Source organism: Pelodiscus sinensis, chromosome 5 (assembly GCF_052426305.1).
Source record: "Pelodiscus sinensis isolate ZL-2025 chromosome 5, ASM5242630v1, whole genome shotgun sequence".
In the NCBI taxonomy this organism is placed as follows: domain Eukaryota; kingdom Metazoa; phylum Chordata; order Testudines; family Trionychidae; genus Pelodiscus; species Pelodiscus sinensis.
The window spans coordinates 98,362,118-98,434,206 of record NC_143056.1 but is presented as its reverse complement, the minus strand read 5'-3'; the positions used below and the strand labels follow the sequence as shown (position 1 = coordinate 98,434,206).

Here is a 72,089-nt window from a genome sequence, read left to right as displayed (position 1 = left end):
TTTTTCCTCTTTTGGTATTTATCAGCTGTTGGGAATGGGCCATATCAACCCTGACTGAATTGGCCTCATTAGCACTGGTCCTCTTTGTAGTAATGGTTATAACACTCCCATATTTGCATATATATATCTCCCTGCTAAACTGAAGTTTCCACTCCATGCCTCTAATACAGTGGGTTCCAGCCCATGAGAGCGTATACCCAAGTAAATTTGTTAGTCTTTAAGGTGGATTCCTCCACAGGACTCCTCATTCTATTCTGAGGTAGATGTTGTCCCTTTAGTTACCTCATTCTAACCAGGCTAATTGCAGATACTGAGAGTAAACAAGATGGTACTTGTCAAGGAGGAACACCTTTAAAAGGAATCAGTGCTTGAACATTGCTGCTCATTTCATTTTGTAGATGGGGAAGCCCATTTTAACCCAAAGATTTATGTTCCAGATTGTTTCTGTTAAAAAGCAAAAGCCTAACTAAAAGAGCAGTAAAGGGAGAAGAAACTGCCTTTCCACACACACACATACTCCTCCTCTGCCTTCTACCACTTGTATCACGCTAATACTGTAGTCACAGCTATTTGCTGCTGGACTGGATCCTTGGTTTTTAATATGAGTTGAAGCCTCCTTTAAATGCAGACTAATTGATATATTGCATTTGTTAGTGTTCTTATATTGGACTAAACTGCATATCGAAAAAATAAGGTGCACTTGAATATCATCTTCATTTTGCCATTGAACTATATTAGGGACCCTTTACACAGCCAGACAAATCCTTGCCATTACTGTATGCTCAAAGGCAACATTGAAAGTGACCTGGAACAAGCAGGAACAGACTTTTCCCTCTTAATATGATATGAAAGTTTTATCGTATTAGGAATTTTCTGCCATGGCAAATTAGGATTAGCCCATATTAACATTAATTTTTACTAACTTGCAATGAAATGTGCTAATGTGACTTCTCTTTAGTATTGTATGGGCAAAAAGCAAAGAGTGATCTTCTATTAATATGATGCAATATAAACACTCCACTACCTCTGTCTTATGATGGGTGGGAAGAAGTTGGTTTTGGGTTTTGATTGTTTTTATTTTACTAGACCAAGAAGTCAGCTTTTCCCACATGAATGGTCCCACTTTTAGAAGTGCTGACTACTCAGATTTGTGGTTAAGGCACTGGGAACACTTCTGAAAAGCAACCCAAAGCTGCTCCATGTTGGTTATTTGGAATTTGAGGCAACCAAATGTCTGTTTCTGAGAATTTTGGCTTCATAGCCAAATTTAAAAAAAAATCTTCTAATATTGAGCCCTCAGTCAACTGCACACTGAATTCTTTGATCACAAATAACTATAGGCACAACAGAAGGCTTGAAAAGTCTAATTACACAATTCCAAATACAAAATTTCTTTCCTCTTGGGCCTAAACATGACAAAAGCTGCTTTTGTTGCAAGATTTCAGACTCAGCCAGAGTGGAATTGAGAACGAAGCTTCTTGGTTCCAAAGAGTAACCAAAACTAGATGGGTAGGTTTGTATCCAGAGATTCAAATTTGAACAGCCTCTGATTCCAAAATTACCAAGGCTATAGGTAGTATGGTTCTGTTTCGGCCCATCTTTGACATGCTGGAAAACTTTTGTTTAAGACAAAGGGAAAGATAGAAACCTGTTTAAACTCCCCCAATACATAATATATTGTTTAAAATTACAGATGAAATTAGATTAAAAAATAAATTGAAAATCAGTTCACCCTGTACTTGCCTGACAAATCCTGTGTGTAAGACTCTCTTTTCGTGGCAAAAGTTGATGTCAGATACCTAGAACAAGAGCACAGAGTATTTTCCAGTCCTGCCTTTTCTACCTATGAAGTCTTTCAGAAAAACCTAAACAAAAGAAAAACAGTCTTGAACCACAGGTCCTGCCAGGGAAGTGAAGTAGAAACAGTTTATTGTTTTGTTTTTCAGAATTTGTGTGTATGTGTGTGTGTGTGTGTGTGTGTGTGTGTGTGTGTGTGTGTGTGTTTTAATTCTTGGTAAATGGTAGGGATTTAAATGAGTAGTCAACTATACGATTAACTGAGAAACCTAGGCTTAGCTGTTAATCTTCTCAACTACTTGCGTCGCCCCTCCCCGCCCCCGCTGCCTCTGTATCAGAGGCAACAAGGAGGGTGGAAGCAGGAGCCAGTGTTGCGGGGAGTTGGCTTAAAAGCCGGTTCCCCCCAGGACTGGCTCTGCAGTGCTGCCTATCTCCGCCCCCACGCCGCTGCCTCTATCAGAGGCAGCAATGCAGGTTGGGACAGGAGAGGCTGCCACGAAACAGCCTGTGCCCTCAGGGGTCCTAGCTCCCCATAGAGAGAGGCTGGAGAAACCCCAGAGAGCTGGGACTACCCCCTCCCCCCCGACACACAGACAGGGGCTGCTGACAAACCAGCTTCTGTCTGCAGTGGGCCCAGGCTTGCCACAGACAGAGGCTGCTCCATGGGAGGAAGTGCAGCCTCTGTCTGGAGCTTGGACTCCCCGTGGACAGAGGCTGTTGCCACCCCATGCTGCTGCCTCTGAAACAGAGGCAGCAGCATGAGGCAGCAGGCAGCTAGTCTGAGCAGGGAGCTGGTTTTTAAACTGGCTCCCCTTGCTGATCATCTCCTGCCTGGCACCCTCTGCTACTGACTCTAATACAGAGGCAGGAGCATGGACTGGCAGGGGGAATCCCTGGGAGTGGGGCCAGAGCGCACTGGCTGCCAGCCCTGCCCCCAGGGACTATAGAATAGTCGAGTAACTGATAGGAATTAATGTGGTTACTTGAATATTCAGTTAACCGATAGCTAACACCCCTAGTAAATAGATCTAAATCATTAGCCCTCCATGAATGGCTGGGCTGAATACAGAGTAGTTCCATACTGGGCTGCAAGAAAGTGTGGAGAAATCTTTCCCTGCACAGTGGTGAAGCAACTGTCTGTGAAACTGTGGATGCTTAGAAAAGCCAGAGGATTCAGTAGCTGGAAGGCAGCATAAGTTCTGTCCCTGTCCCGTGCTGATACCCTGCCAGCAGAGCCGTCCTGTCCATAAGATGGTTTGGGGCTGCTGTCCCGGGTCCCATGGTGGCTGCCCCAACCATCCTATGGATGGGAGAGACCTGGGGCACTATGGGGGGCCTGGTGTGAAGTGGTAGCTGGTGTCAGCCCCTCTTCTGCACTCACCATGGTGGTGGGGGCCGGAGCAACCTGGCAGCCAACTCCGCTTCGCCATCCACCATCCTCTCCCATCCTGCTGTGCTTGGCTTCTCCACAGCCGTAGGAAGCAGTCCCACCTCCAGGGAGCCCCACTTCCAGCCACTGCAGAGAGGTGGGGCACAACAGGCCAGGAGGCATCGTGGCCGAGCAGAGCAGGCTACCGGGGCACCCCGGTTCCCGCCACTTGTATGGTGAGTGTGGGGGGATGACTCCTGCTGCTGTTGTGCTAGGCAGCCCCGTAATCTCATGGGCCATGTTGCTGGGGCGAGGGGGAGGTGTCAATGGAGCAGGGTAGGGGTGGAGCAGGGGTGGGGTTTGGGGAAAGGGTGAGGTGGGGCAGAGCATGGCTTGCGGCTGGTGGATTTGCCATGGGTCCAGTGCCTGAGGCACGGGGGCGGGGGTTGTCCCAGACCCGCGCCCCACTTAGGCTGGCTCTGCCTGCAGGTGTAGTGCTGCAGCGAGGTCCTGATGATTTGTGTGCCTCTTTATATTGAGGGGGGAATCTCCAGCACAAAATTATACCATCCACCTTGCCTAGTGGAACAATGCTAGTTCCACAGTCAATAAGGAAAGGCAGGATTGTGTCCATGTTGTGTATTCTCTTGGATTTTAAACCATTTTGAAAAGTTCATTTCTGGGTTTTTTTATCATTTATTTCTACTGCAGTTTTGACTAGAGGCCCCATTCTGAGATCAGGGCCCCATTGTGCTAAGCTCTGCATGCCCATGATGAAAGATGATGAGTCCAACCCAAAGGTTTTATAATCTGAAATGCTTGATCTGGAACAATCAAAACCTTGACTTTGGCCCCCCTGGATACATGTACTAGCAAACCTTCTAATATGCTGCTCAGAGTAGATCTAGCAAAAAACAAGTTGGAAGGATGAATATGAGAACAGGCCATCAAAAAACCAAACTGTGGGCTGAAATCTACCAGACTTTCTCAGAACATGTCTACACTACAGCTTTATTTCGAAATATCTAATTTCAAAATAGTTATTTCGAAATATCTTATTTCAAAATAACACGTCTACACACAAAATACATTTCGAAATAGCTTTTTGCTATTTCGAAATAGCGCGTCCACACTGATTGGATGCTGAATCGCATTTAAGGCCAGCTGGAACTGGTTCCGGCAGGGCATCAGGTCTGAAGTTACCTTGTGGCAGGATGGCCAGTGGGGCACCCTGGGAAGAGCTGGAGACCCCCTATTTTGAAATAAGCATCTGCACAGCGCTTATTTCAAAATAGCAATTTCGAAATTGCCACTATTCCTCGTGGAATGAGGTTTACCAATTTCAAAATAAGCCCTCCGCTATTTTGAATTAATTTCAAAATAGCAGTTGGCTTGTGTAGATGCTAGGAAAGTTATTTCGAAATAATGGCTGCGTAGACATACCCTCAGAGAACAAAAAATAATCTTTAAAAAAAATGCTGTGCTACTTTGGGAAGCATACTGGAAGCCTCTGCTGGTTTAATTAAGTCGAGTCATTAAAAACTATAGCAGATTAGAAGCCCTGGCCTCTTAGTTCCAGTACAATCGCCAGAAGGTTTAGAAGCCTGACATCAGAATGGCCTTGATTAAAGCAGTAGCACTTTTATCTATAGATTGCTGCTCTCAATCATTAATATTATGTTATCGTGCTCTTCAGACTGATTTTTTTATTTTTATGTTTGTAATTAGAGATGATTTACAGGGACATTCATTTCACAACCAGTCCAGAATCATTAAATTCACCTAGGTTGAATAACCTGATATTCACCTGGAATTAAACAAATCAGTGACATTATCTTGCTGAATTTTAAGCTGCTGTAGAAGTACAGTGCTTACATTTTTCTCTCTTGACTATATTATCTAATGAGAAAAACATTTTAATTGATCAAAGAGGTAATTAGCCAAGTCTAAAAGGTGCACACTAATTACAGAATGCTGTATATCTCCATGAGTCTGGCTTCAGCAAAGGTTTCCTGAATGATAGCTGTTTCCAAACAGTATATTCAGTGATTTGAAATATTATTAGGAGATTAACTTTCCATACTAAAGACTAAACTAATACCTATTATACATATAATGACAGTGAGTGGGCCTTCGACACTGTAGAAGCAGGCCATTTTTTTTTTTTACTATGAATAAGGTTATTAACTGTCTAGTAGCACAAATCCAAACACCCTTGCCCTGCTCCTTCCCTAAGGCCCTACCCCCACTCACTCCAGCCCCCCATCCATCAACTGCTTGTCCTCCCCCGCCTCACTGTGCTGGGGTAAAGGGTTGAGGTGTGAGAGGGGGTTGGGCTCTGGGCTGGGGCCCAGAGTTTCATGGTGTAGGAGATGTCTCTAGGCCAGGGCTACTCACCACACAGCCCATGGGCCATATACGGCCTGCAGCCCATTTGTTTGCGGCCCGCAATGCAATTTGGGTTTCCAGTGCGGTTTGGGTTGATGTGTGTTTTAGTAGTTAAATCCCTGGACTGTCATTACTCATTAAAAGTGCTGTCATGTGGGTGGACATCAGGTAACTATTGCATTTTATTAACATCAGCAGAACTGACTTAAATGGGGCCTGTGTGTTGTGTAGTCCTGCCTTAATCCAGTGGTCACCAACCAGTTGATTGGGATTTACTGGTAGATCTAGGAGCCTCTGACAGGTGATCCTGAAAGGTTTGGCCAAGAGGCTATCAAGTGCTGGCACTTCATCTGCCCCTTTCTCCACTGCAGCTCATCTCCTGCCCTTTGCCTTGGAGCTCCCCCAGCCTCTCCACCCCCGGGGAGCCTCCTGTTTTCTGAGCAGGGCAGGGGAGACAGAGGAGGGGTGCTGATGTCAAGATGCCCCTTTTCCCCCTTCTTGTATCCTTTATCCACAAAGCAGAGAGGGGGCACAACAGGACTTGGGAGGGAGTTTGCTGGCTGCTTTAGGGAGTGGAAAAGGGCCAGGGCAGGGGTGATCCTGTCTTAGCCCCACTGCACCACCACCCAGGAGTCATCAGCAGTGCCCAGCTGCAGCCCACATCTCAAACTCCTACCCTAGTGATGAACCCCCTCCTACAACCTAAGTTCCTGCCCCAGCCCCGAATACCCTGACATCCAAACACTAATCATTGAACGCTGTTTCAGGGGGAGGGAAGCCAGTTCTGACTGGTGGGACCTCATCATCATGCAGCAATGGAACAACCAGCAGTGGCTCTAGAACTTCCACAGGCAGAAGGCCACCTTCCTAGAGCTCTGTGAATAGCTTGCCCCTGCCCTCAGGTGACAGGATGCCTGAATGCGACCCACCATCCTGCTGCAGAAGCGCGTCATCATCACCCTGTGGATGCTCACCACTCCAGACAGGGGAAATCTACAGTCAGGGTCATGTTCCTGCAGGTAGCCAAGGCCATCAACAACATCTTGCTATGGAGGGTCGTCACTCTGGGCAATGTTGACAGCATCATCAGTGGCTTTGACACCATGAGCTTCCCCAGCTGCGGGGGGGAGGAGAGGGGAGGAGCATAGACGGCACTCACATCCTCATTGTAGTCCCTAACCAGCATGCCTCAGACTACATAAACAGAAGGGGGTACTTCTCCATGCTGTTGCAGGCCCTTGTGGACCACAAAGGACGCTTCACTGACCTCAACATCAGCTGCTTGGGGAAGGCGCACGATGCCCACATCTTCCAGAACTCATGCCTCTTCCAGAAAATGCACACTGGCACTTTTCTCCCCGACTGCATCATCAGAGTTGGGGACGTAGAAATGCCCGTCTGAATCCTGGGAAAGTCCATATCCCCAACCCTGACAATGCAGCCTACCACTTGTTCCCCTCTCTTATGAAGCCCTGGACCCCACCAAAGAGAACTTCAACATCAGGCTGATCAGGTGCCTCTCCACAAGGGGCTCCTGTATTCCGCCTGTGTACCTTTCCTTCCCCACCCATCTCTTCCCCTGCCCTCCCTTCCCACTTTCTCCCCTCCCATGCAGACCAAATTAAGCCTCTTTAAAAAAACAAGTGTGTTTATTTGGGGGATATGAAACAGGGGAGGGCCTGGAGAAAGAACCTGAATGTGGGAGGGAAGAGGAGTGGGAAGAGAGGCTCAGGGATGGGGCTTGAGAGCAGGGCCGGCCTGAGCCATTTTGGCGCCCCAGGCCCAGGCATGCGGTGCCGCTCCCGGGGTGCAAGGTGCATGTGCGGGCCCGCTCCTGGGCCACACGGCACATGCGCTACCCGGCCCAGACCAGCCATGGCCACTGGTGCACAGCCCGGGGCCTGCCCCTGGGGTGCCCGGCACATGCGCTGCCCAGCCTGGCCTAGCAGGGCCCCGCGGCCCTGGGGGGAAAGGGCGCTGCTGGCCGGCACTGCGGGGATGAGGGGGGCCAGCGCTGTGGGAGCAGGGCACACGGCACATGATGGCAGCGATAAGGGACACCGTGCGTCCCTTACAGCTGCCATCAGGCGCTTCCCATTGGTTGGCATCCCGGGCAGCTGCCCGGCTCGCCCACCCCTTAGTCTGGTCCTGCTTGGGAGTGGCACCTGTCTCAGTCAGCACCGGAGGCTTCAGCTGTGGTAAAGGTCCCACCACCCATGTCCTGGGGCCCTGGTGGCCCCTGGGGGGATAGGGAAGGGAAGCCATGGAGCGGGTAGTGGGGGTGTGAAGGTGGCTGGTAGCCCACTCCATGCAGGATGCAGGATGCCATGTGCTCCATCACCAAGGTGAGGAAGGAGCACATGGCCTCGTGCTGGTGTGTCAGCTGGTCCTGCGGCCTTCCGCTGCTCCCAGACAGCCTTGCTTTCCTCCCAGTCATCAGTCCAGTCCCAGTGCTCCTTGTTGAACCACTGGACGAGGAACTGGCGGCAGGCCATCTGCTCACACATCAGGTCTTCCTGGGTGCATTTCATCCGTTGCATTCCACAGAGTCGGGAAGATGGCATGGGTAGTGGTGGACATGCCATGCTCGCAGCTGGCCCAGGAGACACTGTGTAGGAAGCTCAGCCCTAATCCCTGAGCTGACACCAAAGGTCTCAGTTCAGACAATGGCAATGTACTTGGAGCAAAGCCATATGTTGCCTAGATAGCAAGACCTTCCCAGTACGGGGCAGGGACATCCCAGGGAGCATTGCTACAACCATTCCCCGGGGACAAGCAGGCATGGGAAGGTGCTGGCCTGGCCAGGGGCCTGTGGGTGGGAGGGGGAGATGGGGTGGCTCGGCTTCCTTCTGTCCCGCACACGTTGGGTCCAGCACGGGTGGCATCCTGAAGAGAGAGAACTTCTATCCCTGCCCACCCGTGAGCTCTGGGGCGAGAAAAGCCCCATTCGTAAGTCATAAGTCGGATCCGCGTAAGTCGGGGACTGCCTGTATAGGGAAAGTTATAGAACTCACCTGGAGTGCCTTCCCCAGGTTTGTCCAACACCTGGGAGACAGCCTGGGAGGGGGGACAGGCTCCAGGGTGAGGAACAGCTCCTGGCTTGCAGGCACGGTTGCCTGGCTGGCCTGCTCATTCTCCTTCTCCACAACCCTGCCTTCATGGAGGCTGATGCAGGGCATGTCCTGGCAGGCCTCGATGACAACAGGGTGGGAGAGATATGACCAGTCACCCTCTAAGGATGGCATTGAGCTGCTTGTAGTAGCGGCACATGTATGGTGCCCAGGCCCAGCCTTTGGGCAAGGTGAATGAGGCAGTTGCCTTGGGCCCTGCACATTCAGGGCCCTATGCTGCCCAGCTCCCAGCCCTGCCCACCCAAATGCTCACTTGCTGCCCTGACTGGGAGCCACATGACTGTGCGGCTCAGCCAACCACAGCGTGCTGCCTTGGGTCCTGCAAACTCTTTGGCTGGGCTTGGTGGTGCCACCCCAGATCATCCACTGTGCTCCCTGGTCTTGTAGGCCTGCCTGAGTTCTTTTATTTTCATCCGTACCTGGTCAAGTGTCCAGGTGTGTCCTTTCTTGGCCAGGCTGGAAGCATTTCTCTTTCTGATACAGAGATCCTGGAAGTTGGTCTCCTCGACCCAGACCTCAGTGAGGTCCAGGACCTCTGCACAAGTCCAGGCCAGTGGCAGCCGAGGGTGCTGCAGGAGGGCTGGCAGCCTTGGGGAGTTCAGAGGGTGCACTGGGGTCGGCCATGGCTCCTGGGATGGTGCCGTGTGGCACGGGGCTGACAAAGCTCTCCATGTGCCACAAGCCCTTTTCCTTCAGCCCACTGCTTTAAGCTCTAAGAGAAGGGGAGCCAGTGGAGCTGGCAGGTGTGGCCAGAGCAGGTACCAGGGCAGTTGTCAGAGGTCTCTGGAGGCCAGTTATTTCCAATTGGCAGCACTGGATCATCCACATTAAATGCCATTTCAAAATAACAATTTCAAAATAAGTGTCAATTCCCAAGGAAAGCAGATGAGCAGATTTTGAAATAACCAACCCATTATTTTGAAATAACAGGCTTGGTAGTGTGGATGCTCTGCCTGTTATTTCAAAATAAGGGGGGGTATTCTGAAATAATTTCCTAGTGTAGACCAGGGCTAAGGATCCCACCACTTTCCTGACCACCCGCTTATTGCTAATATGCCTGAATAAATCTTTCTTTTTACCATTTATATCCCTTGTTAGCTGCAATTCCAATTGTGCTTTGGCTTTCCTGATTGCACCCCTGCATGCTCAAGCAATATATTTATACTTCTCCCTAGTCATCTGTCCAAGTTTCCACTTTTTGTAAGCTTCCCTTTTGTATTTTATGCTTGCCAAAGATTTCACTGTTAAGCCAAGATGGTCACCTATCATATTTGCTTTTTTTACTATACATTGCGATGGTTTGTTTCTTCACCTTCAGTAAGATTTCTTCTTTGAAGTATTGCCAGCTCTCCTGGACTCCTTTTCCCTTCATGTTAGCGTCCCAGGGGATCCTGCCCATCAGTTCTCTGAAGGAGTCAGAGCCTACTTTTCTGAAGTCCAGGGTGTGTATTTTGCTGCTCTCCTTTCTTCCTTTTGTCAGGATCCTGAAATTGACCGTCTCATGATCACTGCTGCCCAGATTGCTGTCCACATCTACTTCCCCTATGAGGGTATGTCTACACTACCCTCCTAGTTCGAACTACCGTTACTCCTCATTCTACGAGGAGTAACGGTAGTTCGAACTAGGAAGCTTAGTTCGAACTACCTAGTTCGTGCTGCGTGTAGCCGCGCGGCACAGGGTTCGAACAAGCGGGGATTTAAAAATGGCGGAGCCCCGCTTATGCAAATGAAGCCCGGGAAATTCAGATCCCGGGCTTCATTTGCAAGTGCGGTATGCCTACATTACCCCGCTAGTTCGAACTAGCGGGGTAGTGTAGACATACCCTGAATTCCTACCTGTTTGTGAGCAGCAGGTCAAGCTGCGCATGGCCCGTGGTTGGTTTCTTCAGCACTTGCACCAGGAAGTTGTCTCCAACCTTCTCCAAAAACTTCTTGGATTGTCTGTGTAGTGCAGTGTTGGTCTCCCAGCAGATGTCAGAATGATTGAAGTCCCCTATGAGAACCAGGGCCTGAGATCTGGAAGCTACTGTTAGTTGTCTGAAGAAAGCCTCTAATACCTGATCTGTGGTTTATAGCTCACACACACCACAACATCACCTTCATTGCTCCCGCCTTGGGTGCCAACATGCAAACTAACTCTCTCCAGTATATAGAAGACATCTGTCCCTTTCTCCACCCTTGCCCTCTGCTGCCTCAGTGGGGCTATAGATGTCCCCGTCACCAACTCTGTCCCTTTCCTGCCCCTTTGTGGTCTATATGGAGTACAACTGTCCCATGTCCCATTCCCAGCACATCCTATTTTCCTTGCAGAACCAATCCCTTACTTTGCTTTAAGTTATGTTAGGAGAAAGCTGCAGACCAACTTTGGTAGTCCTAGCTCTGATCATATAGGAGGAGCTCTTGAACAGATGGACAGAGAGACAGACACACAGACAGACAAACTTTCTCAAATATATAGTATAGTTGTGGCCATTGTGTTCCTTTGGAAATAATTCTGTTACTTCCACATTTTAATTCTTGGATAGAAATTTCAAACATCTGCCTCTAGAGCAGAAGTGGGCAAGATGTGTCTCATGGACTGTAAGCAGCCCGCCTGCCAAGCCACCGGATCCAGCCCACGGACCATCCTACCAGGACCCTCAGGCACGCAATAGCTGCTATTTTAAGCACAAGAGCTGCCCTGTGTGCCTGTCTGATCTAGAGGGAGGGGTGGCTTCTTGTAATCTCCCTGCCGCCAGCCCAATCCGCAGGTCCTATAATCTGGAAACAACCGGCCAATAGGAACTGACCTCAGCCAATCTCTCAGCTCCTATTGGCCAGAAACAACCAGCCAATAAGATCTGAGAGATTGGCCCAGGGGACAGGGGCAGCACAAGCCTCTCCCCCTCCTGGAGCTGAGAGCCATGTGGAGGGAGCTACCTGCAGTTTTAAGCTATCTGGGGATGCAGCAGGCAGAGAGCCCAGCCTGCCTTGTGAATGCTGCAGGGCTGCTGTCCGGGAGACACCTCCCAGCCAGAGCTTGTCTCTGCATCCCTACCCCTCTCATACCCCAACTCCCTCCCCAGGTCACCATCCAAACCCTCTGCACCCCCTACCCCAGGTCATAACTCCATCCCAGACCCAGTACTCCCACTTATACCCCTCCCCCAGGTCAGAATCCTCTCCTGCACCCACACTCCAATCCCCTGACCCAGATCACAACTTGCTCCTTCACCAAACTCCCTCTCGGACCTCACATCATCTCCTACACCCCAGTCCCTTACCCCGTGGCCCTTCTGCACCCTGTCGCAGAGCAGGCCCTTTTGTCCACGGCCTCACGCGCACATTGCCCATTCTGCCACACAAAGGCCCCTCACAGAAAATGTAGGCCGCTGACACAGTCTGAGAAAGCATAACTTGTAAACGCACAAAATCTTGGAGTGGCCCCCTACCAAAAATTATTGCCCACTCCTGCTCTAGAGGCTTATCTGGTTCTTCCATTCACCTGGGTTCCTTTACAGGTTAACCTGCAAAACAAGTTGTCTCTCCTAGGCTTTCATCCTCTTTTTTACAAAGATGTATTGATTACCTTTTCAATGAGTAATTGATCTGTCTTTATCCTCTGTGGTATTCATCTAGGCTTACTTTTCTGTGAGTTTCATTGCAAATCTTATTGGCTAGCCCAAGCCATCGCTTTTCCTGTGTAAATAGTAAAGAGCCATAGTCCACATATACTGGTCCCTGGCTTGTGCGTATCCCTCCCATAACTTATTTCCTGCTCCGAGTTGTTGTTTACACACTTACCTTCCAGCGTAGAACTTTGGGAAGGGTTTCTGAATATTCCATCTATGATTTTCACTGCTTCCCCTTTGTCTATCCTGGCAGTAGTATCCTTAGAGAATTTCTCCTTCTGGCATGTTTGAGATCCCTAATTGAAGCACTAGTATGCTTGTTTAAAGTGTTCCCCCACTTGATCTCCTCAAGCAGTTTTTTAGGCTTTCAGTTTGTATGTTTTCAATTTCCCTAGGCTTTTTCTTAACTAATGGCATTATGATGGTCTCTTTCTTGTCCTCGGGGATGTCTCTTGAACTCTGTGAACTTGTAAAATGGCAGTGAAGCCTCCTTTAAGTTTCCATTTCTTTTTCCATTCTTGGATCTATGCTGTCTGATCTTTGTGCTTCCTTGGGACTCAGTTATGAGCTATTCTACACCGCTGTGCAGTAGAATACAGGGGAATAAATCACCTCCTTGCTTCCCTGATGGTGCAAGGCTACTGTTTCCCTTCCCTCTCCCCCACCCCCCACATGTCTGACTTTAAATATGTGAGTAGTCAGCGGGGCTGGGACAGGCCTACAGAGTTATGCATGTATTTCAGTATCTTGCTGAATTAGAGCAGCTATCAGTTCATTTAGGCCTAAAATTTAGTTGTTATTGAAAGAAAAAAATCTTAATATTGATATTTACATTTTTCATTGCCAATTTTAATGGAAACACCTTTTGTTTGGATTTAAACATTCCTCTTTAGCATTTGGCTGATGAGATTGCTGAGACTTTGGCCATTGTCTCTGAAAACTCCTGGAGATCAGGTGGGTGGGATGGAGGAGTGTTCTGGACAACTGGAAAAAGGCAAACGTAGTGCCCATCTTTTAAAAAAGGGAAGGAGGAGAATGTGAGGAACTACAGACCGGTCAGCCTCACCTCAGTCCCTGGACATATCATGGAACAAGGAATCCATTTTGAAACACTTGGAGGAGAGGAAGCTACTCTGGAATAGTCAACATGAATTCACTAAGGGCCTCACCGTTGCCTTCTATGATGAGATTACTGGCTTTGTAGGCATGGCGAAAGCGGTGGACGTGATAGACCTTGACTTTAGCAAAGCTTTTGATACAGTCTCCCACAGTATTCTTGCCAGAAAGTTAAAGAAGTATAAATTGGATGAATGGTCTGTAAGGCGAATAGAAAGCTAGCTAGGTTGTCGGGCTCAATGGGTAGTGATCAATGGGTTGATGGCTAGTTGGCAAAGAAGTACCCCAAGGGTCGGTCTTGGGGCTGGTTTTATTCAACATCTTCTTTAGTGATCTGGATGAGAGGATGGATTACACCTGAGCATTTTTGTGGATGACATTAAGCTGTGGGGAGAGGTAGATATTCTGGAGGGTTGGGATTGGGTTCAGAGTAGCATAGACAAATTGGAGGATTGGGACAAAAGAAATGTGATGGGGTTCAGCAAGGAAAAAGTACAGAGTCCTGCACTTAGAACCGAAGAATCCCAAGTACTGCAACAGGTTGGGGATTGACTAAGTGACAGTTTTGCAGAAAAGGACATGGGGATTACAGTGGATGGGCAGATGCATATGGCTCAACAGTGTGCCCTTGTTACTAAGAAAGTTAACAGCATATTGGTCTGCATTAGCAGGAGCATTGCCAGCAAATTGTAGGAAGTTCCTCTATATTTGGCACTGGTGAGGCCACATGTGGAGTAATGCGTCCAATTTGGGGTCCTCCACGACAGACAGGACATGGACAAATTGGAGAGAGTCAGTGGAGGGCACCACATATGATGAGGGAGCTGGGGCACATGACTTGTTGAGCAGAGACTGAGGGATTTGGGCTCATTTAGTTTACTGAAGCAAAGAGTGAGGCGGGATTTGATTGCAGCCCTCAACTACCTGAAGGGGGTTCCAAAGAGGATGGAGAGAGGCTGTTCTCAGTAGTGACAAATGACAGAACGAGGAGCAATGGTCTCAAGTTACAGTGGGGGAGGTCTAGGTTGGATATTAGGAAAAACTATGTCACTAGGAGGGCAGTGAAGCACTGGAATGGGTTACCGAGGCGGGTGGTAACACATCCATCCTTAGAGGCTTTTGAGGGACAGCTTGACAAAGCCCTGGCTGGGATGATTGAATTGGATTGTGATGAATGGGAGGAGTGTTACCCTTCACATCCCAACCATTCAGTTAACTAAGTTGCCTGTAAAGGTTAATCCCACAGACAGTCTCCAGGAAGTGTTAGCAGGGAGCCAATGAAAACAGGGTGCAGGTTTTTGAAATGGAAGCAGGTCTTTTCTGCTGCAGACTTTGTGTGGCCAGAGGAGAGCTGGGAGACACGGATGAGATGTCTGGCTACCTGTTCTCTGTCCACCCATGTGACAAGGCAGTAGCAGCTCTGCACAGCCCACAGTGATGCATAGGAAGCAGTTCAGAGTTGTAAAGGGGGAGCTGTCTTCGTAACTTCTAGTTTTCATCTCTGCTCTTCCACTCTTATTTTTAAAAAGTCAGTTTTTGATTCTTTGTCTTTATCGGCTGGGTACGTTTAAAAACCTTAACCGGTGAGTTAAGAGCTTTGCTAAGTATATGATGCATACCCTATTTTTGAAAATTATTTTGCTTTATTTGCTTTAAAATTATTTTCTTTTTTAACACTTCATCAAATCTTTCACTTCTCATGCTCTCAAGATGGGTTCAAAAGCTTTTTGTTCATCATTCATATTGTTCCATATAGCTGAGCTAGGCTGTGCTGGCTTCTGTTGTCATTTTGACACTGATTTACTGGAATGAATTTATATTAAAAAATCTCTGACTGTTCTTTACATGGCTCCCTCTCCACATTAACATTTTCCAGCAATGGTCATTTCTAATTAGTTTTCTCCAATCTGTTTTGCAAATCTATCACAGTGGCTTTTGGTGTGGAAATAAAGAAAAAAATGCTAAGAAATATCCGTCATTTTGGGACAGTAGCTGAGCAGAAAGCCATACTAGCTTGCCTCCTTGAACATGAGAACGGCCATACTGAGTCAGACCAAAGGTCTATCTAGCCCAGTATCCAGTCTGCCAACAGTGGTCAATCCCGGAGGGAGGGAACAGAAACAGGTAATCATTAAGTGATCCCTCTCCTGTCATCCATTTCCAGTCTCTGACAAACACCATTCCTACCCATCCCGGCTAATAAGTATTGATGGACCTAACCTCTATGAATTTATCTAGTTCTTTTTTTAACCCTGTTAAAGTCCTGATCTTCACAACATCCTCTGGCAAGGAGTTCCACAGGTTGACTGTGTGCTGCATGGAAAAAAACCTGCCTTTTGTTTGTTTTAAACCTGCTCCCTATTCATTTAATTTGGTGACCGCTGGTTCTTATGTTATGGGAACAAGTAAATAGCTTTTCCTTATTCACTTTCTCCATACCTGTCATGATTTCATAGACCTCTATCATATCCCACCTTAGTCTCCTCTTTTCTAAGTTGGAAAGTCTCAGTGTTTTTAATCTTTCTTCATATGTCACCTGTTCCAAATCCCTAATCATTTTTGTTGCCTTTTTCTGAACCTTTTCCAATGCCAATATATCTTTTTTGAGATGAGGTGGCCACATCTGTACACAGTATTCAAGATGTGGGCATACCATGGATTTATATAAAAATAATAAGATGTTCTCTGTCTTATTCTTTATCCCTTTTTAATGATTCCTAACGTTCTGTTTGGTTTTTTTACTGCTACTATACATTGAGTGGATGTTTTCAGAGAACTATCCACAGTGACTCCAAGATCTCTCTCTTAAGTGGTAATAGCGAAATTAATCCCCATCATTTTGTATGTATAGTTGGGATTATTTTTTCTAATGTGCATTACTTTGCATTTACCAACATTAAATTTCATTTGCCATTTTGTTGTCTAATTACCTAGTTTTGTGAGATCCTTTGGAAGCTCTTCAGAGACTTAACTATCTTGTGCAGTTTGGTATCTGCAGATTTTACCACTTCACTGTTTACCCCTTTCTCCACATTATTTAAAATATGTTGCATAGTATTGTCCCGAGAACAGATCCTTGATGGACACCACTAGTTACCTCTCTCCACTCTGAAAACAGTTAACAGTTGTCCCCAGTTATATATTTTCTCACACAATTTTAACTTCTTAAAAAAAATCTTTCTGTTAGTTAGGGAAAGGTGATCTACTTTTTGCAAAACTGGCTGAGACGTGGGATTTGCAAAACTTTCAGGGTGCCCTTTGCTTTTCCATCACTGAGGCATTTTGAAAGTGGATTTCAAATCTTTTATAATTTGCATTTTGATAGAATTTTAATTTGCTTCCAATATGGCTGCATCTCCCGTCTTTCCCCTGCCAATATGCTTCTGTTTGTATTACAGGAAACTGGCTCTGGATCCAGGCTTTGTTGACAGACCTCTATAAATTCAAACGGCCCTTTCTAAACAGTCTCTCATTCGGCTCCACTCCAACCAAACAGCAAGGATTTGTTTTCTGTCACCCTTTAAAATGCTATTGTACTGAGTTCAGCACATCCCTCCTCTACCGCAGCTGAAAACCATTTGGAGCAATGTAGTCTTTCTCCTTAATTTTTTTAAACCAACAAGTATTTTAAATAAGCAAAGCTCCTGATCATGTACTGGTGTAAGTTAGGTTAGCTCCACTGGTTTCAGAGGAACTATGTTTATTCTAGCTGAGAATCTGCACTATTTCATTCCAATCTGTGAGTGAAAGATAGAGGATCTTCTTTTTGGATGGGACTTGTTGTGACGGCGCGTTGGGGGTTCCCCGTCTCCTGCACCCCGAAATGGCACAAACAGACTGCACCAGCCAGTGGAATTGAGGGTGGTTTATTGCTCCTCCAGCACAGCGCAGCACAGATGTAGTCTGGTCACAGGAACTGGGCTAGGATGCCTCAGGCCCCCTTGAGATGGGGGAGACTGGGCCCCTAAACTCCAGCCCCTTCTCCTAGGCTCTCCTCCATGCCCTCCGACAGCCAGCAACCAACCCCCTCACTTCCAGCCCTGCCCCCCAGCCAAGGCAGCATTCCACCTTCCTTTGTTCCTCTCCATGGGGGGTGTCTGGCCACTGGTTTGCATAGTGACTCATCCTGTTTTGCTGGGTCGTGGTACCCACGGCAGCCAGTGGGGGATCCCCCAGAGCCAGCAGCATAGAAACCAGCCAGGTACCCCCACTACGTCACAGTTCTCCCCCCTCCAAGAGCGAACTGAGCAGGGTCACTCCGCTCGTGACCTAGGGAAGTTCGGGTCCTCTGCGTGGGAACCCGCCCTGGGGACATGGGTGCTCCCCTTGACTCGGGCCGGCCGTGGCGAGGCCCCACATGAATTGGCTTCCCTCTGTCCACTCGCCGCCTCGCTCCAGGGCGACTGGCACAGGCCTGTCCTCGGGGGTCACACCCACCCTTCCGCTGGCCTTGATCTCTGGCCAGGGTCTCTCGGGCTGGGGCCATGAGCCCAGCGAGCCTTCTCTGGACAGCCAGGGCGGCTTCCACCCCCGATGCTCCATCCAGGGAGGACTTCCTCTCCCATAACTCTCTCAGCAAGCCCAGAGGGTCCTCTATCTGGGGTAGAGACCCCCAAGCCGCTTTCCTACTGTCTTGGGCCTTCCCGCCCCTCTGGCAGGAGTCACAGGACCGGCAGTACCGCTGCACGGCCGTAAAGATTCCCGGCCAATAGAAGTGCTGGAGCAGCTTCAGCCGGGTGCTCCGGATCCCCCGGTGGCCCCCAACGGGGACATCGTGGGCCAAATACAGCAGCTTGAGGCGATACTTTCGGGGGACGACCAGCTGCCGCTGGACCCCCCATGCCCTCGCCTTCCTGGGGGGGAGCCACTCACGGAACAGGAGCCCACGCTCCCGCAGGAATCTCTCCTGGCCACCTCTCCCCCGGGGCTGAGCTGCATGGAGGCCAGCCTGGTCCCTCAGCCTCTGCAAGGAGGGGTCTGCCTGCACCTCAGCCTGGAATTCAGCTGCTGAGGCAGGGATCGGGACCTGTCCCCCACCTCTGCCTAGGTCCGGAGTCCCAGCCTGGCTGGACCCCGTGTCCACTGGGATGGGACCCTGAGGACGCTGCCAGGAGTCCTTCCCTGGACCTACGTTGTCAGCCCCCCGCTGGCTCTGGCTCCAGGTAGTGACTAGAGCCCGCTGGGATTCATGGGGCCACTCCTCTAGGTCATTCCCCATCAGCACCTCGGTGGGCAAGTGCGGGTGCACCCCCACTTCCTTGAGGCCTTCCTTCGCCCCCCATTTCAGATGCACCCTGGCTACAGGCACCTTAAACGGGGACCCATCTATGCCCTTCAGGGTCAGCTGCGCGTGGGGTAGTATCCGCTCCGGGGCCACTATGTCGGATCGGGCCAGAGTCACCTCTGCCCCCGTGTCCCAGAAGCCCGTCACCTTCCTACCATCCACCTCCAGGGGTATGAGGCACTCGCTCCGCAGGGGCCGTCCTGCCCCCACCCGGTACACGGAGAAATCCGCCTCCTGAGAATCAGACCTCCCAGGGGAGGTGCACTGAGCATCCTTCCCCTCTCTCTGAGCTGAGGTTTGCCTGCCAGCCCCTGCCTCTGGGGCAGCCTGCCCTTCCTCCCGCCCCAGCCAGTTAACCCTGGAAAGTCCCCGGTCCTGGGACCTGGTGCACTGAGCCCTCTTGTGGCCTTTTTGCCCACAGCGATGGCAAGTTAGGCTTTGGGCTGTCTCTGTCCAGGCCCTGGCTGGTTCTCTGGGGCGCAGACGACCTGTTCCTTGGTCTCGCCCCGTAGTTGACTCCCTCCGTCGCTCAGCCGAGATCCGATCTCTGCGCGGTTCCCTCTCTCTCCGGGACTCCCGTTCACACCCGGACCGGCTCTCCGTGAACTCATCCGCCAGTCTCCCGGCCTCCTGGGGGTTCTCTGGTCTCCGGTCCTTGAGCCACAGCCTCAGTTTGGGTGGGCACGCTTCATAGAACTGCTCCATCATGACCAGCTTGAGCAGCTCCTCTGCGGTCTGGGCTCCGGCTCCAGACACCCACTTGCGGCAGTATTGCGCCAGGCGGGAGGCCAGGTCCACATAGGTCTCCCGTGGCCCTTTCTGTACCCCCCGGAACTTCTTCCTGTACATCTCGGGGGTCAGCCCGAACTTGTGCAGCAGGGCCTCCTTGACTCGGTTGTAATCCCCTGGCTGTAGGTCCTCCAGCTGACTGAGCACTCCGGCCGCCTCCTGGTTCAGTGCGGGGATGAGCTCCTGCAGCCAGTCAGCTGGGGGGACCCGTTGCAGTCCACAGGCCCTCTCAAAGGCACTGAGGAACCCGTCTATGTCACCCATGCCCTTCAGTTGGGCCACCACGAGCCTCTCCAAGCGTCTGGCAGTCCTGGGACCCTGGGGCCCATCCGCACTTGGCGCAGCCGGTGCCCCGCCGGTTCTCCGCTCTGCCATGGCCAGCTCATGCTGCCGCTGCCTCTCTCGATCTTGGCGCTCCCTCTCTCGGTCCTGGCGGTCCTTCTCTCGGTCCTCTACTTCCAATTCCCTGATCCGCAGCTGGATCTCCAGGCGCCGCCGCTCCGCTGGGCTGGCCCCTGCCCTAGATGGGCTACTTGCAGGCCTCCCGGGAGACGCTGTCTCATCTCTCCGTTGGGTTCCAGCGCTCCTCCCCCTCTCTGAGCCTGACACACTCTCAGGGGGGGTCTGGCTGCTTCCCCTGGGGACAAGATCCTGGCCCTGTGGCTGGTCATTATCTTCCAGCTGGGCAATCAGCTGGGCCTTGGTTGCTTTCTGCACAGGCAAGCCCCTCTCTCTGCACAGCCCCACCAGCTCTGCCTTCAAGAGTCGGGCGTAGGCCATCTGCCCGCTGGGCCCCTCGGTGCAGACTCACCAGTCTAGTGCTGCAGCGCCCCACGATTCCCAGGAACCGCTTCGCTCTGTCTCCAGCACGCCTGGCTCCAGGGCTCTTGCTTCTACTGCGCCTTGTCGCTTGCCGCTGGAAGCTCCATCCACGGGGTGCAGTGCATCCCACTTCTGACACCAGTGTGACGGCGCGTTGGGGGTTCCCCGTCTCCTGCACCCCGAAATGGCACAAACAGACTGCACCAGCCAGTGGAATTGAGGGTGGTTTATTGCTCCTCCAGCACAGCGCAGCACAGATGTAGTCTGGTCACAGGAACTGGGCTAGGATGCCTCAGGCCCCCTTGAGATGGGGGAGACTGGGCCCCTAAACTCCAGCCCCTTCTCCTAGGCTCTCCTCCATGCCCTCCGACAGCCAGCAACCAACCCCCTCACTTCCAGCCCTGCCCCCCAGCCAAGGCAGCATTCCACCTTCCTTTGTTCCTCTCCATGGGGGGTGTCTGGCCACTGGTTTGCATAGTGACTCATCCTGTTTTGCTGGGTCGTGGTACCCACGGCAGCCAGTGGGGGATCCCCCAGAGCCAGCAGCATAGAAACCAGCCAGGTACCCCCACTACGTCACACTTGTAGGGAGTTATGATATGGAAATTTTAGGCAACAGCTAACACTACTGCTATCAGTGGGTTCCAGAAACTTGGTTCAGATTGGTATCTTAAAAATCTGTTGGAAGACCATGCCGAGAGATGCCAACCACTGCACATGGCGAGAATGGGTGTAGTACTAATATGGAATTTGTCTTGTCTAAAGAGTAGATCTGCATATTCCGTCTACAAGCAAAGGGTGAAATTCACTCCAGCTACATAAACCTCAAATTTGCAGTTCAAAAGTAGAGGGATTGGAGAAATTCAATCCACCCCACTGCTTCCATTACTTCTGCTGCTGCCTAGAAGTCCATCTACTCTCTCTCTCTGTCTACTGTTCCAATACATAAGCCCCTGTGTCAGTTACACTGGATATTGGAGGCCTTGCAATTCCGTCCCCTGGCCAGTCCGTAACACAAGCTCCATGCCAGCTTGTGAGGAGTTGGTGCAGAAGCCCTTTCCACAAATAGAAGAGGTGCAGAGCTGTTTTGTCTGGTCAGTTCATCTGCAGCTTCTCCCTGCCCCTGGTGTAGACCTCCCACAGGGCTTATGAGGTGCTGAGGTCCAGCACTGAGCTCTGTTCTGAGTTTTGACGGCGTAGCTGAATGATTTACTTTCTCAACAAACTGATCTTTTACACTTTAACGGTACAGGCACAGTAGATGAAATGCTTCTTTTTCCTAATGTGATTGTGGTGACCATAAACATACATACACAGAGTCCACAGCAGGGAAATCACATATACCCCATTATGGCCCCTTTAAGCTATGCCATTGATATAACGAGGGGCTAGCCACCGGAACAATTCTTCCTGCATAATAGGGTTGTCTCCATAGTCATAGACCAGATGGAGCAGCACCCTCCATATAAACCTGGTCCCAGGAGATTTCCTGAGTGTGCCAGGAGAGAGAAATGTGGGGAACAGGGGAATGTAGGGTTGCTCTAGCAATATGAGATTGCTGTAATATAGAGCAGCCTCTGGAATGTCTCTGAGTTGCACTAGGGGCCAGGTAATTAGGAGGATGCAAAGGTGGAATAAAGCTGCCTCTGCTCTCCCCCTGCCTGTGTTGTCTGGTTGGACTGCAACATGCCAAGTTAGCCCACTGTGTGCAGTACTTTTCCATCAACATGTCAGAAGTCCTATTCACTAAACACATTGAGTCTGACTGTCAAAGGAGCTGAGTTCCCCCATCTCTTGGAAGTCCAGCATGTCTGACAATTAGGTGTGTGGTGAGGATAAAGTGTTTAGACATGCTCCAGTGTATGTGTGTTAGAAAAGCAGCACTCTTCTTTGTGCAGCATGTACAGCAAGTATGCATGAGAACGTTCTTAAGTACCCAGAAATGCAAGAGTTTATTTCTAGTTATATTCTGAGGCGCATGCAACAAAATAGCCCGTCAAATACTGCTTGTATATTATTTCTTTGTGTCCAATGCATTTATTTTTTATGTGAGCACATTGATATATCACATCTTGAGAAAATATTATTTTTAAAAGATCTGTTTCTTATGCCTGTAGGTGTTAAGAATTTAGTTTCTAAGGGTACGTCTACACTGTATGGCTATTTCAGGATACCGAAGGTATCCTGATACCCCCTGTCTACACAAGCTGCCCGTCATTTTGAAATATTTTTCAAAATAATGGGCATGCTATTTCGCCATCCTGGTAAACCTCATTGCATGAGGGATAAGAGATGGCTCGAAATAGCGTGTTATTTCAAAATTTGGCACTGTGTAGACATGCCAAATTTCAAAATTAGCTATTTCGAAATAGTTTCAAAATAAGATATGCAATTTGCGTAGCGCAAATTGAGTATCTTATTTCGAGATTAGGGTGCTGTGTAGATGCACCATAGGCTGTATCCTGGCCGGTCCATAGTTTTGTGGCAACTTTTGAGTGATATAATTCTTAGGTGCACTTAATGAGAGAGCTTGATGAGTCTCGTTTGCTTGGTTAAACATACCTGTTACCAAATCCAGCCTCCCTGAATAGGCAGCTCCTGTTCTCTCCTTTCTCTTAGACCCCAACAGGGAATGCTAATCAAATTGCCATAAGACAGAAGTACAATGGTACATCTAGTCTGGTATTATATATTCAACAATGACCAATGCCAAATAGAATAGCTAAGGAATAATTTACCCATAGGAGAAATTTAGTGTAAATGAGTTAGGCTTTAAGTCTACATTCAGGCTGCCTTAGAGGTATTTCTTATGAATTTCCCATGATGTCAATTTGTGATATGATTTTTTTTGTTCTTTACCAGATATTTTTGTTTTTCACAAATTGCCACTGTAACATTATCTTACTTTCATGGCAGTGTTTATTTGAATGAGCCAATCACTACTGACAGCTTTCTTAAATTAGTGTCTGTGAATTCCCAAACCATTTACTATTTTGCTGTTGCTTTCCTTATTTTAGCACCTTTGCTCTGTATCTGAAAGAAAGGAAGCTCATAGTTATTTTATATTTATCTTTCAAGGCTGTTTGATGTTTAATGAGGCGAACTACTTCGTAAAAGCTTCAGAACAGACTAACTAATATTCATGATTGTTGACAAAGACCACTTTATTTATCTTTGAAGTCATCTACCAAACAAGACAAAAGCAAATTGGACTTTGACTTGGCTGATATCTTAAATAATTTTTGTGCCACAAGCACCTTTCAAAATGGTTTGTTTCCAGTTGAATTAAGTAAAATTTGGAGGCAGGATTTTATTGTGTGTATTGTATATTATGCATTATTCTGTAGGCTCCATGTTGTTTCATTTTTATGTTGATTTATACCACATTTTATGTATGTTATAAAGGGATACTGAAACTTAATGCCTTGTTTGTGAAATTGCAGCCAGGAGTGTGGTCTGCTATGGGACCAGAGCTTTACCTTACACATGTTCCTGACTTGACATACAGTTTACTGGTTAAACTTTAATGTAGCTCTGTATTAGATGTATGTGATATTGATACTATGGCTGTCCCTCCAAGGGGGCATACAGAGGTTTTGAACCTGCAATGGTGCTTTGTGCATGTAAAGCTGAAGAGTTGCAGCCACACAAAAATATTATTTCTTTGTAGAAAAATTCAGTATTCAGTTGAGTTCAATAGCAAGTCCACATAAGGACCAAATAAATCAACTCCTAGTCCCTTATGCTGTTTTAAAGGTTCTGTTCTAGTTACCAAGTCAATTCATAACCTTTGTTATGACCATAAAGCCCCACTATTCCAAGAAGATTATTTGGCTGCTTCCCATTAGCAATGAGACAATGATTCCAGACAGTGCATCTATTAATATAAATTGTTGACTCACCAGTTATGCAGTCAATGATACCTGAAGGCCAAACAAACCTTTAACAAGATGGACAGAAAACAGTGGATTAAGGATTTGGAGGCTAATTTCTCATTCTGTGAGAAATAACCTGGGATTTTAGTATCTGCAGTGAACAGGAGAGTGCCATACAGTAAAGTGTGTGGAACTGAATGTATCTGCTTCAGAGGATCAAGGATTATCAAACCAGATGTTTAGACCACTCTAACATAAAGTATCATTGTATTCTACAGCCATGAATGAATCACAGCAATGGTATCAGTATTTATCTTGCATAGAGTTCACTGTAAAGAGTGTATTGAAAAGTAACACATAATTTTAATCAACATAACCGTAAGTCTTTTGCATAAAAGATGATCCATCTTGCTCTTTATGGAAAGGGATTAGGATACTGTAATTTCACTTTTTATTTTTTCCTTTTAGTATTAATTGGTTAAAACTTTTTGCTGATGCCAATTGAGAGCAGATATGATGCTTCGGGAAATTTAATTTCTCTTGCTGTAACTTTGCAATATTATAAAACTGCGAAGCTTTGGGATTTCTTAAATGTACCAGTTCTGTATTGTTAACCAAGAGCAAAAACGGGAGATAGCAAGAAAGAAAACATATCTAAGAAACAGTGAGTGGAAGAAGGAAATATTTTGATGTGATGTGAAGCTTTAATTTGGAAACTGACTGGGGTCGGAGAAGACTTGCTTTTTTTTTTTTTTTTTTTTTTTTGCCAGAGCACACAGGATCTATCCAACCACCATTTTCTCCCATTCCCACTTTCCCATGAAATTACTTGTGCTTTCCTTATAAGGTCCTCCTTATGATCTTGAATTGTTATTATCTCTACAATATCCTCAAATGGAAGATGCAGGAAATTTGAGCGATGCAATCATATTATACCTTTTCACTTGACGAATTCTAGGATAGCATTTCTTTCTCTTGTGTCCTGGCATCAGGAGTCCATGTGAGACGGAGTGGAAGCAAAGAACATTAGCTCAGATGAATCTAAAATGAATGGCATGAGGCAAGGAGGGAGGGTACTTGTCAATGCAGTCAGTAATCTCTTGGCCTTTGGCATGCCCATAGAAATATTGCAGTTGATTGAATACTAAAATAAAGTTATTTACTTTTTTATTGAACCACAAAACAATGTGTTGTCATTTTGCCTAATAGAACAAAGGCAAAATTCTGAGAAAACCATGCTATATGGGGTTCGAAATTAGGATCTGGAACAGTTGCTTTTAATTTTCTAGATATTGTGGGCTTGATACCAAATCACTGACCGCTTCATTGGTGGGATTTATGATGACCACTATATGTTCATTTCATGCATCCATCGAATTTCCTCGGGATCCACTGGGTGTTTTAGTGGTGAAGGAAGATAGGCCAATCCAGTGTGCACTACTGACAAGCCTTATTCCTACCTCATCAGAAACTAGCTGGATTACATCATAGTTTTATTGGTAGCTGTTTATTGGACAGTCCAGTACTTGAAATGTTTAAGAGCATAGCATGTGCTATACTAGCCACAAGAACACCGATAAGCTTATCAGAAGATTTTAAGAGTTGTCTTCAGCAGCTGCAGTAATGTCTTTACCTTTCTTACAACTTTGATCCTATGTAATCTTGTGTTAAGGGCTGTCCCTCTATTTTCATGTAAATAAATCATTTCCAATTTAATCTGTAAAAGATTTCTGTGACATATATCAAAGTTGTCAATCACATTTCTAATGCCTCTGTTGCTTAGAGGTCAGATTCAATTGCATTCCTTAGATTTTATAGTACTATCTTGGAATTGAAGTTACTTGTTTTACATGCAGTAAAAACCTCCTATAAACAAATCATAGCTGTGATCACTATGCACCACTATCACCATCTGAACTTGTCAAACTTAAAAACTTGCCAATTACCATCTGCTGAAGATGCTTTAAGCCTACAGGAGAGAGTATGCCTGTCGACTTAATTATTCCACTCCCACAAGAAAACGGAAGCTATGCCGATGGGATAGTTTCCCTGATGACATAGCCCTGTCTACACTATCACTTAGGCCAGTTAGCTAACGTCAGTTGGGGTGTGGATTGTGATGAGCCTATGTACTGTGACAGAACCCTAGGCATGAGAAAAAAATCTCACCCTGTCAAGTGAAGAAGTGGAAAATGCACGTGCTTGCATGTGCAAACACACATACAGTTGCAAACCAGTACATTACACTTCCTTGTGGGAGTGCTAATTCCTGCTTTATATTAGATAGCTGTAAAGTTAATTAAATAGCTCCAAAGTTTATTAGATAGCTCTAAAGTTTATTAACAATTGCACTCAATACTGGGCTTAAAGTAAATAAAATGCAGTAGTTTCTGAGAAAGAACATAAGAACAGCCATAGTGGGTCAGACCAAAGGTCCATCTAGCCCAGGATCCTGTCTTTCAATAGTGGCCAATACCAGGTGCCCCAGAGGGAGTGAACACAACAGGTAATCATCACATGATCCCTCTCGTCATCCATTTCCAGCTTCTGACAGGTGCTAGAGACACCATTCCTACCCATACTAGCTAATATGTATTGATAGACCTAACCTCTATAAATTCATCTAGTTCTTTTTTTAACCCTGTTAAAGTCCTGATCTTCACAACATCCTCTGGCATGGAGTTCCACAGGTTGACTATGTGCTGCATGAAGAAAAAGTGCCTTTTGTTTATTTTAAACCTGCTACCTATTAATTTAATTCGGTGACCCCTAGTTCTTATGTTATGGAAACAAATAAATAGCTTTTCCTTATTCACTTTCTCCATACCCGTCATGATTTTATAGACCTCTATCATGTCCCCCCTTATTCTCCTCTTTTTTTAAGTGAAAAGTCCCACTATTTTCAATCTCTCTTCATATGGGACCTGTTCCAAACCTCTAATCATTTTGTTGACCTTTTCTGAACCTTTTCCAATGCCAATATATCTTTTTTGAGACAAGGTGACTACATCTGTATGCAACATTCAAGATGTAGGCATACCATGGTTTTATATAGAAGCAATAAGATATTCTCTGTTTTATTCACTATCCCTTGTTTAATGATTCCTAACATTCTATTTGATTTTTTGTCTGCCGCTGCACAGAGTGGATGTTTTCAGAGAACTAGCCACAATGACTCTAAGATCTCCCTCTTGAGTAGTTGCAGCTAAATTAGTCCCCGTCATATTGTATATATAGTTGGGATTATTTTTTCCAATGTGCATTACTTTACATTTACTAATGTTGAATTTCATTTGCCATTTTGTTGCCCAATCACTTAGTTTGGTGGGATCTTTTTGAAGCTCTTCACAGTCTGCTTTGGTCTTAACTATCTTGAGCAGTTTAGTATCATTTGCATAATGAACATTAGCCCCTTGTTGGCAGTTGGTAGCTCTGTCTCTCCCACCCAAGACACCAGAACAGTTGGCACAAGACCCAACACAGTTTTTTGACTAAGAACACATTGATGCTTTGATTTAGAAGCACAGACTGAATTATATAGGTGGAGCAAAGTTAAGATGCTGCTTTCTAGTGATGGAAATCTCTAATTTGAGTGCAAGTCCTCTGTTAACATCATATGTTAGATCAATCATGGAGCTAAGATTGTGCCTTCTATTATAGGCATTACCAGTTTTCTTCTAATGATCTGACTAGCTAAGGAATGTCGGGTTACATTTTGCTAGGAGTTACTTGCAATGTAAGAATGTCACCAATGCTATTCAGTGAATGGCAAGCAAGAAATTATGGTAAGTAGATCCGTCATTCAAATAGGCCGACGGTTCATTATACCTTAGCTTCACTGAAATATAGATTCCTGACCCGAATCCACTCTAATTTATTTTAGTGTAAATTAGGGCAAACTGCATATTAGTTAGGAAAATTACACTGGTGTAAGATCAGAATCAGAAGGGGTAAGGGTACATGATTGTTTCTGTTCTGGTTCCTGATTGTTCTACCACTAGTTTAGGTAACAGATAGAAGCTAAAGCCTCAAGCCTACTTTACAGTAACTGAAAGATGGGAGCTTTGCCATTGATTTCAGTGGGAGAAAGGTTAGCTTCCACATAGCAAGTAGTAAAGCATTAGGCAACCTTTTTAATATCATTGTGTAAGTGCAATTAGATCAGTTTGTGCACTATTTTACCTTTCTTTGGGGAATTACAAATAGTACCTTGAATGGAAAAGGTGACAGATTTAACCTAATTGAATCATTAAATGGAAATATAAGTCAAAGAACATTAGCCACTTAGTTCATTTCATAAATCCTAATAATTAAAACTGCATGTACAATAATAAAGACTACTCCAGATATCTAAAAGGATAAAAATGCATCCTTGATGTGTCATGGCACCACCATAATGAAAACATTTAGTTAATGGAGGATCTGTGTAATAAAAGTGACCATACAGAACCTGCAGGTAGAAATATACAAACACATTTCCCAAAAGAATTTCACCACTTCACAATTCATTATGAGAATCTGCAATAACTGACAAGATAGGCACAAAATGGATTTTCATGTTGCTGGGATGAATTATGGCTTCCAGCAATTAATGTTTTTAGTCATATTAAGCAGATAAATAATGCTATCTGACATTACAGTATTTCACATTACACTAAAATTTTGTAACATTTGCTCATAATCGAACTTGAAATATGTTACCTAGAAAAAATATGTTATCTCTGGAACAGTCAAACCCCATTAGAAACCTTAGGCTTGAAAAATCACAATGTTAACAGTTATATCCCCTAGCAAAGGTTTGCTTTCCTTAAATAGTGTTAAATTCAAACCCAGAAGCTCTAGTCTCTTTCAGATTTACTCTTTCTTAGTGCATTGAGGTTGAAAGAAGGATTTAGTATACAAAATGATCTCTGTATTACTGAGCCATGGCAAGTGAAACTTAAAAAGAAATGCAGGAAGAGAAACCTTTAGAATGAAATGTACGCATGTTATTCATGACTTTCTAAATGCCTTTTAAATATTTGGTGAAGCACATGTAAATGGGCACAGGCTTGTTAAGATCACTCACAAATACCAATTAGCTAATTATTTGTAATCTACTTTTAATCAGCAAATGAATTGTTTCCACAAATGGACATATGAAAAATTATTTCACATTTTCAAGTATTTGATTTAAATCTGTCTGTAGAATTCCATAGGCCAAAGTAGAAAAGCTATACTCAGGTGAGTAATCTCACTGACTTCAGTGGTGCCTACTTTTGTATTTGGATTTTGCATGCATAATTAGAAATTCAAATTATGCAAGGCTGCAAAATTGTGTCCTGGCTCTCAAATATCCAAACAATATATGCAGGAGAAAATTTTGCTTGTCAAAACTTGCGTGCAGTTCTATATGAACACAATAGAGTCTGTTCAGCAATGTCATGGCTGGATGAAGTCATTGATGCCTCATATCTCAGCACCCAATTTCTATTTTTTGTTTTGTTTGGTTTTAAAGAACATTTTGGCTGGAAGATGTAAGAGAGGCAATAGACTTGGCAGGTGCATTCTCTGTGTGGGAAGCATTCCAAAGTTTTTTTTGTTTGTTTTTTTAAAAACACCCTGAAATCTCAATATGAAACCTCTCTTCAAGATGAATACTCCCAGGCTATGTCTAGACTGCAGGCTTCTTTCAGAAGAAGCTTTTCTAGAAGAGATCGTCCAGAAAAACTTCTTCTGAAAGAAAGCGTCTACACAGCAAAAGCGCATTGAAAAAGCGATCTGCTTTTTTGAAAGACAGCGTCCACACGGAATGGACGCTATCTCATATTTAAGCTGTGATTACTGTGGATAGAGTAGTCACTAGAGCACCTGTGCTTTTTCCTCTTTTCTCTTCTTTCACAAGAACACCCTCTTTCCCATCCACACACACCTTTTTCTGAAAGAGCTCTTTCGGAAAAAGGGTTCTTCCTCATAGAAAGAGGTTTACCCATGTTGGAAAAACCCCTCTGTTCTTTAAAAAAAAAAATTCCGAAAGAACACGAGATTGCAGTGTGAAGTGAAGGTTTTTTTGAAAAACGGACGTTTTTCAAAAAAAACCTCTGCAGTTTAGACCTACCCGCAGAGATGTCTGATGCATGAAGTATGTAAGAATGCAGCTGCAAAGTCAAATACATAAGCTAAACACTGCAGAGAAATTCTAATTCTGTGCTAGACACAGTTTTATTGTTTCACAGATAACATGGCATGGAAGCATCATTTTGATTCATAGGCTCTGGAAGGACAAAGTGTTTGCTTGTGGTATATCCCATTTTGTCCTACTGCATTTTCATGTAAGAAGCAGAACTGTTAGTAGACATTTTAGGCAACGTCATAGTGAGGCAGAAATCAGGTCGCTACAACACAATATTATCAAGATTGCATGATCTACACCAGCCAAAACTGCATGGAATCTAGTTTCAATCGAAACAGAGAATAAACTAAAGTGCACTTGTTCTCTGAAAAGTAACCCTGCAAAAATGACCTTTTCATGGAAGAGCTGGTTCCATGCTTGGCTTTTCTGCAATTTCTAAACAAATCTGCTCAGTTTACAAAAAAAACATAAAAAACACCCCCTCCCCCCGGGTCAGAGATAAAAGCTGTGTTCTTTCTGGCTCATTGTACTGTTACAAATGTATGACTATGCAGGGCAGATTATATCCACAGTGATACCTGTACAATTCCTTGTATGCCTGGGAGCAGCATAGTTATAACTGAAGAAAAAAACTGAGCCTACAGTTGGAACTTAGTTGACAATTCTGTTGACTGATAATGTATAAATCAGAATAAATTCCAGTTCATTCTTCCATAGCTTCATTGCCTCTGCATTGCCAACTGGGGTAAAAAGGAGGACGACTTTTCTCTGTAGACTTAACATTGCAGATGCGATTCAGAATATGTACTTGGATAGAAATTCAGCATCACACAGAGGATCAGAACAAGGCCTATACACCACTGAGTTAAAAGGGGCCATTTTTGCCCAGTCACTATTAGTCATTTTTCAAAATAGACATGTACTTTCAAGGACTCTTTCCCTCTAGCCTAGATGATCCTTTTTCTCTGCTGGCCTTGAAATTCATTTGCATCCAGAAATAATATCCCCAAATGTGGAGTCACAAGCAGAATGACCGTGTTTAGAATGGGGGTTGTTGAGCTTTTTTTTCAAAACACAGAGCACACATCCAAGAGGGAATGCCCTGTGGATGTCTCTCCTGCCATTCATACACGCGCAGATAAATTCCCCTGCCACTGGTGATCCAGTTAGAGCGCCGTGGTAGCTACAGCAATTGATTACAGAGGACTTAATGTATTTTTAGCTTCCTTTGTGTGATTTGTCAGCTAGAAACAAGACGGAACCATTGCATGTGCCCAGCCAGCGCTCTGTGGACCACCAGCAAGTGCTTCATGGACTACGTATGGTCCAGAGACCAGAGTTTTGGGCGCTATTATTTAAAAGCCTGTTGATGGTTCTTGTTTTTACTTCCCACTCCCAGATAAATCCTCTAACATTTCTGTGTCTTCGTAGTATCAAAAAGAAAGTTACAGTTTTATTGTGCAGGTTGTCAATGCAGTACTGACAGGAAAACCCACACAAATGAAAAGGAACAACAGCTCATATTATACAGTAAAATATGCTGCCACGTGGAAGGTTTACTGTTCTGTAGGAAATTGATCCACCTATCATACAACTTGGTGATCTAAATGTGAGTATATATGCAAACCCAGCATTTTAAACCACATGAATCCCTGACACAGCACAGAAGAGAACATAAGGCCCATCATTTCAAGAAGGGCCCAGAGGATAGAGGTCTCACTTCTTTTCCACATGGCATGAATAAGTCAACCCTAGCTAGTAGAAGTGGAGTGTGCAAAGCGTGGGAAGCATTGGAAAACAGCAGGTCCGTGTGCCATGAATCTTTTTAGGAAACAGAATAAGCAACAGCCCACAAACCATCCCATACTGCTCTCAGAAGTAGTAATTGTCAGAGTGGACTCTACTGTCCTTGTCAAAGAACAACGGTGAGTGACAGGCAATGTGGTAGATGTACTGCTACTGATTAGTAAAAGAAAACTGGGGAACAGTGATTAGTTATAGGTGCTGCACTTCAATGGTTACGTTCTGGAGGGCTGGTGCATCTGCCTTTATTCCACGAGGCCTTATTCATTCAGCACCACTGGACCCAACCAGGAGGAAAGACCACAGGATGGAGAAAAAAAGCCATAGTTCATGTCAAGTAAGACCTCCTTTTCATATGGGAAAGGGGAAATAACGATCTAAATTCTTAGTTACTATTTTTAACCCCCGCCCCCACTAAACTCAGAATCTATTTAAACACTCAATACATTTCTTCCCAATTAAAACTCGGTGTCCCTTCAGGGGGGAAAAAAGGGCATTTTAAAAAAATATGAAAACTTTTTAATGATCCTAAGAACTAAGTTTTAGAACATCATCCCCAAAGTGATACTGCAATCTATTCACAATAGAAAGGGTTTTTTTCAAATAAAAGTGTAGTGACTAGCTCTTGCATTTCTTGGAAGAGGCTATTTCTACACCCCATTTCTGAGGTTTGTTAAAAACTATAGGTGCAAATTATTCAGCCAGAAAATAAAAATACAGTGACTTCCTTAATGTAATGAGAAATTGAACAGTCTTTGGCACGTTGAGTTGTGAAAAATATCATAGTTCATCATGATTTTTTGTGAGGTCTTCCCCATAATTGGTAGCTTGGCTGCCAACAAACATGTTCCAATTCTGTAGAATCTCCTCTTTGGTTAACTTTTGATCCTGGAGGGGGGGAAAGTCTCTATTAGAACATTTTAAAAACCAGATAAAAGAAACATGAATGAAAGTTTCCAAGATGCCCAGCTGCGGAAAATTCTCCAGTGAAGGAGGCTGCAGACAATGGTTGAAATGCTGGCCCCTAGTGGAAGTCAATGATGTAACTCCCATTGAGTTCACTAAGATCTGCATTTCACTCAAAAGTATTTCATAATTAACTGATTCTGACACAGAACTTTCTGCTGTAAGTGCGTGCTGCTCATCTATTTGTACAAGCTCACATATGGTTTTAACTTTTCCTTTTTGATTATAATGGGAAATATTTTATCTGGCTTTGGCAATGATGATCACCTATATTTAACAAGTGAAATCCTTCTAAATACAGCTCTGTAGAAGGAAGTCGTGATCATCCTGACTCCAGTAGTGGAGAATCAGCAAAGTTAGAGAGAGGGGAACAACCACATTGAGCAATGGCTCCTATCCAGGTGCTGCTGAATTATTAGTCCCCTGTCATAGTGGAGGTGGAAGGGATAGGACAGACATTTGTCTTCTTTCTTATAGTCTTATATTTGTATCTCTCTCTTAAATCAGTTTAATACATAAATGTTCATGTCCCATTTCAAAAGAGAAAAATCTGTTGGAATTTTTGGGTATAGGGGGATAGGTTGGTGGTTTCTAATTTTAACAACTCAAAATGATTCTGCTGTATTAAGGCCGTAGCAAAACCATTTTTATCATCCAAAACTCTACCTAGACTACACCAATAAGAAAAGTAATTCAGAATCATCTCTTCCTGGCTGACACTCTGTAAAGGGAATCAGTTAAACTCTTAATGTAACATATATGAAATATACCAGAGCAATAAGTACCTTGTCTACATCCGATTCATAAACTAAGTGCCTGGCTTCAGCTTGTGCATGATCATAATCTTGTGGGAGAATCCAGTGCCTAATCTCCTCTTTATCCATCTTCCCATCCTTGTTTATATCCCGAAAATCTGAAAACTGCTCGCGTTCAGTAAGTACCCAGTCAGGTTCGGGTCCTCCTTCCTCATGGGCAAACATATCAGCTGGAGGGGAAACAAAGGTTTCGAAGTCCTATTTAGCGTGCAAATAATGCACAAAATTAAGGCTGGCTAGTAGTAGAAATCGCACAGTAACAGCTTGCACAGAAGTATTGTACGTTGTGCGGGCACAGGTGTAAAAGGAATGAGCACATGCATATACACCTTACTTCACTCAAATGGCTTCATCACTGTTAGTTCTAGCCATTCATATATCCCTGTTTTAGCATGCTAGTGCAATGCCACTTAAGTTAAGGGGCAGTCCCGGGTAACTGCAAGGCAAATTTGCCCCGCAATGTCTTCACTCTGTGATTTTTTTCCCCCCACCATCAGTATACATGTGATGGCATACAGCTCTTTCAGGATCTTGTTCTAATCTGCACTCATGCTCTTTCACGATAAGCTCAGCTATCCTGGTGAGAAAAGTGGGGGGATGTGGGGGAAGAACCAACAGCAGCATTACACATCATCCCTGCCAGCAAGTGTCTTTGTGAGTCACATCAGATTCCAACCAGAGAGTGGGGAAGGGAATTAAAGGCACAGGGAAACTTAAGAAACAAAAATCTGCTAAATGGAGCTGGATGGCTTTTGTCCTGCTTTTATGGCAGCCTCTGCATAAGAGAAATACCGCTGAGTAGATCAATTCCTTTTTAAATGCTAGACTATTGAACAGACTACAGCAAACTCCACTGGAAGATGAGGGCTGCACTGTACTAGGAAAGGGTGAAAAGAATTCATACAGAAGGGCTGGGCAAAATACAGCCTGGGGGCCGGATTCAGCCCATCAAGCCACCGGTTCTGGCCCATGGACCACCCTGCTGGGACCCACAGACATGTAGCTGCTGCAGTTTAAATCGCAGACTGTGCAGCTCTCTGCTCTGCAGGGAGGGGGAGGCTTCATGTGATCTCCCAGCCTCCAGCCCAATCCTCAGCTCCTATAGACTAGAAACAACCAATAGGAATTGATTCCAGCCAATCTCAGCTCCTATTGGCTGGAAACAACCAGCCAATAGGAGCTGAGAGACTGGCCTGACAAATGGGGGCAACACAAGCCTCTTTCCCTTCCAGAGCTGAGAGCCACATGGAGGGAACAAGCCTGCAATGTAAAGTGATCTGAGGCTGCAGCAGGCAGGGAGCCCAGCCTTCCTTGGGGGAGCTGCAGGGCTGCTGGCTTAGGTAAGCGCCTCCCAGTCAGAGCCTGCCCCTGTACGGTTTCCAGGTGTCCGATATCCTACCGGACAGTCCAGTATTTGAGCCCGCTGCCTGGTTAAAAAAAAAAAAAAATCAGACAATACCAGACACGTGTAGTGTCTGGTGTTCTCTGATTTTTCCGACTGGGCACCTGACGGAAGCCTGACGTGGACAGCCCTGCCCCCGCCAGGCTTCTGCGCAATCACAGGCTCCCAGAGGCGTTCGCAGCCCCGCCTCCCAGCTGGGAGGTGGGGTTGTGATCGCCGCTTATCCCATGTTCCTTTTTTTTTTCCTTGTCCAAAAAATACCGGGTGTCCAGTATTTTTTGGGAGACCATCTGGCAACCCTATGCCCCTGCCCCTCCCGCACCGCAACTCTCTCCCCCAGGTCACCATCCAAACCCTCAGAACCCCCTTGCCCCAGGTCACAACTCCCTCCCAGACCCTGGACCCCCTCCTATGCCCTTCCCTCAGGCCTGAATCCTCTCCTTCACCCACACTTCCTGCACTCCGCACCCCTGCACCAGGTCACCACCTAAGCCCTCTATAGTCTGCACCCCCTTTTCCCAGGTCATAGCTCCCTCCCAGACTTTGCACCTCCTCCTAGAACCCCTCCCCCAGGCCAGAATACTCTCCTGCATCCATACTCCTTCCCTGATCCACCTCAACCCCCTGACCCAGGTCACAACGCCCCCTTCACCCAATTCCCTCTCAGACCTCACACCGTCTCCTGCACCCCAGTCCCTTACCCCGTGCGCCCTTCTGCACCCAACCTTCACCCCAGACCCGCACTCCCTCCACAGAAAAGTGCGGCCCTTGACCACTTTCCAAAATCTTGGGGTGGGTCCCCCACCAAAAATTATTGCCCACCCCTGTGATACAGCCACTCATCAGTGATCCGGGCTAAGAGAACACCTTGTGATAGACTGTGGATAATCAGTTTTGGTATACAGGAGTTACACTGCAGACCAGTCCATGCTGAAGTTAAGTTATGCACATGACCTGCCTAGGCAGCAGTACCTCTAGACAGCTGGTGCTTACGTAAAGAAAAAATAGGGAAAGAGTAAAGGGAAATCAGCGGTGACTTAATGTGGAGATGTTGGCCCAGGCCTCCCATCCTTTTATCAGTTGTAAGGGAATCAGCTAGAGGAACCTCAGTTTGCTTAGTACTTCGGTTCTCCCATCTGCACTCGCACACCAATCAACTCCCCCTGTCAGTGAGGTTCATTCTTTCCCAGCCCACATCTCTACCATTGGCCTGTTTAAAACTGACCCGTTTTGCTCACAGCCCAGTATGGATTTGATTGTCAAGACTATTCACATGTTCCTAGGTCAGGCTAGGCTTGAGGCCAGCTCGCATTCATGGGAGGCGCAGGTGCAACTCGCTCTGGGATTTGCTCCAAAATTAGCAATAAAAACCACATGCATGTGTTGGACCAGGGCTGGATTCCCCATTGCTGTAAATGAGTGTAACTCCCATGACATTACCAGAACTGCACGTGCCCATTTTAGTGGGAATTTGGCCCAGTCTGTAAAGATGCTGAAACATTTTTAGTTGCTAAACTTTCTTGGCTCCTGATCCAAAGCCAATGTCCAATGTCGTCACGAATGGTCCCTTGCTTTGGGGAAGGGGCACAAGCTGTGCAATGTTTGTGGGGTTTTATTCATTTTTTAAAACAAGACAAAGCAAAAATGTAGATATGACACACAGTAGCCAGGGTTTAGAGCACACAACAAAATCGCTACTCTATTTAATCTAATCTAATCCAAGCACATACAATAATTTAGACATTTGTTTTCCCAACTGTTGAAGAAAACTTCCAAGAACTGTTCATTGTTACTCTTTACTTTTGTAATAAATGCGGGCACACGAGAGTTACATTGTTTATTTGAAGTAACTGACAACTCTCCTCAATTTGATTTTATCACCTTTGCCAATGTGAGGTGGTCGTGACTAGAACATTCTGTGCTCCTATCTATAGAACTAGCATTTACATGGTAACAAATGTTGACAACTAGCTTGTAATTATATGTAGGTAGTGTCACAGAATAAACTTAAATTACTGGGGAAATTAGGCTGCTCTGTTATTTCAGTCATACCTGAAAAGCAGTTACATCTTAAAGCTAAATATAATTTCAAGGAGTGGAAGCCCTAACATTAATGAATGTGTGTATATTGTTCCTGATTATATGTAATGGAGTGATCTTTACGTAGCATTAGAAAGGAAAGGTTTTTATCGGCATCTGATTTCATGATTTTATGGTGCAACTTTCCTGATTAAAGAAATAAATCAACGAGGCAGCACGAGACGCGAGCTTCAATGTTAGCATGACATTTCACAAGCATAACACACACATCCTGTGCTGCTGAACCCCACTGTGCCTTCCCAGACCCTCCCCTACTGAATCGCACTTACGCTGTTGCAGTGCCCAGGGTGGCAGGTCTGCAGAAATGTTCGTGGTGCCCTGAACCCGCACTTCTCCCTCGCCCAAGCTCCCTCCCTCCCACAGCTGCCTAAGGCTCTGGGAGGGAGGGTGCAGGCTCTGGGCTGGGGTAGAGGACTGAGGGGTAGGAGGTGGTGCAGGATTCGGGCTCTGGACAGGAGTTTGGTGCAGGAGGGGGTGAGGTGCCGGTGTTTAGGAGGGAATGTGGGTCTGGGAGGGTGTTTGAGGCCTGGTGCAGGGAGGAAGAAGGTGGGGGTGCAGGCTCTGGGAGGGGATACGGTACCAGAGGGAGTGCAGGGGGAGGGGATGGGGGTGCAGTGCTTACCTCGAGCAGCGGTTGCTAGGCTGGGAGGCTGGGGGGGAAGGGGTGTCTCTGCATGCTGCTACCCGTAGGTACTGCCCCTGCAGATTCCTATTGGCCACGGGGCGCATGCAGAGCATGGAGACACCCTTCCCCCTAAAGCCACAGGGATGTGCTGGCAGAGACAGTCCCCTTCCCTCATCTCAGCCCTTCCCCAGCTTCTACTCTGGCGTCCCCTCCCTGGCTTTTTCCTCTGCCCTCCACTCTCTGCTTCTGCCCCTTTCCCAACTTTTAAAATCCCCAACTTGCTTACAGGTATCTCCCCCTCCAGTTCCTGCCCTCTCTCTGACAAACACAGTTTTCCATCCCTGGCTCCTGCCTTCCTTGGCACTTTTATTCTTAACCCACTGCTGCACTATCTCTGCTCCTGCTCCAATCCACTTCCCTGCCAAATTCAACCCTGCCCCCATCTATGCACTCTGCCTCCTCCCCATCGCTGTTCTTCTTCCTTCACATCAGGCTGCTTCTTAAATCTCATGACGCTGTCTAGATTCTGGTGCCAGGTCTTTTGGGCAGAGCAACCTATCCCCAGCTCAGCCCCTGCAGCCCAAGGATGGAGCAAGAGCAGTTACTGTGGGGATGGCACCTAGACAGGAACTGCGAGAGGACAGAGCATGGCCAGTGCAGCTGGAATCTTCGGAGAATTTAGTTGTCAAATGGTAACAAGACTGATCATAAGGGAACTATGATTTTGATTCCAGAGATTTGTAATTTGGCCATGTTTTCACAAGTGCTGCAAAAGGCACATCCCCGGAAAGGGGTGACCCTTTCCTCCCCCCCTTTGACAAATTTCAAGTCTTTGCTTCAGAGCATGAAAGCTGAGCAAGGAAACAATTGTAAAAATAAATAAATACAAAAACACGGGAGACACAACATTTTACTCTAACCTTATTCTTGGAAATAGTCAAACCGTTTCAGCTATAGCTTCTCCAGGAAAAAATATTGGCTTAGGCAGACATCTGGCATAAAAAAGTCAGTCCAAGCCATTGAAGTTTGGCAAAGTTATAAGAAACTAAAACCAGAGGTGTTTAATGGGAAGTGTTAGAAAACCTTTGCTATTGGTGTCTCTACATGCCTAAAATGAAAAGAAACATTTTGATTTTGTTTGTTTAGAATGTATGGGTATGGAGATGCTCTTGTTTGTGGTAAGTATTGACTTCGATCTGAGAAGACAGGGACTAGTGGAGTGGAGATTTTTAAAGTACTTGTGCTAAATGTGAAGGAGAGGCAATTCCATTCCAGCACTTACCAATGTACTCATCTTGATCCACAAAACCGTCCTCGTTTTTGTCAATGTCCTCCAGTGTTTCCTGGAAAACATTTTTCAACCCCCCACAGTGATCAAGAAATAACTGAACATTCCAACAGCTCTCTTTATGACTAAGCGCTACTTCTCAAAATGATCAAAACTGAAATCCTAAGAGAAATCCTGAGTAACTGTGCCATGTTTGGCTTCTCTCATTGGACTGCCCTTTTGGAAGATTTCACATTGGGAGCTGGCCTGCTCTTTTATTCATTGTGCACAGAAATGTTGACATTGTCTAACTCCACTGTGAGTTTTGTGAAATACACAAATCTCCTGTCAGAGTGAAGAAATTCCATGCACATGAATGGCTCTGGTAACTTTGCAGTTGAACAATCGCGATGGCACCAGTCTTTTGTTATATCTAGACACCAGCCCCCAGTTTAAAGTAAGGGCTCATCTATATACAAACGTGCACCAAAACATCTAAATCAGATTTTATTCATAGCTCATGCTTTTCCAGTGCAAACACTTTTATTCTTTTTATTTTTACTCTCATTAAACTGAAATAGGACTGCAAGTCTATGTGTAGACCATAAAAGAAGTGAATTCCATGAAGCACTTTCCTTTCTGTTCCCTGGGTTGGCGACTATTTACGTACATGCCTGTTTCTGAAATCCTGCACTGAAAGCGTAGGGAAGTGCATCAAGACTCATCAAAGGGATAAAAGCAAAGAGAATGCAATTGGTTTTGCTCTACTTACTAAGACGACAATGTCTTTCATATGCTCAAACTCCTCCGGATGAAGAAAGGCAGTGAACTCCTCGCGAGTGGCAGCTGAGTCTCCATCCAGGTCTGCAGATTTGAATCGCCTTTCATCTCTGGGCAGCATTTTTTTAAAACTGTTTTGATCAGTTGCATCTTGAAATTCTTCTGGATTTTCTAGAAATTAATTAGAAAATCTCAGAAGTGTGTCTCTTCGAAAACATTGATGCATTGTCTCCATACACTACAATAATAGTGTTTAGAAAAAATCTGCTGAAATACATCCTGGAAATTCTAAAATTAGGATTCATTGTCAGGATGGCTGCTAAAGTGTCAGGATTTCATTTGTGAAATTTTAAAGTCATAGCTAGCCATTATAGGGTGTGTCTACACTGCACCCTTACCTTGAAATAAGCTTCACGATTTGCGCTATACAAATTGTGTAGCTTATTTTGAGTTAATTTTGAAATAACCCGCTATTCCAAAACATCCCTTACTCCTTGTGGAATGAGGTTTACAGGGATATCGGAATAGCATGTTCAAAAGATGCAGGATAGCAATTTTGGGATTCTTTCAGTATCCCAAAACAGCGCCGCAGTGTAGACATAGCCATAGTGTTTGTGATGACAGGGTTTGTGAAGTACAGCTTATAAATGTACTAGTAATTGTGGTGTATTGATGGGCAAGTGGAATTTACCATCAACTAAGAAATTAAGAGCCTATTAAAGTCCTCAAACAACCTCTGTCATTTAGATCCCGTTTCTCTAGGTCTCTGCTGACTTACATACATAGCTTCAGACTGTTGCTATACAGGGTTGATCAGGTAGTTAAAAGAGTCTGCACACCAGCTTATAAAAAGTAGGTTTTGGGGGTTGTCCCCTCTTTTTTGACACAATCTTGTTGCATAGAACATACAGGATTTAGGAGAAGCAGATTCCATTGTTTAGCAGGGTACAGTGCTGCCACCTTTGCCTCTTCCTGCAGAAAGTGCACCTCTCCAGTGTTAGGGCCTGATTAAAACTCATGGAAATCATTGTGTTGTTCTGTTGTCCTAGAAACTTTTATTGCTCAGACTTTTTGTCTTAAGACTGCACATAAGAGACTCTAATGCAGGTTTCTGTAAGCAAGTTTTGATGTAGTAACGTTTTTTAATTATGGGAATTGGTTTTTGTTTACTCTATGTTTATGACTGCGAGAAATCCTTTATGTCTGGGCCAAGCAACTTCAGGACTGTGTAAACACAAAACTGTGTCCTTGTGTTCCTGTATGACGTGATGTCTTGCCTAAGTCAGATTGTGTCAGGGTTCCACCGGTCTTTTTACGCTTATTAACAATTGGTGAGCAGCTCACTTATCTTTTCTGGTTTGCTTTTTTGAAAAAGCATTATCTTGTATTTCTAAAAGGAAATAATACTGATTTTATATTGCAGAACCCAGCCATCTAGCATCTCCTTGAGGAATACAGTTGAAATGCCTATCTAGAAAAAACTGTTGATTGGCCTGCAAAAAATCTTCACTTCATGAATGAATAGCCTGCTCCTGTTCTTCTTTCAGGATGGCAATCCATTCTTGTTGTTCCATTCATATTTGTTAGAGGCATCGCTTGTATAAGTTTGGCTTTTAAGAGAAGTCTCTTGCTTTAATTTTTTTAAAGAAATGATTCTATGAATACTTGAATAGAACTTTCTTTTTGTCCCCACTACAGATTGTGCCTCACTAGATGGCTGCTGTGCTGAGCATGAGTTGGAAAGAACCTGCCTATAGGGTATGTCTACACTGCACTCTAAAATACAAAGAAGATTAGCAATTTGTGTTATGCAAATTGCGTATCTTATTTCAATTTTATTTCAAAATAGGCTATTTTGAAAATTGGCGCATCTACACGGCACCAAATTTTGAAATAAAGCGCTATTTCGAGCCATCCCATATTCCTCGTAGAACAAGGTTTATAGGCAGGGCTCGACAAATAATACAATCTACTCACCTGTGGTGAGCAGATTGTAACCCGGAAGAGCCAGGTTCGGGCGATCTGCACAGACCGATGTGCGCATGAGCAGATCGCCGGACAGCGCGGCTGCTGAGCGGGGCTCGCCGTGGTTCGGCGAGCCCTGTTTATAGGGATGCTGAAACATTATTTTGAAATAGTGGACACGTTCCTTAGATGCGGGGGTATCCCGAAATAACTTTGCAGTGTACACGTACCCTATGTCACAATTTTTACCTGTAATTTGCTTTCTGAGTCTCAAGTCTGGATCTCAGCGGAGTCCTCAAATTCCATAAAAAGTCCAGCCTGAAACTTTTCATTTCTTTCTATTAGGCTATGTCTACACTGTAGCCTTCTTGCGGAAAAGCTTCTGCAAATGAAGCTCAGCGTGCAATATCACAGCACTTCATTTGCATAATTAATGAGCTGCCGTTTTTGTGCAAGAGGCTTTTGTACAAAAAAGAGCAGTGTAGACAGCTCCTTTTTGTACAAAAACCTCTCTTGCACAAGAGCCATTGGCCATATCAAGCACATCAGATTCAATTTTTCTCAGGGCCACAAAAAAAAGTGTCATGTCTTTCAAATATATTTTCACATAAATGTTGCATTTGTCTGGCTTTAGGGATTTCCATTCATAATTGATCATAATTTATATCACATTCTAACAGAATAATGACACTGTATTTAGAGCCTCCATTTAGCATCCAGACCAAAACTTCACAGAAACAATACAGCAAATACTTACTACTCTTTCAACATATTGCTTTTAAAAGAAAAGTTTAAAAACAACCAGGCTGTGTCTACACTGGCACCCTTTTCCGGAAATGCTTAAAACGGAACAGTTTTCCGTTATAAGTATTTCCGGAAAAAGCACGTCTACATTGGCAGGATGCTTTTCCGGAAAAGCACTTTTTCCAGAAAAGCGTCCGTGGCCAATGTCGACGCGCTTTTCTGGAAAAAAGCCCCAATCGTCATTTTCGCGATCGGGGCTTTTTTGCGGAAAAGACTACTGTGCTGTCTACACTGGCCCTTTTCCGGAATAGTTTTTCCGGAAAAGGACTTTTGCCCGAATGGGAGCAGCATAGTTTTTCCGGAAAAACACTGACAATTTTACAGTAGATCGTCATTGCTTTTCCAGAAAAGCAAGCGGCCAGTGTAGACAGCTCGCAGCTTATTCCAGAAAAGCGGCTGCTTTTCCAGAATAAGTGGCCCAGTGTAGACACAGCCCCACACAATTCCCTTAGTTTACTAATAGGAGCAGAGGCTTTTAAGTTAGCTTTGAAATGTTATTCACTTGCTCCTCCCCTTCTGAAATCTTTACGCATCCAGAAAATTACTTTTGGGTAGATTGGAAAATATAGCCAAATGTGCCAAATATAGCCCCATATGAAACTGGGCTCTCCTTTTTCTTTTGAATTTGATTGAAATTTCATGACTAGCTCTCTAAGGCTTCCTTGAAAATTCCAGGCTAAAATGTTACCTTTTGACTAATCTTACCTAGATAATACCCATATGTGGCTTGTTTGTATTCTTCCCAGGATATTTTATTATCGTTGTTTAGGTCATAATCTCTCCAGACCTTAGCCACATTTTCATAGATATAGCGTTTCTGCACTCGCTTAATCCAGTTTTTCAATTCCTCTGTTGTGACGTAGCCATCTTTGTTATCGTCTATTCTATCAACAATTTTCCTGTAAAGAGAGAGACATCTTTAAGAGTTCATAAAAGAAATAAAATGCATATGCCTGTTCAGCTTTGCTAATCTGAATGGGATCCTGACTGTGTCTGTCCTTTCTCCACAAAGCATCAGAGAGTTGCCCCATCACCAAGACTTCATTATGTGTACAGAGTAAGACAGCGTTTCTCAAACTGGGGGGCTGCAAGGGAAATCCAGCATCCCATACTGTCTCAACCCCATGCCCAGCATTCCCTCCAGCATGCCAAAGCCCACAGTCCTTGTCCCACCCCAGAGCTCTCACACCCCCACCCTCCAACCCCCTAGCCCAGTGAAAATGAGAGAGGGTGGGGGACAGTGAGCAACAGAGAGGGGGGGGAATGGATTCAGCAGGGGGAGGAGCCACAGAGAAGGGACAGGACCTTGGTAAAGGAGTAGGGCAGGTGGGTCCCAACAAATTTTTAAAGAAAAATGGGGTTCCTCAGCTTGCTTAAGTTTGAGAACTGCTGTTATAGGACAGGAATTCAGGGCCTCAGAAATGTTCAAGCATCTCTGCACCTCACAGGATCAGGCCCGAGGCAAAGCTCCATTGTAGTCGGAAGCTAAGCTGCCAAACTATGCAATGAGGTCAACTCCCTCAACCTTTCAGCTCCCCCAAAAATAAATTTTCCACTTGTTAATTCCTTAGAGATGAAAAAGGAGATGATATTTTATTATTTTATCAAGCCAATGGAAGAATAGTGAGCTGTCTGGGGCGGAGGGGGGGGGAGGGGCGGGAGGTGGGGAGGTATGCTTTCTGATGCATCTTTCTCACACCCATACATGCTTAGATAGTGCTTAAGTCACAGGTCTATTTATAAGGAACTATTTACAATTAAATCTCCATTACACTCAATGGTGTAAAACCACTATGAAATCCCCTTTGTTTACGTTTCCAATGAAAACACAACTGCAAGGCACAAGTAATGTTTTTGGTATCAAACTATTGTCTTAAAATCCCAGGACGTATCTATTGTGCTTTAAAAAGTACCTCTGGTTTTAGTGGTTTCATCTTTAAGTACAAAAATTTGAAATATTTACCACCACGCCCCATGTTTCCTTTTACAAAACATGTTTTAAAAATAATTAACATAAACAAATGTTCCTAATGCAGAAACAGAAGGTTTTGTAACATTTCCCTGCAGTGACTATAACCCAATTAATGACTACAGTGTTTTGCCAGTGCATGAGAATCAAAATGTAAAGGTGAAGTGTTTATTTTCACATTCCAAGCTGAAAAAAAACCACACACACACAAAAAGGAAACAGTATGAATACTGAATAGTACCTTTACTAAATAAAAAATAACTGTAAAAGCAATGTGTGTTAAAAAGAATACTGGGAAGGTGTTTTCCTTTTTTCCAATTATTATTTTTACTGTCCTTAATATTCAAATTCTGCTCCCAAATTCAGTCAATGGAAGTTTTGTGTGCATAGCTAAGGGCACAATTAGGCTCTTTGCCTCTTGTTCAGTAACTAAAAGAAAATGTGCCTCAGGTAAGTACTTAAACATATGCCCTGTCGATCCTTAATCAGGAAAGCAGTGAAACACATGCTTAAGTCCCATTGACTTCAAGCTAAAAGTAAGCCCATAGTTAACAGCTTTGCTGAATTGAGGCCTCTAAAGAACAGAAAATATTCCATTCAATATTTATATTAGCATTTATTTATAAGAGAGAATTATGAGTTAATGGAGTATTTATAACCAGCAAGAGAGAAATGTGTATTCCCAAGGGTTATTATACTCTAAGCTACCTTAACTTATTTTCCAACAGTACTTCATTAAAACCACCACCTTGAATTAAACTTAGAGATGTTACCTTCTGGCCAAGGAACTAAGCTTACTTGATATCTCTTCACAATCTTTCTCTTTCTCACTGTCCTCCCTGGACCATAAATATTTGCAGGATAGCCACTAAAGCCATATGAAATAAAGCACATGCCAGCAAGATTTGTATGCAAACTATGATTGGTACTAGCATGCACTTGTGAATGGAAAAGCAAGCTTCCTTTCCTGCTCTTGAAATTAGGTTAATTAGTAGTCACTGAAGTCTCAGCTGCCAGGTGCAGCCAGATTGACTGCATTTAGTGCAAGCACCATCAAGCAAAATATTTAAAGAATGTTTCAACAGCCTCCATTGGGTGAGGATTGTTAATGGTGCTATGGTAGAGCTGGCTGCTAGATTGACATCCTGTGGTTTAGAGATTTGTGATTCAGAATTCCCTATGCATGAGGTTCACATTTGTTGACTCCTCTGAACCCTTAATCAGGAGTCCAAGTAGATGGGCTACAAGTGGATACCTTATAGCTGCTGGTTAGCAGTGAAGACTTGATATTTTGGTAGGATCTTATGTAAAGAAAGACATTGGTGATTCTACTCCGGCAACTGGTCCTTCCATCTAGGGAAGAAAATTGTTCTCCAGCTAAAGCAGCATGCTCTTCTGAGCCGCTAAACTTAGCCCAATACTAAGTATAGGGTTTACTTAATTTTCAGCAATGAGGTGTTTGATTTGATGTCATCAGTGGATTTGTAGCATATTACATCTCTATAGATCTCATTACAGACATACGAAGAGTCTGGCTTCTACATTCATATCCAACACTTATCTGAAGAGGAGTGTGACAGGGCTAACCTGCCCCCACACTGAGCAGGAGGAAGGGGAGCCCATTTATTGGGCAGAACACGCCCCTCCCCCACAGCCCTACTGGGCATGCTCGAAGTGCAGCCTCACTATAAAAGACTGCTGGGCTGCTCAGTTGAGGCAGAACGCTGGGGAGGCAGGAGCTCCGGCCCAAGCTGCTGGCCTGCTGCTGGACCTGCTGCCAGATCCAGATCCAGAGCCAGAGCCGGAGGAGGCGCTGCTGCCACCAGCCCCGGGGCGAGCCCGCCCCCAACACCAACGCCTGTTGGCCACCTGCCCTGCTGCAGAACGCCTGGTGCCGCTGCCCCAGGGACAAGCCTGTCGGATGAAGCCGCTGCCGGCCACCCAGCATCGCCAGGTGGGATCTCTGTCGGCTACCAGATTGGGGGTAGGAAGCAACCCAGGGCAAGGGGCCGGGAAACCCCCCCCTCCCAGTGGGCTTAGCATGTTTTGGGGGAGGACCCCCTGCTGAGCCAGTGGTGGGAACCACCCACCACTAACAGGGCCCTGGGTTGGGGTCTGGTGGAGAGGGAGGGCCCGGACCCCCCTACCCCACCCCGCAGTGCTGGACTAGGTCGCTGGGCCTGCTGCGAGTGCTGGACTAGGCCCCCGGGCTGGGGGTTAACGCTTTGTTCCCCAGGGGAAAGCGGGCGGAGGCGGGTGGTACCCCGCCACAGGGAGAAAAAGAAGTGCTGCTAAATTTCACCTAAGAAACAGAAAAGAACATGCTACCTTATTGGCTAGCCTTTTTTCCTCTTGTGTCTATTCCTCACTGAATTTGATAGCCCTATACTAGAATGGGGCATTATGCATCAAGAGAGTTGACCCACAATTAGCTCGCCCGAAGTGAGTTAGCTGACATTTTGGTCTACTGTTGAATGGTAAAGTAACTGAAATGTTTCCACCAGAGGCCTAGGAAATAGTTTACTCTCTTGTTATTTTTAACACTGGTCAGAGCCAAGAGCTGTGCTGCTTGTAGTCAGCACTGTTTATTTTTCCCTCAAGGGCATTCTTTTATTTTTCTAGCCCAACTGCATCTCTTCTATGGTTTATATGACTTGTGTCTGCTTCCTACAAAAATGGGGGTGGGTAAGAAACAAAGTTTTTCTCTTTTTAAGGATGATGTGGTAAGTGTGTTCTGACTACTTTGCAATGCAGAAGTCAAAGTGCCCCCATTTAAAAGTGGCTAATTCTCTAAGAGTGTGTCTAGACTATTAGTTTATTGGGCATAGTCAAAGAAGCGGCGATTTAAATAATCCCTGCTTCATTAAAATAAACATGGCCGCCGTGTTGTGCCAACGATCAGCTGATCTGACACCGCACAGCAGTCTAGTTTCACAAGGCATAAGGGATCGGTCGGCAAAGGCTTCCCCAGCCGACAGATCCGCGTCTAGACTCCCACGCTGTGTCGAATCAGCTGATGGTTTATTTTAATGAAGCGGGGATTATTTAAATCCCTGCTTCTTTGACTATGCCCAATAAACTAACTTACATGGCTCCATCAACGGAGCCATGTATTCTAGACACACCCTAACATAGCAAAATTTCAGAGATGTTTTCACAGCTACAAGGCTATAGAACTAAAACTATATTCAATACTCGTCGATCTGTCCCAAAGAGCTTACAGAATTGAAAACTTCTTTCTCTCTAGCAAAAAGGGCCTGCTGGAGGGGGGGAAAGCTGGGGCAGGCCAGGGGGTGCAGGGATTTGGGATGTGACCAGGGATAGCATAGCGGGATGCAAGGTCTGAGAGGGGGCTGTGATTGGAGAAGGGGTATAGAAGGGGATGCAGTGTCTGGGAAGGTGTATGGGGGCTGGAGCAGGGGTGCACGTTTGGGTTACATGGTGTAGGAGGGCAGAAGGGGGGCAAAAGGTTGTGGGAGGGAGGGAGGAAGGAAGGGAGGGGCTGGGATACCAGACATAGGCTCTGGCTGGGAGACCATACATGGCTCCCAGCCAGCAGCCCAGCAAGTTCCTTAGCCAGGTCCCTGCCCTCCAGCCCCTGTACTTGCTCAGGCGAGCTGCAGGACCCACGTTTACTGTTCTGAACTGAATGCTGAGAGCCTGGGGGATGAGGGGGAGAGGGACACTTCACATGCCACTTGTCCTGCAAACAGGCAGCTGCTATTGGTGGAAACCAGCCAATGGGAGCTACTGAGGGCGGGGGCAAGGGCAGCATGAGAAGCCTGTCTCCCCTTCCTCCAGGCAGGCGCTCAGCGTTCACAAACACACACATGGCCCTGCATCTGGCTTTCCAGAGTGCTGGGTGTGGGGGCAGGTAGGGAGCCCTGGAGTAGAGGGTTCAGCCAGCTTCTCCATTTATAGCAGGCGCCTCCGAGAGGGTGAGTGCCCACCCTCGTTTCCCCAGCTGATCAGCTGAACTCCCTGCCTGCACAGGGAGCTCTGAACCTCTGTGTGGCTCAGAAAAGGGCTGTGCACCCGCACCGGTGCACAGCTTACAGGGAACCTTGCCATGGGACTGTGTTTAATATAAGTACTAGGGGGGAAATCCTGTTCACAGCTCTCTAGCCATGAAATAAGTTCAGCTGTATGCACAACAAGGGGGCAAATCTGCAGGGACAAGCAGAGGATGCACAGAACCCGCAGGTGCAAAAGCTTGCACTACACATGGTGCCAGCATGTGGGGGCACTTGGAGATGAAACAAGGCTAGACCAGATGGCTCACAACTACAACATCTCAGAGGGACAGCCGTGTTAGTCTGTAACTTTTAAAATGAGCAGCATCTTAGGGTATGTCTACACTACCACACTAGTTCGAACTAGGGTGGTAATGTAGGCAACCGGAGTTGCAAATGAAGCCCGGGATTTGAATTTCCCGGGCTTCATTTGCATCTTGCCGGGTGCCGCCATTTTTAAATGTCCGCTAGTGCGGACTCCGTGCTGCGCGGCTACATTCGGCATGGACTAGGTAGTTTGGACTAGGCTTCCTATTCCGAACTACCGTTACTCCTCGTGAAACATTTAAAAATGGCGGCGCCCGGCAAGATGCAAATGAAGCCCGGGAAATTCAAATCCCGGGCTTCATTTGCAACTCCGGTTGCCTACATTACCACCCTAGTTCGAACTAGGGTGGTAGTGTAGACATACCCTTAGAGACTAACAAAAATATATAGAATCATGAGCTTTCAAAAGCAAAAAATACTTCAGCAGATGAGCTGGAGTGGAAATAAAAGAAACCAAGATATATAACGGCAAAAAAGTATCTGTAAATGATAGGACTGGTGGTGCTAATGAGGCTAATTAAGTGAGCTAGAAGTATCCCTTTCTTACCTTTTGATGTAAAAATATAGTTGTTAAAGGCAGAAGAGACTGGCTTTATAATGTGACATCCAGTTAATGTCTTTGTTCAAGCCCAGAGTAAATGTGTCAGATTTGCAAATGAATACCAATTCCACACACTCTCTCTGTAACTGGCTGGTGAAATTCCTTTGTAGAAGAACAGCTATTTTTAAATTCCTGGTTGAGTGATGAAGCAGGTTAAAATGTTCTCCAACAGGTTTATGTGTGTTACTATTTCTGACGTCTGATTTGTGTCCTTTTATCCTTTGGGATAGGAACTGTCCAGTTTGGCCAACGTACATGGCAGAAGGGCACTGCTGGCCCTTGATGGCATAGATCACATTAGAGGATGTGCAGGTGAATGAGCCCCTGAAGTGGTGGCTGATGTATAGATATGTGGACTCAGTTGGCATTGGGGTTTGTTGCAGGGATAGGCTCATAGGTGGGTGTATCTGAGGTGTGGCATGTGGCTGCTGAAAAGTATGTGCTTCAGGTTGGGGGGGCTGTCTATAGGCGAGGACTGGCCTGTCTCCTGAGGCCTGTTACAGTGAGGGATTGTTTTCCAGAACAGACTGTAGATTTTCAGTGATGGGTCTGTCTTGAAGTAGTTAATTTCTGGGAACTTGTCTGGTTCTGTCGGTCCTCACTTCCTCACAGCAGCTTTATCACTGGGCTGGCTTAGAAGACCTAGATCACAGGCTTTCAAACTCATTCCATCACAACTGCCTTCTGACAACAAAAAATACTGCATGACCCCAGGAGCCTGATTGCCCCAGGAGGTGGGGCCCTACCACCCCAGGCTGAAGCCGCAGCCCTGTCACCCCATCCTGGGGGGGAGGGCGCTTTGGTCAAAGCCCAGCTGCCCTAGGTGGGGATGGGATTCAGGCTTCAGCCCTGGGCCCCAACAAGTCTAACACCAGCCTGGGTGACCCCATTAAAATGGGATTGGGATCAATTTTGGGATCCCAACACATGGTTTGAGAACCTCTGGCCTACATGACTCTGCAGCTTTTTTGTCAGTTTTTCTTTCTCCTCAGGCAAATTTCTCTTCCCTTGTAGAAGATCCTAAGTTTAGAATATAAGCATCAACTGGGTTGTGTGACAGCAACAGCAGAAGAGGGCTTTCTTAGGCATGTCTGCACTGCAGTGTGGCTCAAATGCTGTTGTAGTATCATAGTAAAGATGTGTGGTACAGTGACAGCAGTCTTTCTATCACTGTAATTAATCTGCCTCCCCAAGGCACTAGCTAGGTTGATGGTACAATTCTTCTATCAACCTTATGTTGTCTACTGTGGGTTGGCTTAATTTTGGTGCTCAGGGGGGTGAATTTTTCACACCTCTGAGTACCATAGCTGTATCAACCTAATTTTTAAGTGCAGACCAGGCCTCAGTATTTCCATTATAAATCCCAATAGACTTAAGTTTACATCCATCTCACTTGCATGAGACTTACTTGTTAAAGAAGCTGTACTCAGTTGACAGAGTTAGTTGCTGAATATTCTCATGCTGCATGAAAAGTATCTCCCAAACAATGGCTTTAAAAATAAATGTTTTTAATTAAATCCATGCTCCTCCTCAAAGCCAACAGCTTGCTGAAAAATGATACCATTTGTGACCAGTGCTGCAAGGGATACTAACGTGAAAAAGCATAAAGTACTTTATTATCTGCTTTAATAATAATAATAATAAGCAGCTTTTTCATATTAAAACAGTAAAGTTCCTCTTCAGATTGTTAAACACCTATGCAAAAGGAGGAAGGAAAGTATTTTAAAACCCATTGCAAAACTTAGTTTAATGAAGTGTGAAAAGCAGCAAAAGACCTAAAAATGCCCACTCTCGTCAGAAATTTTATGTGCACGATGTGTGCCTTGTAATGTGTTTTCCACCTAGAGAGTGTTCAAAATGCTGATGAGTTTTCAATATATCCTGTTTAGTATGCTATTTATTGTGGGGTCAATGTATGTGTCTGCCTGTATATCCTCTACATGATACATAGGGCGAGAACTGAAATAACTGAAAGGTAAGTCTCATTTTGTCCTGATATAGAATATTACACCAATATATAACTTAAGAGCATAAGAACGGCAATACCGGATCAGAACAAAGGTCCATCTAGCCCAGTATCCTGTCTTCTGACAGTGGCCAATGCCCGATGCCCCATGCCCCAGAGCATGTTTCTCAAAGTGGGCAGGAGCACGCTTTGGGAAAGCCACTAGTGGGCCTGTGCCACTTTGTTTATCTGAAGGAGTGGTTCCCAACCTTTTTCATGCCGGAGAACGACAAACCCATTCACAAACTTTTGGCAGGGGGGTCGGTAACATTTTATTTGCATCATTATGCAAATGATGAATATGCAAATGTACAAATAAAATGCTACTGGTACGCTAAAAGCCCGTCCTCCAGAGCCCCCAGTGCCAGTCCTAACCTCTAGAGGCCTCCACCACCCCTCAGTACCAGCCATTGACCCAAGAGTCCCCTGCACCCAACTCCCCTAGTGCCAGCCTCCCGCCCTCAGAGCCCCCCAGTGCCAGCCTCCCATTTCAAACACCTCAGTGCCAGCCCCCTGCCCCTTAGAGCCCTTCTGCATCCAACCTCTCCACTGCCAGCCCCCAATATTAGCTCCATCCACAGAGCCCCACAATGCCAGCCCTGCCCCACCCCACTAGATCAGCCTCCAGAGCCCCCCAGCACTAGGACCACCCCTGAGGCCCCAGTGCCTGCCCCGCCTCCCTCCCGTAGCCCTGCGCTGCTGCCCACATTGCGGCAGCTTTCAGGGCGGGGGTACACTACCCAGCATCTCCTATCCTGCCTCTCAGGCAACCAGTGCAGGGCAAGGGCAGGGTCTCCTGCAGCCATGGAACAGCACTTCTGTGCACTGCAGGACAACCAAGCCGCGTGGCATCTGCTCCCGAACATGGAAGAGCACTTCTCAGTGTGGCAGAAAGGTTATGCGGATTCGCTCCACCTGGCACTCCTGCCACAAAGGGAAGTGCTCTTCCGTGGCTGGGAGGAGACTCCAACCCTCCCCGGCACTGGCTGGCTTAGAAGCGGGATAGAACACGCCTCTCCCAACACCCGCAGCAAGAGCGATGTACCCCATCCCTGGCCCCCAAAGCCTCCCTTGCCCAGCAGCCAGAGGTCCACGGCCCAGCGGTTGGGAACTGCTGATCTAAAGGGTCCGTAGACATGGAGCCTTGCAGCTCCCATTAGGTCCAGTTTGCCATTTTCACTCAGATGTTTTCAAACCAGCCACAATGACTCCAAGATCTTTCTCTTGAATGGTAACAGTTAATTTAGTCCCCATTATTTTGTACACATGGTTGGGATTATTTTTTCTAATATGCACTACTTTGCATTTATCAATATTAAAGTTCATTTTGTTGCCCAGTCACCTAGTTTTGTGAGTTCTTTTTGAAGCTCTTCACAGTCTGCTTTGGACTTAATTATCTTGAACTCTTTTGTATCACCTGCAAATTTTGCCACCTTACAATTTACCCCTTTCCACAGATTATTTATGAATATGTTGAACAAGATTGGTCACAATATGGACCCCTACAGGAACACCATGGCTACATCTAGATTGCATCCCTTTTTCGGAAAAGGGATGCAAATTAGACGTATCGCAATTGCTAATGAAGCGGGGATTTAAATCTCCCCCACTTTATTAGCATAAAAATGGCTGCCGCTTTTTTCGGCACGGAGCTTTGCTGGAAAAAAGCGCCAGTCTAGATGCGGATCTTTCTGAAAATAAAGCCTTTTACGAAAGATTCCTTATTCCTTATTTTAAGAGTCCAGCCCCCTGTCCTAGGCACGACCAATCCCAACTAAATCAACCCAGCCAGGACTCTGTCAAGCCGAGACTTAAACACCTCTAGGGATGGAGACTCCACTACTTCCCTAGGTAACCCATTCCAGTGCTTCACCACCCTCCTAGTGAAATAGTTTTTCCTAATATCCAACCTGGATCTCTCCCACTGCAACTTGAGACCATTGTTCCTTGTTCTGCCATCCATCACTACCGTGAACAGCCTTTCTCCAGTCTCTTTGGAACTTCCCTTCAGGAAGTTGAAGGCTGCTATCAAATTCCCCCTCACTCTTCTCTTCTGCAAACTAAATAGACCCAACTCCCTCAGCCTATCCTCATAGGTCATATGCTCCAGCCCCCTAATCATTTTGGTTGCCCTCCTCTGGACCCTCTCCAGTACGTCCACATCCTGCCTGTAATTGGGGGCCCAGAACAGGACACAATACTCCAGATGTGATTAGAAGCCAACAGTTTCCAGCTGCTGGTCACAGCACACACTCCATGGCGGGAGGGGGGAGGAGAAAGGGGAAAAAAAGCCCACACACCACATTCACAAACACAAACTAAGCACGCAGCAAGAAAGCCCCAAACACACAGAACACACACTACAGACAGCCACTTCCCTCAAGAGTCCTGTAGTTACTTTTCCCTTACCTGGAGAACTCCCACTCTAAACTCCCTGTCTGCAATCACCACTGGATCTCCCTTGTCTACATGCTTGTTGAACCCTTCAAAGAATTCTAGTATAATGGTAAGGAATGATTTCCCTTAACAGAAACCATGTTGACTTTTCCCCCAATAAGTTGTGTTCATCTACGGTTTGACAATTTTGTTTTTTATTATAGTTTCAACCAGTTTGCTTGGTACTGAAGTTAGACTTACTGGCCTGTAATTGCCAGAATCACCTCTAGAGCCCTTTATTGGCATCACATTAGCTATCCTCCAGTCATTGAGTAACTTAATTCCAATAATTACGCTGGTATAATCTTCAAGTACAACCCAGGCCTAAAAATGATTCCATTTTAACTAAGAAAGCCCAAGATGTTAGTATATTACATGTGAAACGGAGACAGTTTGCTCTTTTTTATACTGAGTGTGCTTAGTTTTCTAATTCCAGGCCTTTGGATAATTCGGACAAGTTGCCTAATTTATAACAACTATGTTTGAAATATTTTTGTTACAGCACCTATTACTATTATTATTATTACTTGTATTTCAGTAGCACTCAGCAGAACTATTGACCCATCATGCTTTCTGTTACACAAGAAGAGAGACAGACCTTACAGCAAACAATTGGATATTAGGAAAAACTATTTTACTAGGAAGGTGGTGAAGCACTAGAATGGGTTCCCTAGGGAGGTGGTGGAATCTCCATCCCTAGATGTTTTTAAGTCTCAGCTTGACAAAGCCCTGGCTGGGATGATTTAGTTGGAATTGGTCCTGCCTTGGACAGGGCGCTGGACTCTATGACTCCTGAGGCCTCTTTCAGCCTTAGGATTCTATGATTCTAAAGAGTTTCTACTCAAATCTGAAATAAGATGCAATGAGTAAGAATAACACACAATGCAAGGAAAGGAGGAGGCAAGCTGAGGCTAATGGTTAATGCAGTCCTGTGGTTGTAGAGGATAGCTCTGTGCTCAATGTGAGCCTTACAAATAATATGAACATGTTTTTCTTTACTAAACACAGCTTTCTTCAACTGCCATTAAACCTGCCCATCCTGCAGGTGGCACAACAGACACGGTGGGTCTCATGGAAGGATCAGAAGGGTGAGAGGGTGATGGACTAGATTGGGGAGAGTGTCCTAGGCATAAGGGGCAGCGTGAAAGAAAGAAGAGGCACATTGTGATCCTAGTGAGATAAATAGAAAGGAACATAAACACTGTCAAATCAAGTGTAAAAATGTAATAAGAAAAGCAAAATAAGATTTTGAGGAACAGCTAGCCAAAAATTCAAAAAGAAATAACAATGTTTTTAAGTACATCAGAAGCAGGAAGACTGTTAAAAAACCTGTGGGTCCCCTAGACCATCGAGATATAAAAGAGTAATCAAGGACGATAAAGCCATTGCGGAGAAACTAAATGATTTCTTTGCTTCAGTCTCCACGGCTAAGGACGTTAGGGAGATTCCCAAATCTCCACCATCCTTTGTGGGTGATGAATCTGAGGAACTATCCCGGATTGAAGTGTCATTAGAGGAGGTTTTGGAACAAATAGAAAAACTTAATGTCAACAAATCTCCAGGACCGGATGGCATTCATCCAAGGGTTCTAAAAACTCAAATGGGAAATTGCTGGACTATTATCTGTGGTTTGTAACCTATCTTTAAATCGGCTTCCATACCTAATGACTGGAAGGTAGCTAACGTGACACCAATATTTAAAAAGGGCTCTAGAGGCGATCCTGGCAATTATAGACCGGTAAGTCTAACTTCAGTACCGGGCAAATTAGTCAAAACAATAGTAAAGAATAAAATTGTGAGGCACGTAGAAGAACATAATTTGTTGGACAAAAGTCAACATGGTTTCTGTAAAGGGAAGTCATGTCTTACTAATCTATTACAGTTCTTTGAAGAGGTTAACAAACATGCAGACAAGGGGGATCCAGTAGATATAATATACTTAGATTTTCAGAAAGCATTTGACAAGGTCTCTCACCGAAGGCTCTTGTGTAAATTACATTGCGATGGGATAAGAGGGAAGGTCCTTTCATGGATTGAGAACTGGTTAAAAGACAGGAAACAAAGGGTAGGAATAAATGGTACATTTTTAGAATGGAGAGGGGTAACTAGTGGTGTCCCCAAGGGTCAGTCCTGGGACCAATCCTGTTCAACTTATTCATAAATGATCTGGAGAAAGGGGTAAGCAGTGAGATGGTAAAGTTTGTGGATGATACCAAACTGTTTAGGATAGTCAAGACAGAAGCAGACTGTGAGGAACTCCAAAAAGATCTCACCAAACTGAATGATTGGGCGACAAAATGGCAAATGAAATTTAATGTGGATAAGTGTAAAGTAATGCACATTGGGAAAAATATCCCCAACTATACGTACAGTATGATGGGGGCTAATTTGGCTATGACAAATCAGGAAAGAGATCTTGGAGTGATCATGGATAATTCCCTGAAAACTTCCACACAGTGTGCAGCGGCAGTCAAAAAGGCCAATAGGATGCTAGGAATTATTAAGAAAGGGATAGAAAATAAGACAGAATATCTTACTGCCCCTGTATAAAACTATGGTACGCCCACATCTTGAATACTGTGTACAGATGTGGTCTCCTCACCTCAAAAAAGATATTTTCACCTTGGAAAGGGTTCAGAAAAGGGTAACTAAAATGATTAGGGGTTTGGAACGGGTCCCATATAAAGAGAGGTTAAAACGACTGGGACTTTTCAGTTTAGAAAAGAGGAGACCGAGGGGGGATATGATAGAGGTATATAAAATCATGAATGGTATGGAAAGAGTGAATAAAGAAAATATATTTATTAGTTCCCATAATAGAAGAACTAGAGGGCACCAAATGAAGTTAATGGGTAGCAGGTTTAAAACTAATAAAAGAAAGTTCTTCTTCACACAGGGTGTAGTCAACCTGTGGAACTCCTTGCCAGAGGAGGCTGTGAAGGCTAGGACTATAACAGAGTTTAAAGAGAAGCTAGATAATTTCATGGAGGTTAGGTCCATAAAAGGCTATTAGCCAGGGGATAGAAATGGTGTCCCTGGCCTCTGTTTGTCAGAGGCTGGAGAGGGATGGCAGGAGACAAATCGCTTGATCATTGTCTTCGGTCCACCCTCTCTGGGGCATCTGGTGCTGGCCAGTTTAGGCAGATAGGCTACTGGGATAGATGGACCTTTGGTTTGACCCAGTACGGCCGTTCTTATGTTAAGTGGGAGAGGTGAACAAAACTTCCATAGTCAATAAGGGAGGAGGGACGAACAAGCAAGTTGTAAAGCAGGGGTGGGCAAGAGAGCCTCTGTGGGCTAGATCTAGCCTGCCAAGCCAGTAGATCCATCCTGTGACCGTTCTTCCGCTCCCCTGCCCACAGGCCAATCGAGATGTGGGGGTGGGAGGAATGCATAAAGTCTCTTCTCGCCGTCAGAGGCACGTGGCGCCTAGAGGGAACTGTAAGCTGTTCAAAACAGCTGGCGGTTCTCTCTAGGAACCGGGGGCAAAGACTTCATACATTCCCCTACCCCCAGGCCAGTCAGGCTCTGTGGGTGGGAGAGCATGGGAAGTGTCCTAACCCCACCCCTTCCACCCGAGGCCCCGCCCCTTCCAGGGCCATTTCACAAATGTTTGAATTTGTGAAGTGCCTCCCCCTTCAAAAATTATGGACCACCCCTATTGTAAAGGAAAGTAAAAGTGAGAACAGGAAGCTTAGATGTGTGATGCTGTGAGTTAGCAGACACATTGGCTGCGTCTAGACTGGCAAGTTTTTCCGCAAAAGCAGCTGCTTTTGTGGAAAAACTTGCCAGCTGTCTACACTGGCCGCTTGAATTTCCGCAAGAACACTGATGATCTCATATAAGATTGTCAGTGTTCTTGCGGAAATACTATGCTGCTCCCGTTTGGGCAAAAGCCCTCTTGCACAAATGCTTTTGCGCGAGAGGGCCAGTGTAGACAATGAGGTATTGTTTTGTGCAAAAAAGCCCCGATCGCAAAAATGGCGATCTGGGCTTTCTTGCGCAAAACCACGCCAAGATTGGCACAGATGCTTTTCCGCAAAAAGTGCCTTTGCGGAAAAGCGTCCATGCCAATCTAGACGCGCTTTTGCACAAATGCCTTTAACGGAAAAACTTTTCCGTTAAAAGCATTTGCGGAAAATCATGCCAGTCTAGACATAGCCATTCAGAGTAGAGATGACTAAGGGTGCATCTACACTGCACCGTTTTTCTGGAATAACAGCCATTATCCACCAGGAATAAGCTCTATCGGAAGAGGGTGTGTGTGGATGCTCTCCTGCTGCTATGCTGAAATAACTCCTCCCCAGTGCCTCCTGGGGCTCTAAATTGAGATAGCGCGTCCACATTAGGGGAGCCTGCCTCAGACTAATTTCGAGGCTTCCCTGCAGTATGGACGTTCTATTTCAAAATAAGCTTTTCTGGAAGATATCTTCTGGAAAAGCTTATTCCGAAAGAAGCTTTCAGTGTAGACGTACCCTTAGTAAGAGCAATAGACCAGCTGGGTAGCTTTTCCACCTGCATTTTGAATAGACCAGACAGGGAACGCAGGTACAGAGAACGCTGCAAGCAGTGCACTCAGATGAAAGGCAAAGGCCTGCTTGAATAGCATACTCTGTCTACTGGCTGGTGCAGAGCTTCACATAGCTAACTTAAACAGAAGGAAGAGGCACTTCAGGCTATGTCTAGACTACATCCCTGTCTGCAGAGGGATGTAAATGAAGCACTTTGAAAGTGCAAATGAAGCTGGGATTTAAATATCCCGCACTTAATTTGCATAATCACGTAATGGTGCTCTTTCAAAAAAAGCACTATTTTGAAATTGAAACAGTTCTTTCGAAAATGGGGCACTTTTTCAAAAGATCCTGTAAACCTCATTTTTTGAGGTTTAGAGGATCTTTTGAAAAAGCACCCCATTTTTTAAAGAACCGCGTCTAGACTGTAGTTTCAATTTTTAAATAGCGCTTTTTCGAAAGAGCGCCATTACGTGTTTATGCAAATGAAGCACGGGATATTTAAATCCCAGCTTCATTTGCGCTTTCAAAGTGCTTTATTTACATCCCTCTGCCGACAGAGGGATGTAGTCTAGACATAGCCTGACGCGCCTCTTCCTCCAGTTGAAGTTAGCTACATGTCCCTCAGCTGGGAGTCAGCAAACCCTTCCTTGGCCCTCCCCAGAAATCCCTTGCTATGCAGAAATTTGCAAGTGCGGCACTTGCGTTATTCCTCCTCCCTGACAAATGCCACCCAACTGGCCTTCGCTGGGCCCCACCGGGTCCAAAACACAAACAGAAAGTGAGACTGAAAGTTCTGTTTTGGAGGCTTCTTCCCGGCTCTGTTTTGTGCTGAAATCATCCTTTCTGTACTAGGCAGTGATGCAATGGGACCTCCCCACTGCTGCCACGTTATCAGCTCTTACTGGAGCAGGGGCACCGTTTCAGCAAGGGAGGCTCCAAGGCTGGGAAAGCCACTTGCCTTGCCCTCTAGGCTGCTGCCACATGATTGTAAGCCACAGAAAACAAGGGCATCACCCCCTCCGCTACAAGTGCATGGAGTTGCAGCCAGCCTACTATTACCAAAGCACGTTCATGTACTTGCTAGTGCAATAGTGCACTAGTGCCACGCCCTCACTCTAGTTCAATACAAGCATTTCACTGCCACCTCATTGTTTAACAAAAAACCCTGTGCACTACACTAGTCAGGCAGGGCTGCTTTAAGGCATCTCTTTGGAGGAGCCGGTCGCTTTCCCTCTTAAGTGCCCGTCTTACCCTAGTTTCTCTTGGCTTTCCTCTGGGGTGAGTTGATCGAAAGTTTTGGCTTCCTCCTTGCCCAGAAAAGCCTCGTGGTCGTACTGGAAGCTTTGGTTATCTTCGTGCAGCTGGTCGCTGAGCTGAGGGTCCGGGTGAACGACCCTCTCCTTCCTGAGCGTGGGTTTGCTGAGGGACCCTCCTGTGCAAAGCAGCAGCGCGACCCAGCAGGCGGCCGGGCAGCCCATCCTCCGCGCCTAGCGAGGCACAGGGGGAGACAGAGAGGGGCGCCGCGTGAGTGTGTTTCAAGCAAGGAATCAGGGGAGAGGAAAGGCCAGCTGGGGACACATGGAGCCGGCCAGCTGCGCGCTGCATCCCCTCGGAAAGCGCCGCTGCTAGCCGCGATCCCCGCGTGCAGCAGCGCAGCCCGGTGCCTGTCCCTCCCTCCAGAGCGCACGCACACACCCACCCACACCCGCTGCCAGCCTGGCGGACCGGCCTCCCCCACGAGCGCCCCTTGCAACATACCAGCGCCCCGGCAGCCCTCAGAACGCCGCTGCCCGTCGCGAGCGACCCGCTGCGGGCTCTGACCGCGAGCCCCTCCGCCCGCCTCCCCAGCCAGTCACGGGAGAGCTTGCAAGGACACGGGGCGGTGTCCCCAATTGTTACGGCGGTTGCTATTGGGCACGGCACGCTCGGTGCCTGCCGGAGGGGGCCGGGTCGCCACGTGTGCAGGGCAGCTCGGCTTTCCCCGCCAGCCCGGCTGCACGGAGCGCTGGCTCGGAGCTGCAGGGCGCCAGGGTTCCGATGGGAGCCCCCGGCTCCAGCCTGGCAACAGCTCAGTCGCTCTGCCTAGAAGAGAGGAAGTCGCTTCTCTAAGGGGGGAGGGGACTTTAGGAACTTCCCCAGCGCTGTCACAGCCACAGACTGGCCTCAGCCCTGTGGCACCTTGCAGACTAACCGAGTATTGGGGCATAAGCTCTGGGTGGGGGGACCCACTTCCTCAGGTGCTTTGGAGTGGACATTACAGAGGCAGGGAGATTGACACTCTCTAGCTACCCAGTTATTATATATCTATCTACCATCTATCTGCTGGTCGGGTTTGGTGTTTGATCTCCCGAGGTTCCAAGGGGACGCCCACCTCGTATTCGTCTTTCCTAGGAATTGAGAGACCGGCCCTGGCCTGACTCGCTGGAGTCGAGAGGCACAGAAAGGGGTAAAAATTGTACCTGGATGTGGTCCTTTGTTTAAGTGTATATATATACATAGACTTAGAGCTCTTTAAAGATTAAGCTGTCACTTGGTACCATTATTTCTATTTTCTATCTTTATTTTCTTTGTAACCATTTTTAAAATCTGTATTTGTTAGCATTTAAGAAATAGAGCAATAGCCATTGTAACCATATGCTTTTATAAGTCTTTTAATAAACCTGTAACTGTTTAAGCTTTAACCTGACTCCTTCAGTTGCTGTAACAGAACCAAGCACAATTTAAAAGAACTTCAGCCGGTCATAAAGGGACAGACATAGGGAGAGCTTGGGCGTTTGGATCTGTGTCACTCCCAGGTGACAAGATCCGTTGGGGCACCTTTCCAGCCTTTCCCAGGCTGCCCGCTGCGAAGGAACTTTGTGTTCTAGCAGTTAAAATCTAAGGTGTAATAAGGTCTTCCTATATAACAGGGCGTCTGTTGGCTTTCTGGCCACCCTCTGCGACGGGACCCCGGTCCTAGCAGTAAAGACACGGACGTTAAACCTTTTCTCGGAAGCATACACACACACACTGCCCTGACCGTCGGCTGACAGAATTCTTTTTCTCAAAAGAAGGTGTAGAGGGTTCCCCAGAGATAGTCTGTAACTAGACAAACTTAATAAACAACAAATAGTCCAGTGGCACCTTAAAGACTAACAAAAGATCAGGAGTGGTCAACCTGTGGCTGCAGAGCCACATGCGGCTCTTCAAAAGTCAATATGAAGCACCTTGCATAGGTACCAAATCCAGGGCTGGAGGGTGCTCACTGTTCAACCCCCAGGCCCTTTTCCTGTAGGATCCTGCCACTTCCCACCCTCTTCACTGAGCCTATCACACCCATGCTTCCCCCCTGCAGTGCCTCCCACTGAGAAAGAGATGATCCCAGTGGGCAGGAGGAAAAGGAGGAGGCACTAACCAGTGGGGCTGCTAGTGGGCAGGATGTTCTGAGAGTGGTGGTGGGAAGATGATCAGGGCTGGTGACATAAAACTGTTGACCTTTGGCAATGTGCTTTGGTAAATTCTGGCTCCTCAAGTTTAGGTTGGCCACCCCTGATATAGATGGCATCGTGAGCTTTCCTGGGCACAACCCACTTCTTCAGATGATTGGAATATTAAAAGTCCAGATGCAAGAATAAATAGTTACTTATCAAGTGTAGCACCAGTTTTAACAAGACCAAGTCAGTCACCTGCCAATGAGGCTTCTTTCAAACCTGCTGGCTTGTGTGTGACCCTGGCTAGTTGACAAAGATAAGAGCAAATTGCAGATCCCCATGGATTTCTCTGCAACCTTACAGGTTGTAGCAAGAGCGCATCATACCACAAGCTTGCTTGAGAAACCTCATCAATTTGTGGGGAGCTCTCTCATACTGCAGGTGAAGCCATTTGCTTTGTATTGCACCTGTAAAATCTCACTTTGAGCCAGTCCTCCGGCTGATTCTTTTGGCTGCTGCGGGGGTCCTGTTATCTGCAGCCTCGCAGCTGGCCCTGGAGTACAGTCCAGGCCTGTCTCAGTGAGTCATTGACTGCCCGGTGTGTGGAGTCTGCTTTCCTGGAGTGGTGTGACAAACAACTCAGCAGGACAGAGTTGGACTGGGCTGTTTCACCTTTTTTTTTTAAAATTATTTCTGAGCTTTTACAGTATACATTGAATAAATAAAAATCACCATTATTATTTTTCTCTCCTGTTATTTTAATTTTGTTGCACCTTCTCTACTTCCTGTTCATTTGAATCTGGCCATGGGTAACTCCACTTTCAACACATCAACTTCAGCCCTTTTTTCCAAAGCTGTTTGCCCCATTTAATTTGATCTCACTTCCTACGCACTCAGCCTCTTCTAATGTATTTGTATTGAAGATGGGGTCTCTAGGCACTAGAGTAGACATTTTAGACTAGAAAAAAGGTACACATTTTTAAATGTGATGGCCCTGAACCTTTGGAGCAACTAACACAGGGTTGTTGGTACCTTTTCCATCATTTGGAGTCTTTAAATTGAGATTGGATGTCTTTCTAAAAGATGCTGTCTAGCCTGACCTGAAGTTTTAGGCTTCATGAAGGAATCGTGATTAAATTCTATAGCCTTGTTACACAGGAAGTCAGACTACGGATGTAAGCGACTAGTTGACTACCCAATAAGCAAAAGTGTATCAGTCAACTAGTCACTTCCCCTCCCCACTGCAGAAAGAGGCAGCAAGGGGAGGGAGGCAAGAGGCTGCTGCGGGGAGCCAGCTAAAAGCCAGTTTCCCCCCAGCTCCAGCTCTGTGGGAGGGCACTGGGGCACAGCATTCCAGCTTTGAAATATACAAGAGTCCCCGCTGGAGTCTTGTACATTTCAAAGGAGAAGTGCCACATGAAGCCTGGGTCAAGTGGGAGACTCTGAGGCGTTTCAATCTTTGAAGGCTGTGCTAGTCCTTATAGACTAATCGAATAGTCGATGAAAATCCCATCAACTATTTGATTTGTTAATCGAAATTTAACATGCCTAGGTCAGACTAGATGATCATGATGATCCCTTCTGGTCTCAAAATCTATGAATAGCAAGACAACTGCCCTCAGAGATCTTGTAAGTGAATACAATGCAGGAGACAAGAATCAGAAACAACATACAGAGGAGGGGATAATGAGACAATATAGGTCAGCGTGTTAAGCAGTAATCTAACCATTGCTGAGTTTCTTGTAGGCCTCATGAGAGAGGAGAGTTTTAAGAGGTATTTCTTTAAAAAAAACTTTATTTTGTATTGTTTTTATATAAAATATAAACACCTAGCAAAACATGTTCAATATGGAAATGGAATGTAAATAATGAAATTCAGCTGAGGCATCTGAAGGAGGTGGCTTTGCCAAGTGCTCTACCCTTCTATAAAGGGTGAATAGAGGACAGGGTGTAGAGATGAACCTTTGCTAAGTTTACAAATGGGCAGTCAGGGCTGGTGGCATTGGAGGGCTGGAGGCAGAGGGTGACATAATAGCGTATAAGGGTGTATCTACAGTGCAATCGCAGGTGTGACTGCAGCTCAGCTAGTCAATAGCTTCAGTCTAGCTTGGGTATCAAACCTGGTGTCCCAGGCTTCAGTGTGTGCTAGCCCCCTCAGTAATTACTCAGAGGTCTTGCCAGGCTTGTACTGCTCATGCAGGGTACGTCTTTACCCGCCACACCGGAGATCAATGTTCTGGCGTTCAATTTAGCCAAGCTAATATATCCGTAATATATAACCTGTAAATCAAACTCTGAGGGCAGCTCTGACCGGCATCTGCTCCCCTCGGCCTCCCACAGTGTGGACAGCATCAAACTCAGCTTAAGATAAGATGACTCCAGCTATGTATTTTACAGAACTGGAGTTACCTATGGTAAGCCGACCTTCCTAGTCTAGTGCAGACCTGGCCTGAGACCCAGGTGAGCTACATTAAAGCTAGCTCAGATATGTCTACACAAGCTGCAAGCACACCTGCTGATTTCAGTGTAAACACAAAGGCTATGTCTAGACTGCAGGCTTCTTTCGAAAGAGGCTCTTTCGAAAGATCGCGTCTAGACTGCAGGCGGATCTTTCGATAGAGGAAATCCGCTTTTTCAAAAGAGAGCACCCAGCGAGTCTGGATGCTCTCTTTCGAAGACGGCCTCTTTACATTGAAGAACGCCTTCCTTCGAAAGAGGAACTTTCGAAGGAAGGCGTTCTTCCTCGTGAAACGAGGTTTACCGCCATCGAAAGAAAAGCCGCGTTCTTTCGAAATAATTTCGAAAGAACGCGGCTTGAGTCTGGACGCAGGGGAAGTTTTTTCGGGAAAAGGCTACTTTTCCCAAAAAAACCCCTGAGTCTGGACACGGCCAAAGAGATTAGGGCAGAGGTAAGAGGCAAGAGTGGACATCTGCTAAAGGGGCACGTCACCCCTTTCAATGTTCCTGATTTCACTTTCTTTGGAGAGAAAAACACACCCCGGATATCTCAAAAGTTCCCCTTTTCATAACTCAGAAGTGAAAACACAGCTCTCAGGATGACAGAAGGGAAAGAGGCAGAGGAAAGAGTGATCTGTTACTGATGCTACATAGGAGAAATATGTAGCACTTCTTAAAGTATTCCTTCGCTTTGAGCAACTGGTGACAGAATTGAACCTTAGTAGCAGTTTATTGTAGCCCTACACTTGAAAACACTGAGGTTAATTCGAACTAAGTTAATTCGAATTAGCACATCCAGACTTAAAAACTAGTTCAAATTAGCGTTTTGCTAATTCAAACTAGCATGTCCACACTGAGTGGACCCTGAACCGAGGTTAAGAATGGCCGGAAGCAGTGCCGGCAGGGCATCAGAGTAGGACTTAGACCATGGAGCAGCTGTCTTAGGCTAGCTGAAGGCTGTGCTTAAAGGGACCCAACCTCCACCCCGGACAGACAGTTCTCAGGCGTTCCCCGCTTGCAAAGCAGTCCTGGCTTGGAGTACCCTGAGTGCCCACACTCGGCACATCACAGCACTCGGCCATCAGCCCGGCTGCACTTGCCACAGACTGCCATCTGGAGAGGGGGGAGGGTTAATCGGGCGGCTGCAGGAGAGCTTCCACCCCAAGGAGCCCGCAGAGCCACCCCAGTCCTCCCCATCGGGGGCTCGTACCCCATTCCTCCCTCACCTCCTTCCACTTACCCCTCCATAGCCCCCCTTCCTGATGTACAAAATAAAGGACACTTGTTCAAAAATAGAAACTCTCTTTATTGAACAAAACTGGGGGAGACTGAGAAAAGAAGGTGAGAGAGGGGAAGAGAGAGGGTGGGAGAGGGGAGGGCAACTAAAATGATCAGGGGTTTAGAACAGGTCCCATATGAAGAGAGGCTAAAGAGACCGGGACTTTTCAGCTTAGAAAAGAGGAGACTGAGGGGGAATATGATAGAGGTCTATAAAAGCATGAGTGGTGTGGAGAGGGTGCATAATGAAAAGTTCTTCATTAGTACCCATAATAGAAGGACTAGAGGACACCAAATGAAATAAATGGGTAGCAGGCTTCAAACTAACAACAGAAAGTTCTTCTTCACAAAGCAAATAGTCAACCTGTGGAACTCCTTGCTGCAGGAGGCTGTGAAGGATAGAACTATAACAGAGTTTAAAAAGAAGTGAGATAAAGTCATGGAGGTTGGGTCCATGGAGTGGTATTAGCCAGGGGGTAGGAATGGTGTCCCTGTCCTCTGTTTGTCGAAGGCTGGAGATGGATGGCATGAGACAAATGGCTTGGTCATTGTCTTCGGTCCAGCCCCTCTGGGGTACCTAGTGTTGGCCGCTGTCGGCAGACAGACTACTGGGCTAGATGGACCTTTGGTCTGACCCAGTACGGCCATTCTAAGCTCAGGGCTCAGGGTCGGGGGTCTCACTGGACCACCTTGATTTTCATGCCAACCTGCTCCTGTGTGGCCAGGCTGGCAGCTCTCCTGCCCTAGACGGCCACTTTCCTGTGCCTAGTGTGGAGGTCGTGGATGAGGTCCACGATCTCCGCACTAGACCAGGTGGGCACCCGCCTCTTGCGGACCTGGGCAGGCTCCCGGGAGCCGCCAGCCTGGTCCCGGGAAAAGGTGGAAGGCTGGGTGGCAGCGGGTGTCTGGCTCGTGCCGTTCCAGGTGCAGGGTCTGCTGGCTGTGTGCTGGCAGGCTTGCACCTGGCACGGGCACCGTAGCCAGACCGTGCCCCTTTAAGGGCTCCGGGGCCGGGAGGGGGGCAGAAGAGTTTCTCTGATGGTGCCCAGAGTGGCCACCAGGGAAAGATGGGCAGGGCTAGCCACCCGCTAGTTCGAATTAGGTGGCTACACAGCCCTTAATTCGAACTAGTTAATTCGAACTAGGCGTTAGTCCTCGTAGAATGAGGTTTACCTAGTTCGAATTAAGCGCATCGCTAGTTCGAATTAAGTTCGAACTAGCGGTGTGCCTGTGTAGCGCCTATCAAAGTTAATTCGTACTAACGTCTGTTAGTTCAAATTAACTTTGTAGTGTAGACATACCCTGACAAATTGTTCTCTGCTGACATCTGGAATTGACCATCAGAACGATTTCAAATTCCCTTACTGGGACAGGGACCCATTTAGCTTTGTGTTTGAAATATCTGGCTTTCAGTGCAGCCCATATGATACGTGTCACATTTATGATATTCTAATTGACACATAGTGTATATAGTAAATCTATATGTATAGTAGCTCTTTATAGGGCTTATTAATAATGGAACCTGGACTTAGACCAACATGGTCTCATTTCTGTATTGTTTATTGGTGGGAAAGTATGGAGACCCTGCACCTGGGCCTGAATCTGGACTCACTTGCTTTTCATTGGCATAAATCAGTTTGAATCAATCCTCAAGTCCAGCTGAACTGCACTCTACAAAGGAACTGAGCAGGAACAAACTGAGGGAGAGGAAAGTTTGAGGGACTGTCAATCTATGAGGTAAGTTAGAGCTACATTCAGACCTCTCTAACATAGGCCAAGTACTAATGGCCACTGACAACTGTTGCATCAGTCAGGGAATACCAGAATTTAACAGCATACTAGCCATGCCCCCACCCCTGGTATGTTCCCAATACCCTCCTGCCTCCTGTTGAGGAAGTCTGCTTTTTGCCCTTCACCTATGAGGTATATAAGCAGAGTACCCTACACTTTATTGTGGAGGTGTCTTTTAGATGAAAAATCATTAAAACACAGGTCTGGACAATTCTACATAAACATCAAAATCCCATGGAGTGGAGCTGTATCCTGGTTTCCTCGGCTATCACTTACTTTCCTGTTTCTGAGTTGTGAACTTTATTGTTTGATGGCTGATTGCTGCCCACACACCAGAAGCAACTGCAGTGAGTGGTAGGGCTGGCCCTAGACTAAATGTCACCCACAGCAAGGATATCTTTGGTGCCCCCCCCCTCTCATTTGTTAAACTTTTGAGTACCTTCGTTTTTATTGCATTTCACAACTTTTTTTGCATCTCACGACTTTGATGCACAATTTGCATGCATGATTTATCCCTGTCATGTAAGACAATACATTTGCACACTAGGATCTGTAAATCTGTATTTATTCATGCCATATATAAGCAAATAAAAATTGTTTCCTCCAAATTTATAGAAACTTTTTAGTTTGAAATACTGGAAGGTACTAGCATCAAGAAATTGAACTGTGCACTTCACTTTTGCCCTTGTGAAGTGAAGCATTGCGTCTCATTAAATATGTTCTTTATTAGTCTCTACATATACTTTGCAAGTCTTAAAACACAAGTACACCTTCATAATTACACAGTTAAATAAGGTTCACAGCTAGGATTTCCCTTCACTTTGTTCTTCTGTCTCATTTACTGACTAGCAACACCCCTCCCCTTATATATCTGCAAGCGCATGGCTAACAATAGTCTAGGAAGTTCAAGGAAAATGTAATTCTCAGAAAGTGGGAAAGGTTCCATGAGAGACTACAAAGATCCAGAACATTCTAGGAAATGAGTGAAAAATGACTCCACATATAGACTACCAGAAATGTTTTACTTCAAACATTCTATTGTCCCTTTTGTCACTAACAACAAAAACAGCACCTCAAACCCAGTAACCATCAATTGCCTGGGTCACCTGCCCCTAAATCTAGTCTTGGTGAGAGTGGTCTTGTATGTTTGCAACCTGTGGTGAGCTCCTTTGGGAAGAAAGGAACTATTTGTACTTACAATGATGATGATGATGATGGTACCAGCACACATTCTCTCACTGTCAGGCATTTGATCTCTACTATGCGTCTAAAGAAAGTTGTGCATGTTCTCAGCCAACTCTTCCTTGGGGACCATATTCAAGAGCTGCAGATATCAGATATCCAAGAAACCAAATATACTTTGCATTTAGTATGCAATACCAGAGAAAGCAAACCACTGAAGCACATATTTCACGTTAAGCATGTGAGTGGCCTGTTTGAGGTCAGGAAGGGGTGGGCAGCTGCTTCTGGCTTCAACAGGAATACTCACATATTTAAAGTTATGCACGTACTTCAGTACTCTGCAGGTGAAGGCCATAATGTGAAACTTACCATTGTTCTTGAAAATTAGAGTCAAATGGTACTTACTGTTACTGCTATGCGCCATTAATTCTATAAAGCTAATGAGATGCATTATTTCTGTTTATTTATTTGTATTCAATTAAATATATATATTACCACAAGGTATTTTAGCCATATCTACTGTGTCATTTTTGGTGCTTGCTTTCTCTTGTGCCAGATGTCTTGGATTCCTATTTGAATGCTTAGTTAGACATTTTCAGGGACTCTGGAAATCCATGTACATTGAAAATTCCAGTAATTAGTGCTTTCACAGATCTTGCTGCATACACCAGATTTGAAAGCTTTTAGAAAAGCCATTTCTGGTCGCTAGGACACCCTTCCCAGTACAAACCAACATGCTCAAGCAGACTAAACTAGGGGCAAAATTCTCATCTCCATTCTGTTCTGTGGATCTCAAGTGCATATGCTGAATTTTGTTATTGAAACTCCCATTGGCATGAAACGTTGACCCTTCTTGCTTCTTCCTATATCCTATCTCGCATTGTAGCTCATATGACTGGATCTCAGTCAAATATATTCTGTTCAGATTCTTATACTGTACCCATCATGGAGGTTTTGAGCATCTTCTAGTATACACTAATTTGATACATGAACCTCCATGCTTCCAACCTTCTGCTGTTCTCCTCCATGACCTAACAGATTCAGATCTGTTGTCTAGATGAAACACAGTAGGAGGTCAGGGCTTCAGCACAATCTTCTTTTAGGTGCTAGAGGATCCACATTCATCTCACTTGACTGTAGAGAAAAGCATGGTTATCTTGCTGATATCTTTGGGAGGTGGCTAATGGCAATGTGGTTAGTCCTTTGCAAAGGGTTTGAGGATACAGACTGGTTTTATTGCCCAAATGCTAATGAATTATGTATGCTGTAACCTGATACATGTGCTTATTAGTAGAAGTAGTAGTAGTTCTGGTAGTGGGGAAATCACATTGAATAACTATTGTAACAGATTCCCCCATACAAATTTACAGTTGTTTCGATGGGAAAATATTAGTAGTCATCAGAAATGGGTCCACTCTGCAAAACATGACTATTCATTTTGACCACTTCAAAATCAGGAGATAGCACTTGGGATTTGGGGGGTTGACTATTGTAAAGAAAAAGGCCATTTGCCAAATTTTAATCCATGTTCAAATCAAGTACAGGCACTTGAATACTATGGCTTCGTATCAGGGGTGCTCACATCCACCTGGATTTGATCCAGTACCCTCCGTAGCAGTAATAAATATCTTAGGGTACATCTACATTGCGTGGCTATTTAGCTACCCCATGTCTTCACAAGCCGCCCGTTATTTCTAAATATTTTTTAAAATAGCGGTCATGCTTTTTCGGCATCCTGGTAACCCTCGTTCCAGAAGGGTTAATGTTTTGAAATAGCCCGTTATTTTAAAATTTAGCCCTTGGTAGATGCACCAAATTTCGAAATAGCCTATTTTTAAATTCAATTGAAATAAGATACACAAGTTGTATAGTGCAAATTGCCTATCTTATTTCAAGTTTAGGGTGCTGTGTAGATGCACCTTTAATGATTTGTTATTGTTTGTTGTAAGGAGAAAGTAATTAAAAAAACTGGATTGGAGAGCTGTGATCCTTAGTTTTTCACTCTGGAAGCATACTGTGTTTGATCAGAAATCACTTTGATCAAGTTTCTTAGTCCCACAGATCAACGATACAAGATATATTATTTAGAATTGGGCAGCAATGATCTCATAAAATGTAACATAGTAATAGAGATGTAGCCATGTTAGTCTGGTCTTGCTGAAACAAAAGACAGGACTATGCAGCACTTTAAAGACTAGATTTTGATCTGAGGAAGTGGGTCTGGCCTACGGAAGCTCATCACCTAATAAACCATCTTGTTAGTCTTTAAAGTGCTGCATAGTCCTATCTTTTTTTTCATAAAATGTAAGGTCTCAGTAACCTCCGAATAGCCATTTCCACTGACCAGTTTATTTAATTTACAAAATTGTGGGGGGGGGGAAGGCTCCTTAAATTCTTCCAACAAGGTACAGTTATTTTCTTCTTGGAATGTTGAATAGTTTTCACTGGCTAGTTGTTTTTAAAAATATTTTAAGGAATATTGCTTAGTATTATCATTTCTGGCTGGGAGAAACCTACTGCTACTGAATGACAAATGTTATTCCTCGGGTTTAGACTTTAAAATATTATTTTCCTAAGCTACACATCACTTAATGATTCTTCAGAGTTTTGTATGTAGCAAAGTATTGGATCTGCAACATGGATAACATTTATGCAGCTGCAGGCATGTTGAGTAGTATATAAGCTCTTAATGAAATGTCCGCAGATATTAGGTTTTATGGAGTGAAGAACAGTACAAATCAAAGAGCTCTGCTTGGTGTTTATAACATTTTCTCCTCTGAATTTAACAATATTTTTACTTTTTACAACTTGCAGTCAGCTCATCACCTGTTTACTTTCTCTTTCACTGATATGTTCAAAATGATCAAAAATAATGTGTGCTCAATTATACCCATATCTACAGAATGCGTGGCATATTTTGAGTCTGATCTACAAGATTTGGCTGCGGATATGTTGGTCTTTCTATATGGTTCTTCCATAAGCCGGGATTTTTCCTAATAAGGATACATTTAGCCATTCTAAACCTCGATTACAAATTTCTAATCATCACTAGTTGTCTCTGTACCGTAACCTAAGATCCAGGTCTTCAAAGGTATTTGGGCACCTAGCTCTCTGAGACTTAAGTTCCCAGGTGCTCAAGACTAGTTACTTACTTTTTTATCAACATGAAACCCTGTATATATCTATCTTGTGTTAAGATGTATGGCCTGACCTACACTTTATTGAAATCAGTGGGACTTTTGCTATTGACTTTAAAGGGATTAAGGTTGGTTCCTGTGTGTAACT

At 45.5% G+C, this 72,089-nt stretch overlaps 1 protein-coding gene across 1 annotated transcript; it reads right to left on the bottom strand.

Annotated features, from left to right (window-relative positions):
- Positions 1 to 28,729: 28,729 nt before the first annotated feature.
- On the bottom strand, positions 28,730 to 60,578 carry RCN1 (reticulocalbin 1). The gene is made up of 7 exons (XM_006128905.4): positions 60,445 to 60,578; positions 59,938 to 60,173; positions 43,527 to 43,720; positions 40,045 to 40,223; positions 39,288 to 39,348; positions 33,849 to 34,048; positions 28,730 to 32,985 (listed from the first exon to the last, which is right to left on the bottom strand). Exons 2-7 carry the CDS (start codon positions 60,162 to 60,164, stop codon positions 32,878 to 32,880), a joined length of 969 nt encoding a protein of 322 aa, XP_006128967.3. The 5' UTR covers positions 60,165 to 60,173; positions 60,445 to 60,578; the 3' UTR covers positions 28,730 to 32,877.
- Between the last annotated feature and the right edge of the window lie 11,511 nt (positions 60,579 to 72,089).

Coding starts and splice junctions, on each gene's coding strand:
- RCN1 (XM_006128905.4), bottom strand. CDS start 60,164: ATGGGCTGCCCGGCCGCCTGCTGGGTCGCGCTGCTGCTTTGCACAGGA. Junction 43,721..59,937: donor GAAAGCCAAGAGAAACTAGG/GTAAGACGGGCA, acceptor CTCTCTTTACAG/GAAAATTGTTGATAGAATAG. Junction 40,224..43,526: donor CACATATGGGTATTATCTAG/GTAAGATTAGTC, acceptor ATTAATTTCTAG/AAAATCCAGAAGAATTTCAA.